The sequence below is a fragment of the Zingiber officinale genome, chromosome 2B, assembly GCF_018446385.1.
Source record: "Zingiber officinale cultivar Zhangliang chromosome 2B, Zo_v1.1, whole genome shotgun sequence".
Lineage (NCBI taxonomy): Eukaryota > Viridiplantae > Streptophyta > Magnoliopsida > Zingiberales > Zingiberaceae > Zingiber > Zingiber officinale.
Window position 1 is genome coordinate 149,081,735 of NC_055989.1, and position 72,089 is coordinate 149,153,823.

At 39.6% G+C, this 72,089-nt stretch overlaps 1 protein-coding gene across 1 annotated transcript; it reads left to right on the forward strand.

Annotated features, from left to right (window-relative positions):
• The first annotated feature begins 47,217 nt into the window (after positions 1 to 47,217).
• LOC122049661 lies at positions 47,218 to 48,956 on the forward strand. The gene is made up of 2 exons (XM_042611019.1): positions 47,218 to 48,233; positions 48,322 to 48,956. The coding sequence occupies exons 1-2, from the start codon at positions 47,298 to 47,300 to the stop codon at positions 48,763 to 48,765; spliced, it is 1,380 nt and encodes a 459-aa protein (XP_042466953.1). The 5' UTR covers positions 47,218 to 47,297; the 3' UTR covers positions 48,766 to 48,956.
• The last annotated feature ends 23,133 nt before the right edge of the window (positions 48,957 to 72,089 follow it).

Genomic DNA, 72,089 nt, shown 5'->3' on the forward strand with positions numbered 1-72,089 from the left:
AAGATCTATTCTTAATACCTATTTCAAAATATTTAATACCATATTTTTTCTATAATATATTTGTTGGGTTATTTAAGGAATTATATTATCTGATTACTCCAACATTAGAAATAAGACTAATATGGATAAAAAAAAATAGTAAATAATTTTTTACTATAATTGTTAGTTTATATATAAAAGAATAAATAAAAAAGATAAATCTAATAACAAAATCTTCTCAGATCTATTCTTAATTCCTATTTCAAAATATTTAATACCGTATTTTTTCTATAATATATTTGTTGGGTTATTTAAGGAATTATATTATCTGGTTACAAATAAGACTAATAAGGATAAAAAAAGTAGTAAATAATTTTTTACTATAATTGTTAGTTAATTGACGTTTATATATAAAAGAATAAATAAAACAACAATGAGATAAATCTAATAACAAAATCTTCGCAAAAGATCTATTCTTAATTCCTATTCCAAAATATTTAATACCGTATTTTTTCTATAATATATCTGTTGGGTTATTTAAGGAATTATATTATCTGGTTACTCCAACATTAGAAATAAGACTAACATGGATAAAAAAAAATAGTAAATAATTTTTTTACTATAATTATTTTTTAATATAATTATTAGTTAATTAACGTTTATATATAAAAGAATAAATAAAACAACAATGAGATAAATCTAATAACAAAATCTTCTGATAAGATTTATTCTTAATTCTATTTCAAAATATTTAATACCGTATTTTTTTCTATAATATATTTGTTGGGTTATTTAAGGAATTATATTATCTGATTACAAATAAGACTAATAAGGATAAAAAAAATAGTAAATAATTTTTTACTATAATTGTTAGTCAATTGACCGTATGTGTTACAGGAAAGCCCGAAAGCCGTTCCCGTCCCTGTCAGGGGAGATGCCTTTCCTCGCCGGATGACGTACCATTACAAGCGCCGGCGTGAACAGGAAGTCACGCCGGACGACCGTCTCACTTACCTCCACGATGACCTCCTTATCTCGATCCTCTCCTTCCTCCCCATCAAGCAGCGCGTTGCCCTCCCCGCTGTTTGCGCCCGCTTCCGCCGCCCCCTCCCCATCCCCGACTCGACTCCTTCCACCTTGACGTCGACATCCACAAAGATCTCACCTTCCCCTTTGCTCTGATTCGCCAATATGCAACCCCATCTTCCACGACGTCGCTGATTTACCTGAACCCCTCGAACAGCTGCTCGCCGACGGCCTCGTCGAAGCGGGCGTGCACGACCTCACCCTAGAAACCTCCGGCAAGGGATGGTTGTATCTCAACTGCAGGGAAAACTGCACCTTCTTGTAGATCAAGTCACTGAGGAGTCTCTTCTTGAACAGAATCTTCATGTGTCGAGATACTCCGATCGCCGTCCCCTCCTTCCCTTGGGCTGCGCCTTCCTCACCCTCCTTAAAATGAAATTCAGCTCCGTTGGGGATGTTTTCCTGTGCAACCTCCTCGCCTCCTACCCTTTCCTCGCAACACTGCATCGCTATGTGCTCAAGCACGAGCACGTCATGAACAAATTAAGCTTCCACTCTGCCTCCATCAAGCATTTAATCCTGCTCCAGATCCGCATGCTTCCCTTCATCTTCACCATCGACATCTTCAGGATCTTCCCCGGTGCCGGAACCCTTCAAATCTCCTCTTTGACATCTTCATTTGTAAGTTAATCAGCTTCAATCCTGTCGAGCCATGGAGCAAGTGTTGGTCGTCGTCCTTTGATGTCTGCGTCCCACAACTCGAGTTGCTCATCATGGACGTCGTCACCACAATTCGCATAGAAGCCCCCAACCTCCGGAACTCGTCGTTCCTTCTCTCCTAAAGTCGCCGGTGGCAGATCCTGTAGATACATTCACGAACCTTTTCGGAGCTGCTTTTCCGAGGCGAGCCGCTGTGATCATGCTGAATTCTAGGCAAACCCCAAACGTGAGAGAAGATCGATGGATCGATCAAGCTAGCCTTTTTAATTTTCATGTATACTCTCTTTGATTGATATATATATACATCTATATATGCTTAACAAAATTTAATTTAATTGACAGATCTTCTTAGTGGAGAGAAACAGAATTGATGGGGTTAAATCGATCTTCAAGCTCGACTTCAATTTGGAAGATTAGTTGGCCGAGTTCCTGAAGAAGATGGAGGGAAGCATACGGATCTGGAGCAGCACTGAAACATCAAAGGACGACGACCAACACTTGCTCCATGGCTCGACAGGATTGGAGCTGATTAGCTTACAAATGAAGATGTCAAAGAGGAGATTTGAAGGGTTCCGACACCGGGGAAGGTCTTGAAGATGTCGATGGTGAAGATGGAGGGAAGCATGCGGATCTGGAGCAGGATTAAATGCTTGATGGAGGCGGAGTGGAAGCTTAATTTGTTCATGACGTGCTCATGCTTGTGCACATAGCAACGGACGAGATGCAGTGTCGCGAGGAAAGGGCAGGAGGCGAGGAGGTTGCACAGGAAATCATCACGAACGGAGCTGAATTTCATTTTAAGGAAGGTGAGGAAGGCGCAGCCCAAGGGCAAGAGGGGACGGCGATTGGAGTATCTCGACACCATGAAGATTCTGTGCAAGAAGAGACTCCTCAGTGACTTGAGGTCGAAGAAGCTGCAGTTTTCCCTTCCGCTGAGATGCAACCATCCCTTGCCGGAGGTTTCGAGGGTGAGGTCTTGCACGCCGGCTTCGACGAGGCCGTCAGCGAGCAGCTGTTCGAGGGGTTCGGGTAAATTGGCGACGTCATGGATGACGAGGTGGCATTGGCGAATCAAAGCATGGGGGAAGGTGAGATCTTTGTGGATGTCGACGTAGAGGCGGAAAGGGGAGGAGGCGGCGGAAGAGGGCGCAGACAACGGAGAGGGTGACGCGCTGCTTGATGGGGAGGAAGGAGAGGATGGAGATAAGGAGGTCGTTGTGGAGGGAAGTGAGACGGTCCTCCGGCGTGACTTCCGATTCACGCCGGCGCTTGTAGTGGTCCGTCATCCGGTGTGACTTTCTGTTCACGCGGGCACTTTTGTCTCATATAATTCTGTATGTTATCCTTGGGCAAAATACCATTTAACTTGATACGGAAAGAACAAAGAGTGCTCGATCATCAACATTCGAGAAGTACTTAGCTACGAGTATCTGAAATCTACCACATCAGTTGATGAAACGATGGACGATACAATCCAAGGTTGATGTCGCATAGATTACCTAAGCTCAGTTATTCGAGCTCATTCTTCCGAACTCAGTTTCTTGAGCTCTCCACGTTTTCTTCTTTGAATTCACCCTTTCTTGTTCAAGCTCAGTTCTTCGGCTCTCTCTTGGTCTTCTTTAGATTGAGGCACTGTCAACTATGGGTTATATTGACAACAAGTAGATGTAGTCTACAATCCCTACAACAGCCGATCATCACTTCTAGACAGTAACGATCAAAAGATTGATATTAATGGCTGACAATACTATATATAATTAGAGGTTGTTATATGATTAATGTTTGAAATGGTTGAATGGTCCATAAATTTTTAGAGATCATGATCACAATCTACACATTTATCTCTCATCTCATATCTATAAATACTAGTTACATTTTGAGCATCGGAGACGTCTCCTTGGAAATAACCTCTGTCTGCTCTTGTACATACAGGTGAGACTATATATGTTGTATAGGTACTACTAAACTTCCACTTCAATATCACTAGGTCAGCAAGCTTTCACATCTCATTGGTAAATTTCATAAACATAAACGACAGGTACGGATCCAGAAATTAAAGATTTAGTGGGCTTAAACTTGGGAAGATTCAAATTTAATATATTAAATTATATATATTATTAAAAATAATAAAAATTATATATATAACAGAAAAAATTTATTAATTATTCAACAAAATATGACTACGAGATTTTAAAATATAAAAATCATTTATAATAAAATTTACATTTATATCCTTAACTAACTCTCGTTCAATAAATTGGACCTATATAATTAAACTCATTATATTAAGTAAAATTTTTGTTTGATATTGATCCTGACACATAGGATGGAAAAAATATGATGGATCCACAAGCATACACGTAAGTGTATCCAATTGCGTCCACTCACACCTTGACATATTACATCAATATCGTGTCAAATTCGATAGACATAATTAATTAATTAAAAAATTCATTACCCTATATGGTTGGATGCTAATCCATAAAAATCAATTCATCCAAATTATATATATTTTATTATATTATTCATGTAATAAAATTATTATATGATTTGACCATTTAACTCGTGAATAGTATGATTTAAAAGGAAACTTAAAAAATAATAATGAAAATATCATATGTTTTATTGATTTATTTATTTTTTTCAGAATTTATTATGCAACATGATTTGTTTCGATGTTCAATGTGCAAGTTATGTATGGAAATGAATCAGGCTCCTTTGCATAAGTAAAAATTCAATAGGAAAAAAAAAAAAGTACTTACTTGACTTTAGGGTGGGCTACAGCCCAGATTAACTATTAAAGGTTATCTATTAGTCAACAAGTTTGGGGCTCTCAAAACTGCATCGATTAATGTTGCACAATTTGTACCTAATACTTCATCATGGAATCTTAGATATTTTAACGATATATATTTTCTGTACAGTAAAGGACTTTTAAGGTTGAGTAATTAATAACTCTAAAAGAAATAATTTTTTATTTCAAGATTTTTCAATTTCAACATCTCATGCTCCATCTTTTACACTTATGTAAACATGATTGGATCAACGTGTCCTCCACATCGACATATGCTTACGTTGACACTGAAAGCAAGTAACTGTGGATAGAGGTCTTGCGTAAAACACTCAAACATGGTCTAGCACTGCGCTTGTGGACCAACTACCTCTACCTCACCGTCGGCAACACACTCTGTAATACCGACGTCAACGACCAGACCTTTCGCGATGACCCTCAAATTTTTAATGTCTACGAATTAAATATTATTACCAGTAAATTAAATTAATAATTTCATAAATAATAAACATTTATTTAATAAAAAATTAAAATTTGGTAAAATATAGAAAAAGATGAGATTGTAACGTTATCACACGAAGTGAACTCACACCTCACGTCTTCTATTACGTCCTTGGCAAACTCAGCAATTCGAGATCAGCTCATTCTATCTCTTATTCCTGCATTCACCCCTGTCATGGCCTCTTACCACCACAACCAGCCTTAGGGGCTACATATCTACTACTTTAAATGCATTCAACATGAATATTTTTTTTAATCATTAATTGCCACTACTAATTAAAATCTGATAATTTTCTTTAACCACTATCACCACTAATTATTAACTCAGCAACTCAGCAACTTGCTAACAAAATCAATAATAACATTTACATTAAAATTTATAACTTAATGGAATTAAAAATATGACTGAAACCCAACATTTGAAGAATTTACTAGTTAGATTATTTAACAAAGGACACACACATTCGTGTGAATTACAAGTTAGTTATACTGAACGAAGAGAAAAAAACAATCACTAAAATTTCATTTCATTGCAATTTAGGAATGCTAGAAGATACTTGGAACAGAGACTCCTCATATGCTAATATATCCTTGAACTGATCCGTACTGGTGCGACTTCTCAGCATTTGCAATCCCATTTCCTTTAATTCCTCCGCCGTCTCCTTCTGATTTAAGAGAAACCCTTCAAATGTCTTTTTGGGCATTCTCATTTGTAAATCAATTAGTTCTATTTCTGTAGAGCCATGGAGCAAGCAATCATCTTCATTGGTGCTCTCTATATGCATAGAATCTGCCAGTATAATAGAGTCATTGCACTTCCTGAGGAACTGTGGCAATATTATAGTTGACGAACAATTTTTCAGATTGAAGTTGAGGTTGAAGATCACGGGGTCCTCTTTATAGTCCGGATAAATAAATTCATTGATTCCATTTTTTGCTGCTGATCCCTAGCAATCGAAGCAAATTTTGTTATGTCTTGATCAAAGAGAGTATGCATGAAAATTAAGAAGGTCGGCTTTATGGATCTTATCTCGCTCACGTTTGGGGTTTTGCTAGAATTCAGCATGAGCCAAGTGTTTTCCTTTCGAAAATCAGCTCCGAGAAAATTCTTCAATGCAACTGCAGGATCTGCAGGCGGATGGAGGACGAGAAGGAATGACGCGTTCTAGACCTTGGGTGCTTCAATGTGGAGCTCGTCGACGATCCAGACAACGAGCACCTCGAGCATTCGGCCATGGATGTCGATGGCGTCGACGCCGTCGAGAAACTCAAGCAGGACTAGATGCTTGATGGAAGCGGAGTGGATGCTTATTCTGCCCATGTCGTGCCGGAACCCAGTGCAAAAGATGAGTTGTTGAGTCTCGAGGAAGGGGTAGGAAGCGAAGAGGTTGCACATAAAATCACTGCGAAGGAAACAACATTCCATTCATGCTAATGGGGAATCAACCATTCCCGAGATGATTAATATGCTCAAGACTATAGAGTCTTCTGTTAAAGGTGAACAAAAACTATAATGCTAGTAGACTCGTCCAAGAAAAGTTCTAAGAGGAAACCAAAACATCATGCTAAGGGGAAGAGCAAAAAGGTCAAGACAGTAAAACCAGCACAAAAGAGCTCATGTCATTATTGTGGCAAGATGGGACACTAGCGAAGAAACTACAAGATCTATCTTGAGTCTGTGAAGAAGAATAAGGCATCCAATGCCCATCCTCTCAAGGTATTTTCATTATTGATTGTCATGCTATTTCCTCAAATACTTGGATATTGGGCTCATATATATATATATATATATAGGGGCTAAGTAATAGCAGAAGACTCGTCAAGGGAGAAATGGTGGTATACCGTCATTCTGTCCGTGCTCAGATTGCACCAATACAAAGATCCTTACAATGATAACCTTTAAAAGTTGTTAATGTTTATGAAATCTGCCAATGAGATGGATTCTAAGATAGAGGTAATGAAGTGAATGCTTGCTGACCTAGTGGTATCGAAGTGGAAGTTTAGTAGTACCTATACAACATATAGTCTCACCTGCATATACAAGAGCAGACGGAGGTTATTTCCAACAAGACGTATCCGATGCTCAATTCGCCAGTGGACAATAGAAAGTATGAAAAATAGAGTTTCATTAACATTAGTCTCTAAATGACAAATATAACTAGTACTTATAGATATGAGATGAGAGATATATGTGTAGATTGTGATCATGATCTCTAAAAAGTTATGGGCCATTTAACCATTTCAAACATTAATCATATCAATCTTTTGATCGTTACTGACCAGAAGTGATGATCGGTCATTGTAGGGAATGTAGACTATTGGACACAAACAATCTAATGCCGGAGATTTATGTGTATTAGTTGAATTTAAGCTACACTGAATTAAATTCAACTTACAGTCGAAATGACCTGAGCGAATAATCTCAGGTTGCCAACAGGGTCTGGTTTCTGCTACGTGCCAAAAAGCGGCTGGGCAGGTGTGCAGAGCAGCAAACCAGAGCGACACTTAATTTGGCAAAAGACAAATCGGGCGAGGAGACTGTCCGACCGAGAAAACTGACTGAGGCCTGCGAGAGTCGCAGTTTCCTTGAAACAGATTCGCCCACCTCTGGCTGTGCTTCGAGGCTTACAAGGGTCGTCTGTTTCCCAGGATACAACGGCCGACCATGAATCCGATCAAGCACTGGCGGTCACGGCGAACTGAATGACACCCGATTGCTATCACGGGTACTCCACCGAGCAGGAGTTGCACGACAGAGGAGGAGGGGAAAAATGGAGAGTCTTTGCTTTGTTGTTTGCCCTCTCTGCCTATGATCGGAGCCTCCTTATATAGGAGCTCGGATCAATAGCCAGAGTTAATGATCTAATGACCATTATTAGCCGAGCAGTGAAACGGCCACCGTTTCACTCATTATTACTCAGCCGATTTTTTTTTGCATTAATCTCAAATTTAATACATCTGTTTCACAGCAGCAATAGATCTACGTGGTAAAATGTTGGTTGTTCCACTTGGGCAGGTTCAGTGCAAATCCGGGCCCTGGATTTGCACACCCCCTACGCACCCACGTGTGAGAGAGAGTCTCTCCCCATGCATTTGTTCACAACCTCAATTAATGTGAATCAATATAAACCAACAAAATTTCCTTGAAACTTCCAATGTGGGACTAAAGTCTCATTCACAATGGAGTCTCTTTCTTCTTCCATTTGTTCTCCATTCACTTATTTAACAATCCCCCACATGAATGGAGATAGGATAAGTGATAGCATTTAGCAGTTGAGTCAAGTATAGGATAGGTAGGTTTGACCCTTTGAACCTTCCCTTGTGAAGATCTGGTTGCTTACTGGCTGATAGTAGACACGATGTCCTTGAACTATACTACCGTTTGTGTAAGCAGTGACAAATCTCACCAAGACTCTCCCTGATACAACTCAGTTCTCATAAGTGTGTTCGTTCTTGGCTATGAACACGCCTGGTTCTGTGAGAAGCTCTAAGAATTGTGCCTCCAATTCTCTTCGAAGCGGCCCCACTTTTTTCTCACATAGGTGATCTCTCAAGATTTGTCATATATGTAGGACCGTTGGGCCGGCTAGAAGGGTTGGTAAATAACCTGTCAATTAAAAATAAACAACCCTTCCTCGAACGATTAAGCTAACACTTGTAAAATGAATTAAGCAGATAAATAAAAGCATAAAAGAAAAGACAAGGCACCAGATGTTTACTTGGTTACAACCGATGTGGTTGTTAATCCAAGGAAGATTAAGCTCAAAAACTCCTTCAGGCGGAGAAGCCTCTTACAGTGTTTAGGCACAGAAAACAGAAGCTTAACTACAACTAAAGCATACAAGTGTTTGGAAATAGAATGATCGTGATTGTTGAAAAGCTTCTAGACCAAGGCTATATTTATAGCCTTGGTCGAGGCGCCTGGAAGGGTTCCGGGCGCCCTGGGGGGGGATAAAATTTATCCCCCAACGGTTGGATCGAGTCAAAGCTCGATCTTGTGAAAAAGTCACTTCCGGGCGCCCCGGAGCCAAAAGTCAACCCAGTTGACTTTTGGTCCGTGCTCTCTTCTCCGGTTCAGCTCGCCTCTGGTCCGAGTCTTTCTGCTCCGGCTCCGCTTGCTTGGGTGATCTCTGAAATCTGGAATAGGGCTCACCCGAACCCATCTTCGGGTCTTCTCGAGCGTGCTTCCCTCCGGCTTCTCATCCCTTGGAATTGTCGCGTGTCCCTTCTCGTCCACCAGCGTACTCATCCGCAGACTTCGTCCCTCGGTCGCACCCCGTGCCGACCTTCGCGCTAGCTGCGTCTCTTGCTCCCCGAGCAATCTTCCGCTCCGGCTTTCATACCTCGGAACCACCGCGCGCACTTCCTTCTCGTCCGTCGGTGTACTCTTCCGCAGCACCTCACCCCTCGGACACACCGCGTGCCGCCCTTCTCGCTAACTGCATCTTCCGCTCGAGTACCTGTGCTCCTAAGCTCCTGCACACTTAGACATCAGGTTAGAAACAGATAGGACCTAACTTAACTTGTTGGTCACACCAAAACCAACCTTGGGGTTCCAACAATCTCCCCCTTTTTGGTGTGATCAACCCAAGTTAAGCTAGGGAAAAAAATAGACATAAAACATAAACTAACTTATATTGCAATTAAGTGTAATAAGATAGAACAAAATTAAATTTCAACAGAAAATTTTAATTTTCAATAATTAAGTGCAATAAGATAGAAAAAATTAAATTTCAACAGAAAATTTTAATTTTCAATTTTCTCTACCTCTCCCTAGACTTATACTTCTTCTTCTCCCCCTTTGATCACAATAAAATGGGGTTTAAAATTCTAAGGGTTTAAAGACTTAGAAAATTTTGAAAAGTTATATGTTAAAATATTTCTAAGTCAACAATAGCTTTTTGAAAAGTTTCTAAGTTAAAAAAAACTTTCTAAGCCCAAAAGACTTTTATGCAAGAAAATTTAAACATTTAAAAAATTTCTATGCATTTATTTATTTATTTATTTAGTTCTTAATTCTATTTATCAGAAAGTTTTAAATTTCCATTTTAACTTATCATAATTTCTTAAATCAATCATTTTTAGATTTAACGCCACAAAGATTATACATGTAGAAATTTGTATCATGTTAATTTCTATTATTTTTTTAATTTCAATTTCACAGAAATATTAAGATGGCATAGATTTTAACTTGATAAACTTTTTCGACAATATAAAAAATTCTTTCGGCAATGTGCAAAATTCGTTTGAAAGAATATTTTGTAATTTGCAAGAATTTTTTAACAATAAGAGTTTGCAGGAATCTATTAATAATAGATTTCTTAATCTGAAAATTTTGTTTGAGGAATCAATTTCTAATTCACAAAACTTTTTCAGTAAAGTAATTTGTAATTCGAAATTTTTAGATCCGGAAAAAGTTTTTGAAAAAATACTTTGTGATTCGCAAGAATCTTTCGTCAAAATATTTTGTAATTCGAAAAAAAAATTAGATCCGGAAAGAGTTTTCGATAATATTTCTAAGTTGCATAATTCTTTTGTAAAAATATTTTGTAATTTGCAATAATTATTCGACCGAAGATTTTCTAATCCGAAAAGTTCTTTCGATAATTCAAATTTTGGCTCGCAAAAATCTTCAGGTAATTTGATTAATTGAACCAGTTGTTCAGAGGGTAGAGGTCATACCTTACTTACCTCGTCGGCCGTTGGTTCTCCCCCTGTTGAATTAATTTCTTCCGAAGATTCTCCCCCTTCATCGATCTCGGGATGTACTTCGGCTGTTGGGGCTGTCTTGGTAATTTCTTCCATCTCTGATTCTTCTGATGACGGCTCAATGTCTATTGAGGAGACGACTTCAACCGGTTCTTCGTAGAGCATTAAGAACTTTTCCCAAAGTTCTTTCGCGCTTTTGTACTCTCCAACTCTGTCAAAATCTTTAGTTGGTATTGCGCTTAGAATGTGAAACTCTGCCCAAGCATTCGCCATGGACTCTTCACGTTGCTTCTCGTTCCAGAGGCGTATGCCGATTTTCTCTCCGTTCGTGTCTTTCGGTGCTTCATAACCTGTTTTCATTATTAGAGAAATACCAATATCAGAGTTAAGAAATACCTTCATTTGTTGCTTCCATGAAGAAAGCTCCCCCTCGAATGCTGGTGGATATTCGCTAGCTCCGACCATCGTTTGTTGTTGCTGACGGTTAGTTCTTCCGAGGCGTCTCTTGATACCACTTGTAGGACCTTGGGTAAGAAGGGTTGGTAAATAACTGTCAATTTAAAACAAACAACCTTCCTCGAACGATTAAGCTAACACTTGTAAAATGAATTAAGCGAGATAAATAAAAGCATAAAAGAAAAGACGTGGCACCAGATGTTTACTTGGTTACAACCGATATGGTTGTTAATCCAAGGAAGATTAAGCTCAAAAACTCCTTCAAAGCGGAGAAGCGTTTAGGCACAGAAAAGCAGTTAACTATAACTAAAGCATACAAGTGTTTGGAAATAGAATGATCGTGATTATTGAAAGCTCGGACCAAGGCTATATTTATAGCCTTGGTCGGCGCCTGAAGGGTTCCGCGCCTGGGGATACAAATTTATCCCCAGCGGTTGGATCGAGTCAAGCTCGATCTTGTGAAAGTCACCCGGGCGCCCGAGAGGGTTCCGCGCCGGAGGCTTCAGGTGCCGAGGCCAAAAGTCAACCAGTTGACTTTTGGTCCGTGCTCTCTTCTCGGTTCAGCCGCCTCGTCCGTCTTTCTGCCCGCCCGCTTGCTTGGGTGATCTCGACATCCGGAATAGGGCTCACCAACCCATCTTCCTGGTCTTCTCGATGCTTCCTCTCGGCTTTCCCCTCGGAATGCCGGTGTCCCTTCGTCCACTCCAGATACTCATCCGCAGACTTGCCCCTTCCGCACCCGTCCCGTCACCGCGCTAGCTGCGTCTCTTGCTCCCCGAGCAATTTTCCGCTCCGGCTTTCGTACCTCGGAACCACCGCGCGCACTTCCTTCTCGTCCGCCGGTGTACTCTTCCGCAGCACCTCGTCCCTCGGACGCACCGCGTGCCGTCTTTCTCGCTAGCTGCGTCTTCCGGTCGAGTACCTGTGCTCCTAAGCTCCTGCACACTTAGACATCAGGTTAGAAATAGATAGGACCTAACTTAACTTGTTGGTCACACCAAAACCAACCTTGGGGTTCCAACAATATACTCTTTTTTATCATTAAAAGTCCATTGGCTTACCTTCGTCTAGTCACTATCTCATTGGCCTCCCCCCCCCCCCCCCCCCCCACAGTGTGTCTAGTCAGTGTAGATTAGTTGTCCCTTTGAACCTAGTTCTTGGGATCTCCAGTCAGCATAGGTTGGGCGTCCTCTACACTGATCGCTGACAACGGCATCAAGCTCATTCCTCGTGATGAGCTTCCAACTAACTCTCGATTTAACCCTTAGTTAGCGGATCCACTAGGTTATCCTTTGACTTCACATAGTCAACAGTGATAACTCCAGTTGAGAGTAGTTGTCTAATGGTATTATGTCTACGACGTATATGTCTAGACTTAAGGCTTCGTATACCGAGAGTAGTTGAGACTAGGTTATCCTTTGCTTGGTCACTTGTAGGCTTCGTATACCGAGAAAAACCTTCCGAAACGGCAAGGTTTCGCCCAAATAGTTTTGGGACAGCGGCTTAAGGCATTGTAAGATCGTAGTAGGACACTTGCGAGACTCATTTCATGAGTAGGGGTGCTGCTCCTAACTCGCAAGGGGCGTTGTCCCGCGATCGCGCCCGAAAATCGCTAAACGGGACCGCCGGGAAATTGTAACTCATAAAATTGTAAAAATAGTAGTAAAATTGTAGAAATTTATATAAAATACATAATTTAGAATTATGTATGTTTTTGTGATGGTCATGGCCCAAAAACTCCAATTGGATTGGTTACGTGTGTTGTAATTCATAATATGACCTACGCGTCATTTTTGTGTGATTGTGCGTGTTGTATATTTTATACGCGACCTGCGCGTCGTGCCTTTTTTATTTTATTTCCTGTTGTAAAATAGTTTAGACTCGAATGTAACTCGAGTTTCAAATTTTTAATGTACAAAATTGGAGCGGTGGAAGGTCCACTCGAGGAGGAGTTACGAGGAGGGTGCGAGCAATACATGACGGTCAAAGGGAGGAGCTTGGAGAAGCTGTTGACCCTAGGTTGACTATCTGATCTTCTCATTGGCTTGAGAAGATCGTAGTAGGGCCATGACTAATCACAATTTAATTAATTGCTTGTGTGTGTGTATGTGATGCATGCTAGAGTAGAGTAATTAATTAGTGCCTTAACTATTAGATTAGATCTATATCGCGTATATGATACACATTAACGATTAGATTAGATCTAAATCGCGTCAACTTGAAATGCCTACCATGCCGTGATACCCATCACTACCTCGATCACATGTTGTTGTTGAATCTGTCAAAGCAGAGCAACGCATATTATCTTGGTAGGGTGCGAAGGGAAACTAGCTATTGTAACTAGTCGTGGGAAACTAGCTATTGTAACTAGCTGTTGGAAACTAGCTATTGCAAACTAGGCGTTACAAACTAGCTGTTGCAAACTAACCGTTGCAAATTAGCTGTTACAACTAGATGTTGCAAACTAGTCATTGCATGAAAAAAATAATATATATCGACACATTGTGCTACGAGATTTTCATTCAACTATCATACCATTTCTCAAACACATATACTAAAATGTGTTTCCTCCAAACATGTTTCATTCTACAGCCAGCTCTAGCTCAAGTTCGAGCTCGACAAGTGAAGATGAAGTCTATGTTGAAATCGATGAGCAAGCTTATGATCCGAGTGAAGAACTGATGTTATTGGTTCTTCAATAACACCAACAACTTAAGAAAACATATTAGAGGAGGGACACACGTAGAAGAAAAAGGTTCGTCCAAAGAAATCATGAAGTCGGGCATGAGAGACTCATCAATGATTATTTCTCTATAAACCCGATGTATCACAATGAAATATTTCGAAAACGATTTCGAATTGGAAGAGAGTTATTCCTCCGCATAATGAATATATTAGAGAATAATTCAGCATTTTTTCAATATAGAGACAATATAGTGCGAAGAAAAAGGTTGTCACCACTACAAAAATATACTGTTACGATCCTCGCCTTTGGTAAAGCGCCACAAGTATTTATTAGCTGCTATTACATCTAATCTATTTCTAAAGCTTCGCTTCCTACCCCAAAATTCCTACTTCTCGTTTGATCATGAGAGTGCTTCCAAACACTGATGTTTAAAGCCGAGTGTCATTTGGCTTTGTCCTAATTCATCTGCTAATGCTCATAATTATTTATTTATGGCTGAATAATTAATAAGTGTCAGATTTTTTTTTACTATAATTGTAAGTTAATAATATATATAAAAGAATAAATAAAAAAACAATGAGATAAATCTAACAACAAAGTCTTCTCATAAGATATATTTTTAATGCCTATTTCAAAATATTTAATACCGTATTTTTTCTCTAATATATTTGTTGGGTTATTTAAGGAATTATATTATCTGGTTACTCCAACATTAGAAATAAGACTAACATGTATAAAAAAGTAGTAAATAATTTTTTACTATAATTGTTAGTTAATTGACGTTTATATATAAAAAAATAAATAAAACAACAATGAGATAAATCTAATATAACAAAATCTTCAAGCTCAGTTCTTCGGCTCTCTCTTGGTCTTCTTTAGATTGAGGCACTGTCAACTATGGGTTATATTGACAGCAAGTAGATGTAGTCTACAATCCCTACAACAGCCGATCATCACTTCTAGACAGTAACGATCAAAAGATTGATATTAATGGCTGACAATACTATATATAATTAGAGGTTGTTATATGATTAATGTTTGAAATGGTTGAATGGTCCATAAATTTTTAGAGATCATGATCACAATCTACACATATATCTCTCATCTCATATCTATAAATACTAGTTACATTTTGAGCATCGGAGACGTCTCCTTGGAAATAACCTCTGTCTGCTCTTGTACATACAGGTGAGACTATATATGTTGTATAGGTACTACTAAACTTCCACTTCAATACCACTAGGTCAGCAAACTTTCACATCTCATTGGTAAATTTCATAAACATAAACGACCGGTACGGATCCAGAAATTAAAGATTTAGTGGGTTTAAACTTGGGAAGATTCAAATTTAATATATTAAATTATATATATTATTAAAAATAATAAAAAATTATATATATAACAGAAAAAATTTATTAATTATTCAACAAAATATGACTACGAGATTTTGAAATATAAAAATCATTTATAATAAAATTTACATTTATATCCTTAACTAACTCTCGTTCAATAAATTGGACCTATATAATTAAACTCATTATATTAAGTAAAATTTTTGTTTGATATTGATCCTGACACATAGGATGGAAAAAATATGATGGATCCACAAGCATACATGTAAGTGTATCCAATTGTGTCCACTCACACCTTGACATATTACATCAATATCGTGTCAAATTCGATAGACATAATTAATTAATTAAAAAATTCATTACTCTATATGGTTGGATACTAATCCATAAAAATCAATTCATCCAAATTATATATATTTTATTATATTATTCATGTAATAAAATTATTATATGATTTGACCATTTAACTCGTGAATAGTATGATTTAAAAGGGCACTTAAAAAATAATAATGAAAATATCATATGTTTTATTGATTTATTTATTTTTTCAGAATTTATTATGCAACATGAGTTGTTTCGATGTTCAATGTGCAAGTTACGTATGGAAATGAATCAGGCTCCTTTGCATAAGTAAAAATTCAATAGGAAAAAAAAAAAAGTACTTACTTGACTTTAGGGTGGGCTACAGCCCAGATTAACTATTAAAGGTTTTCTATTAGTCAACAAGTTTGGGGCTCTCAAAACTGCATCGATTAATGTTGCACAATTGTACAAGATCGAGAATAGACAAGGAGGATAAAACAAAATTTTCAATGCATTTCGTTGATAAGCAAATAGTATATTTATAAGCCAATACATAGCCCACTAATTCCTTAATTATAGTTCACTAACTCCTCACATTAACTATTTGTACCTAATACTTCATCATGGAATCTTAGATATTTTAACGATATATTTTTTCTGTACAGTAAAGGACTTTTAAGGTTGAGTAATTAATAACTCTAAAGAAATAATTTTTTATTTCAAGATTTTTCAATTTCAACATCTCATGCTCCATCTTTTACACTTATGTAAACATGATTGGATCAACGTGTCCTCCACATCGACATATGCTTACGTTGACACTGAAAGCAAGCAACTATAGATTGAGGTCTTGCGTAAAACGCTCGAACATGACCTAACACTGCGCTTGTGGACCAACTACCTCTACCTCACCGTCGGCAACACACTCTGTAATACCAACGTCAACGATTAGACCTTCCGCGATGACCCTCAAATTTTTAATGTCTACGAATTAAATATTATTACCAATAAATTAAATTAATAATTTCATAAATAATAAAAATTTATTTAATAAAAAATTAAATTTGGTAAAATATAGAAAAAGATGAGATTGTAACGTTATCACACGAAGTGAACTCCTCACCTCTTCTATTACGTCCTTGGCAAACTCAGCAATTCGAGATCAGCTCATTCTATCTCTTATTCCTGCATTCACCCCTGTCATGGCCTCTTACCACCACAACCAGCCTTAGAGGCTACATATCTACTACTTTAAATGCATTCAACATGAATATTTTTTTTAATCATTAATTGTCACTACTAATTAAAATCTGATAATTTTATTTAACCACTATCACCACTAATTATTAACTCAGCAACTTGCTAACAAAATCAATAATAAAATTTACATTAAAATTTATAATTTAATGGAATTAAAAATATGACTGAAACCCAACATTTGAAGAATTTACTAGTTAGATTATTTAACAAAGGGTGCACACATTCGTGTGAATTACAAGTTAGTTATACTGAACGAAGAGAAAAAAACAATCACTAAAATTTCATTTCAATGCAATTTAGCAATGCTAGAAGATACTTGGAACAGAGACTCCTCAGATGCTAATATTTCCTTGAACTGATCCGTACTGGTGCGACTTCTCAGCATTTGCAATCCCATTTCCTTTAATTCCTCCGTCGTCTCCTTTTGATTTAAGAGAAACCCTTCAAATGTCTTTTTGAGCATTCTCATTTGTAAATCAATTAGTTCTATTTCTGTAGAGCCATGGAGCAAGCAATCATCTTCATTGGTGCTCTCTATATGCGTAGAATATGCCAGTATAATAGAGTCATTACACTTCCTGAGGAACTGTGGCAATATCATAGTTGACGAACAATTTTTCAGATTGAAGTTGAGGTTGAAGATCACGGAGTCTTCTTTATAGTCCGGATAAATAAATTCATTGATTCCGTTTTTTGCTACTGATCCCTGGCAATCGAAACAAATTTTGTTATGTCTCGATCAAAGAGAGTATGCATGAAAATTAAGAAGGTCGGCTTTATGGATCTTATCTCGCTCACGTTTGGGGTTTTGCTAGAATTCAGCATGAGCCAAGTGTTTTCCTTTCGAAAATCAGCTCCGAGAAAATTCTTCAATGCAACTGAAGGATCTGCAGGCTGATGGAGGGCGAGAAGGAATGACGCGTTCTAGACCTTGGGCGCTTCAATGTGGAGCTCGTCGACAACCCAGACAACGAGCAACTCGAGCATTCGGCCGTGGATGTCGATGGCGTCGACGCCGTCGAGAAACTCAAGCAGGACTAGATGCTTGATGGAAGCGGAGTGGATGCTTATTCTGCCCATGTCGTGCCGGAACCCAGTGCAAAAGATGAGTTGCAGAGTCTCGAGGAAGGGGTAGGAAGCGAAGAGCTTGCACAGAAAATCATGGCGAAGGAAACAACATTCCATTCATGCTAATGGGGAATCAACCATTTCCGAGATGATTAATATGCTCAAGACTATAGAGTCTTCTGTTAAAGGTGAACAAAAACTATGATGCTAGTAGACTCCTCCAAGAAAAATTCTAAGAGGAAACCAAAACATCATGCTAAGGGGAAGAGCAAAAAGGCCAAGACAGTAAAACCAGCACAAAAGGGCTCATGTCATTATTGTGGCAATATGGGACACTAGCGAAGAAACTACAAGATCTATCTCGAGTCTGTGAAGAAGAATACGGCATCCAATGCCCATCCTCTCAAGGTATTTTCATTATTGATTGTCATGTTATTTCCTCAAATACTTGGATATTAGATACTGGGTGTGGCTCATATATATATATATATATATATATATATATATATATATAGGGGCTAAGTAATAACAGAAGACTCGTCAAGGGAGAAACGGTGGTATACCGTCATTCTGTCCGTGCTCAGATTGCATCAATACAAAGATCCTGACAATGATAACCTTTAAAAGTTGTTAATGTTTATGAAATCTGCCAATGAGATGGATTCTAAGATAGAGGTAATGAAGTGAATGCTTGCTGACCTAGTGGTATCGAAGTGGAAGTTTAGTAGTACCTATACAACATATAGTCTCACCTGCATATACAAGAGCAGACGGAGGTTATTTTCAACAAGACGTATCCGATGCTCAATTCGCCAGTGGACAATAGAAAGTATGAAAAATAGAGTTTCATTAACATTAGTCTCTAAATGACAAATATAACTAGTACTTATAGATATGAGATGAGAGATATATGTGTAGATTGTGATCATGATCTCTGAAAAGTTATGGGCCATTCAACCATTTCAAACATTAATCATATCAATCTTTTGATCGTTACTGACCAGAAGTGATGATCGGTCGTTGTAGGGATTGTAGACTGTTGGACACAAACAATCTAATGCCGGAGATTTATGTGTATTAGTTGAATTTAAACTACACTGAATTAAATTCAACTTACAGTCGAAATGACCTGAGCGAATAATCTTAAGTTGCCAACAGGGTCTGGTTTCTACTACGTGCCAAAGAGCGGCTGGGCAGGTCTGCAGAGCGGCAGACCAGAGCGACACTTGATTTGGCAAAAGACAGATTAGGCGAGGAGACTGGCCGACCGGGAAAACTGACTGAGGCCTGCGAGAGTCGCAGTTTCCTTGAAACAGATTCGCCCACCTCCGGCTGTGCTTCGAGGCTTACAAGGGTCGTCTGTTTCCCAGTATACAACGACCGACCATGAATCCGATCAAGTACTGGCGGTCACGGCGAACTGAGTGGCACCCGATTGCTATCACGGGCACTCCGCCGAGTAGGAGTTGCACGACAGAGGAGGAGGGAAAAATGGAGAGTCTTTGCTTTGTTGTGTGCCCTCTCTGCCTATGATCGGAGCTTTCTTATATAGGAGCTCAGATCAATGGCCAGAGTTAATGATCTAATGATTATTATTAGCCGAGCAGTGAAACGACCAACGTTTCACTCATTATTACTCGGTCGGTTTTATTTTTCATTAATCTCAAATTTAATACATTCGTTTCACAGCAGCAAAAGATCTACGTGGTAAAATGTTGGTTGTTCCACTTGGGCAAATTTTTGCCCCGACCGGTCCGGTATTCGTGTGCGCAGGTTGCACTTGTACACGAGTCAACTTGGTTCAGTGCAAATCCGGGCCCTGGATTTGCACACCCTCTACGCACCCACGTGTGAGAGAGAGTCTCTCCCCATACATTTGTTCACAACCTCAATTAATGTGAATCAATATAAACCAACAAAATTTCCTTGAAACTTCCAATGTGGGACTAAAGTCTCATACACAATGGAGTCTCTTCTTCCATTTGTTCTCCATTCACTTATTCAACAATCCCCCACATGAATGAAGATAGGATAAGTGATAGCATTTAGCAGTTGAGTCAAGTATAGGATAGGTAGGTTTGACCCTTTGAACCTTCCTTTGTGAAGATCTGGTTGCTTACTGGCTGATAGTAAACACGATGTCCTTGAACTATACTGTCGTTTGTGTAAGCAATGACAAATCTCACCAAGACTCTCCCTGATACAACTCAGTTCTCATAAGTGTGTTCGTTCTTGGCCATGAACACGCCTGGTTCTGTGAGAAGCTCTAAGAATTGTGCCTCCATTCTCTTCGAAGCGGCCCCACTTTTTTCTCACATAGGTGATCTCTCAAGATTTGTCATATACTCTTTTTTATCATTAAAAGTCCATTGGCTTACCTTCGTCTAGTCACTATCTCATTGGCCTACCCCCCCCCCCCCCCCCGACAGTGTGTCTAGTCAGTGCAGATTAGTTGTCCCTTTGAACCTAGTTCTTGGGATCTCCGGTCAACATAGGTTGGGCGTCCTCTGCACTGATCGCTGACAACGGCATCAAGCTCATTTCTCGTGATGAGCTTCCAACTAACTCTCGATTTAACCCTTAGTTAGCGGATCCACTAGGTTATCCTTTGACTTCACATAGTCAACAGTGATAACTCCAGTTGAGAGTAGTTGTCTAATGGTATTATGTCTACGACGTATATGTCTAGACTTATGGCTTCGTATACCGAGAGTAGTTGAGACTAGGTTATCCTTTGCTTGGTCACTTGTAGGCTTCGTATACCGAGAAAAACCTTCCGAAACGGCAAGGTTTCGCCCAAATAGTTTTGGGACAGCGGCTTAAGGCACTGTAAGATCGTAGTAGGACACTCGCGAGACTCATTTCATGAGTAGGGGTGTTGCTCCTAACTCGCAAGGGGCGTTGTCCCCCGATCGCGCCCGAAAATCGCTAAACGGGACCATCGGGAAATTGTAACTCATAAAATTGTAAAAATAGTAGTAAAATTACAGAAATTTATATAAAATACATAATTTAGAATTATGTATGTTTTTGTGATGGTCATGACCCAAAAACCCCAATTGGATTGGTTACGTGTGTTGTAATTCATAATATGGCATACGCGTCATTTTTGTGTGATTGTGCGTGCTGTATATTTGATACGCGACCTGCGCGTCATGCCTTTTTTATTTTATTTCCTGTTGTAAAATAGTTTAGACTCGAATGTAACTCGAGTTTCAAATTTTTAATGTACAAAATTGGAGCGGTGGAAGGTCCACTCGAGGAGGAGTTACGAGGAGGGTGCGAGCAATACATGGCGGTCAAAGGGAGGAGCTTGGAGAAGCTGTTGACCCTAGGTTGACCATCTGATCTTCTTATTGGCTTGAGAAGATCGTAGTAGGGCCATGACTAATCACAATTTAATTAATTGCTTGTGTGTGTATGTGATGCATGCTAGAGTAGAGTAATTAATTAGTGCCTTAACGATTAAATTATATCTAAATCGCGTATATGATGCACCACGATTAGATTAGATCTAAATCGCGTATATGATACACATTAACAATTAGATTAGATCTAAATCGCGTCAACTTGAAATGTCTACCATGCCGTGATACCCATCACTACCTCGATCACATGTTGTTGTTGAATCTGTCAAAGCAGAGCAACGCATATTATCTTGGTAGGGTGCGGAGGGAAACTAGCTATTGTAACTAGCCGTGGGAAACTAGCTATTGTAACTAGCTGTTGAAAACTAGCTATTGCAAACTAGGCGTTACAAACTAGCCGTTGCAAACTAACCGTTGCAAATTAGCTGTTACAACTAGCTGTTGCAAACTAGTCATTGCATGAAAAAAATAATATATATAGACACATTGTGCTACGAGATTTTCATTCAACTATCATACCATTTCTCAAACACATATACTAAAATGTGTTTCTCCAAACATGTCTCATTCTACAGCCAGCTCTAGCTCAAGTTCGAGCTCGACAAGCGAAGATGAAGTCTATGTTGAAATCGATGAGCAAGCTATTATGATCCGGGTGAAGAACTGATGTTATTGGTTCTTCAATAACACCAACAACTTAAGAAAACATATTAGAGGAGGGACACACGTAGAAGAAGAAGGTTCGTCCAAAGAAATCATGAAGTCGGGCATGAGAGACTCATCAATGATTATTTCTCTATAAACACGGTGTATCACAATGAAATATTTCGAAGACGATTTCGAATGGGAAGAGTTATTCCTCCGCATAATGAATGTATTAGAGAATAATTCAACATTTTTTCAATATAGAGACAATATAGTGCGAAGAAAAAGGTTGTCATCACTATAAAAATATACTACTACGATCCTCGCCTTTGGTAAAGCGCCGCAAGTATTTATTAGCTACTTATTACATCTAGTCTATTTCTAAAGCTTCGCTTCCTCCCCCAAAATTCCTACTTCTCGTTTGGTCATGAGAGTGCTTCCGAACATTGATGTTTAAAGCCGAGTGTCATTTGGCTTTGTCCTAATTCATCTGCTAATGTTCATAATTATTTATTTATGGCTGAATAATTAATAAGTGTCAGATTTTTTTTTTACTATAATTGTAAGTTAATAATAGATATAAAAGAATAAATAAAACAACAATGAGATAAATCTAACAACAAAGTCTTCTCATAAGATATATTTTTAATGCCTATTTCAAAATATTTAATACCGTATTTTTTCTCTAATATATTTGTTGGGTTATTTAAGGAATTATATTATCTGGTTAAACATTAGAAATAAGACTAACATGGATAAAAAAAGTAGTAAATAATTTTTTACTATAATTGTTAGTTAATTAACGTTTATATATAAAAGAATAAATTAAACAACAATGAGATAAATCTAATATAACAAAATCTTCTCATAAGATCTATTCTTAATTCCTATTTCAAAATATTTAATACCGTATTTTTTCTATAATATATTTGTTGGGTTATTTAAGGAATTATATTATCTGGTTATTCAAACATTAGAAATAAGACTAATATGGATAAAAAAAATAGTAAATAATTTTTTACTATAATTATTAGTTAATTAACGTTTATATATTAAAGAATAAATAAAACAACAATGAGATAAATCTTCGCAAAACATCTATTCTTAATTCCTATTTCAAAATATTTAATACCGTATTTTTTCTATAATATATTTGTTGGATTATTTAAGGAATTATATTATCTGATTACTCCAACATTAGAAATAAAATTAATATGGATAAAAAAATAGTAAATAATTTTTTACTATAATTGTTAGTCAATTGACGTTTATAAGATTAATATGACGTACCATTAACAAGCGCCGGCGTGAACGGGAAGTCACGCCGGAGGGCCGTCTCACTTCTTCCACGACGACCTCCTTATCTCCATCCTCTCCTTCCTCCCCATCAAGCAGCGCGTCGCCCTCTCTGCTGTCTGCGCCCGCTTCCGCCGCCTCCTCCCCTCCATCCCCCGACTCGACGCCTTCCGCCTTGACGTCGACATCCACAAAGATCTCACCTTCCCCTGTGCTCTGATTCGCCAATATGCCACCTCGTCTTCCACGACGTCGCTGATTTACCGGAACCCCTCGAACAGCTGCTCTCCAACGGCCTTGTCGAAGCGGGCGTGCACGACCTCACCCTCGAAACCTCCGGCAAGGGATGGTTGTATCTCAGCGGCAGGGAAAACTGCAGCTTCTTGGACATCAAGTCACTGAGGAGTCTCTTCTTGCCCTTTCCTCGCGATACTGCACCTCGTCCGTTGCTATGTGGTCGGGCACGGCATGAACAAATTAAACTTCCACTCCGCCTCCATCAAGCATTTAATCCTGCTCCGGATCCGCATGCTTCCCCCCATCTTCACCATCGACATCTTCAAGACTTTCCCCGGTGCCAAGAACCCTTCAAATCTCCTCTTTGACATCTTCATTTGTAAGTTAATCAGCTCCAATCCTGTCGGGCCATGGAGCAAGTGTTGGTGGTCGTCCTTTGATGTCCGCGCCCCACAGCTCGAGTTGCTCATCATGGACGTCGTCACCACGATTCGCATAGAAGCCCCCAACCTCCGGAACGCATCGTTCCTTCTCTCCCTAAAGTCGCCAGCGGCAAATCCTGTAGATGCATTCACGAACCTTTTCGGAGCTGCTTTTCCAAGACGAGCGGCTGTGCTCTTGCTGAATTCTAGGCAAACCCCAAACGTGAGAGAAGATCGATCGATGGATCAAGCTAGCCTTCTTGTATACTCTCTTTGATTGATATATATATACATCTCTATATGCTTAACAAAATTTGATTTAATTGACAGATCTTTTTAGGGGAGAGAAACAGAATTGATCGGGTTAAATCGATCTTCAAGCTCGACTTCAATTTGAAAGATCAGTGGTCGTCTTCAATATTGGCCAAGTTCCTGCAAGAAGTGCAATGACTGCAATACCGAGTTTGATATACATGTAGATCCTACACGTATGCAGAGCAGCAGTAAAACAACAAACGAAGACGTCGATGGTGAAGATGGAGGGAAGCATGCAGAGCAGCACTAAAACATCAAAGGATGACGACCAACACTTGCTCCATGGCTCAACAGTATTGGAGCTGATTAGCTTACAAATGAAGATGCCAAAGAGGAGATTTGAAGGGTTCCGACGCTTGGGAAGGTCTTGAAGATGTTGATGGTGAAGATGGAGGGAAGCATGCGGATCTGGAGCAGGATTAAATACTTGATGGAGGCGGAGTGGAAGCTTAATTTGTTCATGCCGTGCCCGTGCGCAAGCACATAGCAACGGACGAGATGCAGTGTCGCGAGGAAAGGGCAGGAGGCGAGGAGGTTGCACAGGAAATCATCGCTAATGGAGCTGAATTTCATTTTAAAGAAGGTGAGGAAGGCGCAGCCCACGGACAAGAGGGGACGGCGATCGGAGTATCTCGACACCATGAAGATTCTGTTCAAGAAGAGACTCCTCAGCGACTTGATATCGAGGAAGCTGCAGTTTTTCCTTCTGCTGAGATACAACCATCCCTTGCCAGAGGTTTCGAGGGTGAGGTCTTGCACGCCCACTTCGACGAGGCCGTTGGCGAGCAGCTGTTCGAGGGGTTCGGGTAAATTGGTGACATCATGGAAGACGAGGTGGCATTGGCGAATCAGAGCACGGGGGAAGGTGAGATCTTTGTGGATGTCGACGTAGAGGCGGAAGGCGTCGAGTCGGGGGATGGAGGGGAGGAGGCGGTGGAAGCGGGCGCAGATAGCGGAGAGGGCGACGCGCTGCTTGATGGGGAGGAAGGAGAGGATGGAGATAAGGAGGTCGTCGTGGAGGGAAGTGAGACGGTCCTCCGGCGGGACATTCTGTTTACGCCGGCACTTGTAGTGGTCCGTCATCCAACATGACTTTCTGATCGGTACCCTCTGATTATGTGTTATTCTTGAATAAAATATCATTTAATTTGATACGGAAAGAACAAAGAGTGCTTGACCGTCAACATTCGAGAAGTACTTAGCTTCGAGCATCTGAAATCTCCCGCATCAGTTGATGAAAAGATAGACGATACAATCCAAGGTTGATGTCGCATAGATTAACTAAGCTCAATTATTCGAGCTCTTTTTTCCTAACTCAATTTCTTGAGCTCTCCACGTTTTCTTCTTTGAATTCACCCTATCTTGTTCAAGCTCAGTTCTTGGGCTCTCTCTTGATGTTCTTTAGATAGAGACGCTATCAACTATGGGTTATTGACAGCAAATAAATGTAGTCTACAATCCCTGCAGGAAAAATTCAATAGGAAAAGAATACTCGCTTAACTTTGGGGTGGGCTCCCACCCCAGATTAACTATTAAAGGTTATCTATTAGTCAAAAAATTAAAGGTTATCTATTAGTCATGGGGCTTTCAAATAATAAGTTCCAACAAATTGGTCAAAATAATGCATGAACTGCATCGACTAATGTTGCACAATTGTACAAGATCGAGAATAGACAAGAGGATAAAACAAAAATTCCAATGCATTTCGTTGATAAACAAAAAGTATATTTATAACCCAATACATAGCCCACTAATTCCTTAATTATAGTCCACTAACTCCTCACATTAACTATTTATACCTAATACTTCTTTATCATGGAATCTTAGATGTCTTTGATGATTTTTTTTTTTTTTTGTACATTAAATGACTTCTAAGATAGAGTAATTAATAACTGAAAGAAATAATTCTTTATTTCAAATCTTCGATCAATTTCAACATCTATGCTCCATCTTTTGCACCTATGCAAACTTAATACTTTTGTTGATTCTGCTATTTGAGAAATTATAATCTTTCAGTATTCTTTGGACCTTAATAATTCTCCAAAAACATGCTCATGGTCATGTGACTATAGAATCAAGGAATGACTACTAGGTGTACAAAACTTTTGGAAGTCATCACTCTTCTTGAAACTTAATTAGCTATGATATTACTATTAAAAATCAAAGAGTTTTACACGAAAGACAAGGAGGATAAAAAATTCTCAATGCATTTCCTTGATAAACAAATGACCAATTTGTAAACTAGTATATAACCCACTAACTCTTCAATATTGACTATTAATTATAACAATACTCACTTAACTACATATCTACTATTTTTTTTAACCACATTTTACTTACCAAATAAATCTAGAAAGCACGGAGACTTCTAGCGTGGCGTCCTAGCTTCACCGCTAGTTCAATCGCTATAGGTATATCTGAGAATTGAACCCTAGTTATTTAAGAAATGTACCACACCCGGCCCAAGGATTCAAGGGCTATTTTGAAATATATACGAATCCTGAGTGGCTCCATGCCTAGTACAAAGTCACTGAGTAAAAAAAAAATAAAGCAAGACTGATCGATGGATTTCCTAACCAGACAAATAAACACCAAGTCAAGGGGGAAAATTATAAGAAGCATATGTGGCTTTGTTTTCTCATATATCACCACCCTCATTCGCCTCGCTTACTTGTCCGCATGCCCTTTCGTGGTCACCACTTGTGGCCCAGGCTCTCGCCTCTGGAGGTGTAGTCGTCAACATAACTACCCTCGTTCGTGGCTGCCATGATTGGATCAACGTGTCCTCCACATCGACATATGCTTACGTTGACACCGAAAGCAAGCAACTGTAGATTGATGTCTTGCGTGAGACGCTCGAACATGGCCTAGCACTGCGCTTGTGGACCAACTACCTCTACCTCACCGTCGGCAGCACACTCTCTAATACCGACGTCAGTGACCAGGCCTTCCGCTATGACCCCCAAATTTTCAATGTCTACGAATTAAATATTATTATCAGTAAATTAACTTAATAATTTCATAAATAATAAAAATTTAAAATTTGATAAAATATAGAAAAAGATGAGATTGTAAGGTTATCACACGAAGTGAACTCACACCTCACCTCTTCTATTACGTCCTTGGCAAACTCAGTAATTCGAGATCAGCTCATTCTATCTATTATTCTTGCATTCATCCCTGTCATTACTTCTTACCACCACAACCAACCTTAGGGGCTACATATCTACTACTTTAAATACATTCAACATGAATATTTTTTTTAATCATTAGTTGTCACTACTAATTAATTAAAATCTGATAATTTTCTTTAACTATCGCCACTAATTATTAACTTATCAATACAGTAATTTGCTAACAAAGTCAATAAGAACATTTACATTAAATTTTATAACTTAATGGAATTAAAAATATAAGTCAAACCCAGCATTTGGAGAATTTACTAGTTAGTTAGATTATTTAACAAAGGGCGCAGACATTTGTGTAAATTACAAGTTAGTTATACTGAACGAAGAGAAAAGAGAAAAGAGGATCACTAAAATTTCATTTCAATGCAATTGACAATGTCAGGAGATACTTGGAATAGAGACTCCTCGGATCCTAATATATCCTTGAACTGATCCGTACTAGTGCGACTTCTCAGCATTTGCAGTCCCATCTGCTTTAATTCCTCTGTCATCTCCTGATTTAAGAGAAAATCTTCAAATGTCTTGTTGGGCATTTTCATTTGGAAATCAATTAGTTCTACTTCTTTAGAGTCATGGAGCAAGCGATCGTCTTCATTGGTGCTTTGTATATTTGTAAAATCTGCAAGTATATCAAACTTGGTATTGCACTCATTGCACTTCCTGAGGAACTAAGTCAATATCATAGTTGACGATCGATTTTTCAAATTGATCACGGAGCCCCCTTTGTAGTCCGGATAAATTAATTCATCGTTGTCATCTTCTCCAGCTAATCCCTGCCAATCGAAGCAAATTTTGTTAGGTATCGATCAAAGAGTATATGCGTGAAATTTAAGAAGGTCAATCGGGATCTTCTTCTCTCACGTTTGGGATTTTGCTAGAATTCAGCATAAGCCAAGCGTTTTCCTTTGGAAAAGCAGCTCCGGTAAAATTCATCAATGCAGCTGGAGGATCTGGAGGCGGATGGAGGGCGAGAAGGAATGACGCGTTCCGAACCTTGGGGGCTTCAATGCGCATGTGGTTGACGACCTCGACGACGAGAGACTCGAGCTTTGGGCAGTGGAGGGAAGAAGGCGGTGGAAGCTGTAGCAGACGGCGGAGACTGCGACGCACTGCTTGATGGGCAGGAAGGAGAGGATGGAGATGAGGAGGTCATCGTGGAGGGTAGTGAGGTGCTCCTCCTCCAGCATACCTTCCTGCTCACGCAGACGCTTGCTGTAAAGCTGTCAGACGGGCCAAGGATTCAAGGATTATTTTGAAATATATACCAATCCTGAGTGGCTCCATGCCTAGTACAAAGTCACTGAGTAAAAAAAAAATAAAGCAAGACTGATCGATGGATTTCCTAACCAGACAAATAAACACCAAGTCAAGGGGGAAAATTATAAGAAGCATATGTGGCTTTGTTTTCTCATATATCACCACCCTCTTTCGCCTCGCTTACTCGTCTGCATGCCCTTTCGTTGTAACGACCCACCTTCTACACTACTACTACTCTCTAAAGGTGGACGCTACTTAACTACTTAACCGGTGTGATTAAAAAACCACATGGAAACTCTACCGAAAAATTTCGACAGAATCTCCCCTGTACCGGTGACCTTAAACTGATATACAAACACTGTATACATCAGCCACAGGCGGCTGGAACATATATTAGACAACCACGCAGTTTATATATATGAAAAAGAATCAAAATACTGAAAGAAGTAACCCTATCAATGCATGATAAAAACACTCCAATGAAAATAACCTATACAAATTCTAAATTCTTTTAACAATTCGACGGAAGCAATCTTAATAATTTTTTAAGCTAAGTCCCAAGGTCTCTCCATAGTCCTGGCATCACACACCGTCACAGCATCTCCTTGTCGCCTTCCTTCTATACTTTACTTTTCCTTTATCTGCAGTAGGAGAAAGTGCAGTCTATAAGCATAAAGCTTAGTGAGTGCTATCTAACTCACAAAAACTCGATATGCATGTATACAAATAAAAACATGCTAAACTGAATGCTAATATGTAAAGCTACTCATGCTCATAAATAGCAAAGAAATCAACTAACATAAGACATCATACTATCTGATATACTAAACATGTGTAGCTAATCATGCTCATAAGCTAATAAAGAAAGCAAACTAACTGGAATGCTAACATATTAAGCAAAACATGCTCATCAACTAGCAAATAAATAACATGTAAGAAACTAAACATGTAAAAGTTGCTAGCATAAAAGAAAGCTAAACTTGCTGATCTTTAAAACAAAGTGAAACTTACTTCTTTTACTCTAAACTTATTCTTTTATTTCACTTGTTTAAAATTTATACTTTAATACTTGAAAATAATAATCAACTTCTCTTGGGCCCGGCATAGTACCATTTTTCGCGCTTCCTAATAGGTTGGGGTAGCGAATCCCGAAACTACTAAGATACTTCTAGGCCTTGGAATTGGACACCTGGATTTGTTTAACGACAACCTTGGAAGTCGGGTACTAGCCTCTTCTTAAAAGTAAAATACTTTTTATCTTAAATACTTCTTCTTTAAATGCCTTGGCATTTTAATAGCATCCTATGTGCCAAAATCCATAAAGTCTTGACTTTGGGATTTACTTAAGGCCTTGGCCTTTTCTTTCTTTTCTTTTTCTTTCTTTTTACTTGTTAATGCTTCTAAAAGAATTTGATAGAACTCTTATTTTCCCACTAGAATACATGGTTGTTCATGCTTATTAAAATAGCAAATAAAAACTAAAAAAAAACTGCTCATGTGTATCTAGTAATAAAGAAAACTGATCATGCTCAACTCATAGCAATTAAAAACTGCACATGCTCAATAATAGCAAATGAAAACTAGAAAATCTGCATATAAGACTAATACAAATCTGCGCTGTGAATGTTACAAAATTCTGCACTACAAGCTAACTCCAAATCATAAAAACAAGGCTGTTCATGTTAAACTAAAACTAAACTTGACATGAAACAAATTCTAAAGAAATAAAATACTGCTCAATTTATGAAATCTGCTCGTGCATATACTTATCAAAATCTGTATAAGTGAACAGTTGATAGCAAGGGAAGATACACGAGCAGTATACTTATAAGTGAATAATTGATATTAAGATTGCACGAGCAGTATAGTATACTCAAACTTGAGCAGTATACGGATTCTAAACTATTCATGTGCATCTCAAATCAAGGGAAAAACTAAGCTATAATGTAGAATTCTGCATTCAATGGAACAACTAAAAACTGCACTTAAAAGGAATGCATTGTTCTAAGCTCCCAAGGAACTGTTTGTTGTTCTCATAAAAATCTGTATTTGCTAAGGTAAAAGACACATCTAATTCTGCACCCATTGCATGGCACGAACCCAAATCTGAACGGCAAGCTAAGGAATTGTTTATGCCCATCTTTCCTAACACCTAACTGGTTGACACAGCAAGATTACAAACCCAGCTTACTCAACAATGAGGTGATTTCATATTCACCCTAGAATATTCAGAATTAATAGTCATGGCAGCAACTAACACCATACAACCCGAAATCTCTAATCATGCTTCATCAGATTGACACAAAACAAGTAACGTTATGAATATGTTCTACGGTCCCTAACATCAACCAAAATTCGAAACCAGCATAAGCAGATTCCTCTCGGAACCGGGACACAGCAAAAAAAATCGAAACAAGGGAAACAAATCTCGGAGCTATCCTACTGCAGGTGAGTAGCAACTCACCTCGCTGCTCTTGGACTTACAACCGGAGGAAGACCTAGGGTTCGGATGAGCCCCTAACCGAAGGAGGAAGAAGGTTCTAGGGTTTGGAAACTTGCAACTCTCGGCCTTTTCTTGTGCCCGCGCGCTCTCCTTGCCGAGAGAAGCTCGGACTTGTGAAGAATCCGCGGAGGAGGAAGCTCGTCGGCCGCCGGAGTCGCCTAGGTGCGTGCTGCGATTTTCGCCGAGAAGGGTTGGCGCCGTCGCGAGTGAGAAAGGAGAGGTTTCGGGAGAAAGAAAAATAGGTTTAGGGAAAAGAAATCCAATCCTTATACTTAGGGTTATTTTTGGTTCCAACTATAGCTTATATATTTTCCGCTGCCTATTTAATTAGCAACGATCGCTAGCCCAGTTGGTCCGTTGGCTTTGCTCGAGAGGTCTGTGCTTCGATTCTCAGCCGCGCCCCTTTTTCTTCAATTTATTTCAAACGTTCCAGCTACTGCATATATATATTTCGCTCCATATAAGGTTAACAAAATCGTGTAGCACAGCTGGTTGGGCTGGTTTCGGCTGAGGTTCGGCTCGGGTCGAGGTTGTGGGTTCAAAACCTGGCTTCAACATATTTCTTCTCTTTTTTTTTTTTTAAACTTCTTTCTCTTGGTAAAAATACCAAACGAACTCCAAAAATTACGTAAAAATACTCTAAAAATTTCTAAAAATCTCTAGAATATTTTAAAGGTATTTCCAAATATTTTTATGGACTTTTAGAACTTGAAATAGGGAAAATTGGGTCGTTACATTCGTGGTCACCACTTGTGGCCCAGGCTCTCGCCTCCGGAGGTGTAGTCGTCAACATAACTACCCTCGGTCGTGGCTGTCGTGATTGGATCAACGTGTCCTCCACATCGACATATGCTTACGTTGACACCGAAAGCAAGCAACTGTAGATTGATGTCTTGCGTGAGACGCTCGAACATGGCCTATCACTGCGCTTGTGGACCAACTACCTCTACCTCACCGTCGGCAGCACACTCTCTAATACCGACGTCAGCGACCAGGCCTTCCGCTATGACCCCCAAATTTTCAATGTCTATGAATTAAATATTATTATCAGTAAATTAACTTAATAATTTCATAAATAATAAAAATTTATTTAATAAAAATTTAAAATTTGATAAAATATAGAAAAAGATGAGATTGTAAGGTTATCACACCAAGTGAACTCACACCTCACCTCTTCTATTACGTCCTTGGCAAACTCAGCAATTCGAGATCGGCTCATTCTATCTATTATTCTTGCATTCATCCCTGTCATTACTTCTTACCACCACAACCAACCTTAGGGGCTACATATCTACTACTTTAAATACATTCAACATGAATATTTTTTTTAATCATTAGTTGTCACTACTAATTAATTAAAATCTGATAATTTTCTTTAACTACTATCGATCGCCACTAATTATTAACTTATCAACACAGTAATTTGCTAACAAAGTCAATAAGAACATTTACATTAAATTTTATAACTTAATGGAATTAAAAATATGAGTCAAACCCATCATTTGAAGAATTTACTAGTTAGTTAGATTATTTAACAAAGGGCGCAGACATTTGTGTAAATTACAAGTTAGTTATACCGAACGAAGAGAAAAGAGGATCACTAAAATTTCATTTCAATGTAATTGACAATGCCAGAAGATACTTGGAATAGAGACTCCTCGGATCCTAATATATCCTCGAACTGATCTGTACTAGTGTGACTTCTCAGCATTTGCAGTCTCATCTGCTTTAATTCCTCTGTCATCTCCTGATTTAAGAGAAAATCTTCAAATGTCTTGTTGGACATTTTCATTTGTAAATCAATTAGTTCTACTTCTTTAGAGTCATGGAGCAAGCGATCGTCTTCATTGGTGCCTTGTATATTTGTAGAATCTGCAAGTATATCAAACCTGGTATTGCAGTCTTTGCACTTCCTGAGGAACTAAGTCAATATCATAGTTGACGATCAATTTTTCAGATTGATCACGGAGCCCCCTTTGTAGTCCGGATAAATTAATTTATCGTTGTCATCTTCTCCAGCTAATCCCTGCCAATCGAAGCAAATTTTGTTAGGTATCGATCAAAGAGAATATGCGTGAAATTTAAGAAGGTCAATCGGGATCTTCTTCTCTCACGTTTGGGATTTTGCTAGAATTCAGCATGAGCCAAGCGTTTTCCTTTGGAAAAGCAGCTTCGAGAAAATTCGTCAATGCAGCTGGAGGATCTGGAGGCGGATGGAGGGCGAGAAGGAATGACGCGTTCCGGACCTTGGGGGCTTCAATGCGCATGTGGTTGACGACCTCGACGACGAGAGACTCGAGCTTTGGGCAGTGGAGGGGAGGAGGCGGTGGAAGCTGGAGCAGACGGCGGAGACTGCGACGCACTGCTTGATGGGCAGGAAGGAGAGGATGGAGATGAGGAGGTCATCGTGGAGGGTAGTGAGGCGCTCCTCCTCCAGCATACCTTAGCTTCCTGCTCACGCCGGCGCTTGCTGTGGTTCGTCATCAGGCGAGCAAAGGAGTCGGGATCAGACTGTCTCCGCCAACTTCCTTGGACGGATTGTAGGCCATTAATTACATGTTAGCTCAAATACGATTTTATGGTTCGGCCATCTAAATTTATTATTTTTTTATTATAGTAAAAAATCTAACACGTATTAGTTTTTTATCCACAATTTAATATGATTCAAAAAAAGTTTAAAAAGGATTTCATATAATTCCGAACACAAGATCTATCTAATTTGATCTTTATTTTATTTTATATAAAATTATTATCGAAAGAATCTATTTTAGAGACATAATTTATTTGTATGGTTTGAACATACGTAATTATAAATTTGAGCATGACTTTGACAACAACTCAAACAAGAACTTAAATTCTGGTTCTTACCATATTAACGGAAGGTGTAAGTTTTAGAGTAAGAGATTTGGTCTCATCTATATCATGCAAATATTCTATTAACATGACATTACACGCATTATATAAATGATGGCATGTCACATCGAACGCACATAAATGATGATATATGACATACAAGTATAAATATTACATAAATTTACCTATGTTATAATTCTATTTTGAAAATAAAATATGTTATAAATCTAATTTTAATAAATCAAGATTTATATAATCAAATTAACTAATTTTCAAATTTAATTAATATATTTCATTTAGAATTTTTTTCTATCAAGAATCTTTAATTATTTTATAAATAAAATTTTAAATTAATTTTCTAACAATTTAGGAAATAAACAATTAATATTTCTTAATTTATTATAGAATAATTCAAATCAAATTTTTTTTATGATTTTCAAAATCTTTCCAAATTTAGTATTTCCTAATAATTTAGGAAACTTTCCAAATATAGAATATTTTAATAAATCAGAAAATTTTAGAAAATATTAATTCTATAATTTAATTTAGTAATAGTCCTTTATTACGGAGAATATGGTAATGTCTGAGGAAAATATGTAAACGTGATAAGAAGGATCTATTCCTATAAAAAAAGGTATTACAAGGAAAAGGTACTCATATACATCTTAAAAAAAATCCTAATTTTAGAATACTTCTTTCTTTTTCTTTTTCAAAAACAGCCTTGGGAGTCGGAGTAACAATAGCGAGAACCTTTTCGGCCATTTTCCTAACCCTTTCTTTCCTTCCAGGACACGAGGTGAGTATTCCTACATTCTTCATTAGTCAACATCAATAACAATAACAGCTCATCAGCGAGTTGACCATATTTCGCGACCTCAGGCAATATCAACCACCTTAGTCCGATCCTATTTTGAACAAAGCATTATCATTTTAGTATTGTTTTGACATCACCATTTTAAGTTTGATAAGTAAATAAAAAAAATTCTAACACAGCTAATTAATTTGGGTCGGTCTAATTATCCCATTAGTTGCGCAACAATATGGTGGTTGCAAATTTTTTTTAGATTGATTGTCAAAATCTATGATTTAAGGGGAAAAAAATTTAGGTTTTAGGAAGAATTTAACTCTAATCCGACCTTAAAAATTGAAAAAAAAAAAAACTCTTAATTTGTTCATGCAACTAATATATACATTACTAATCCCCTTTTATAGATTCATAACAGTGCACTATTTATTTTTACTAATAAAATTTTCTAATAAAACTAGAAAAATTTATCCCCAAAACTAAATTTACTCTTTCAAAAATTAATAAAGAAAAAAAACACACACTAAATTTTCATTTCAATACAGTAATTACTGGAAGATACTTTAAACAAAGACTCCTCGGATGTTAATATATCCATGAATTGTTGTTTGCTGGTGCGCCTTCTCAGCATTTCCAATCCCGTATCCTCTAATTTCTTCATCTTTTTTTGATCCGAGAGAAGTCCTTCTAATCTTCTCTTTGACATCTTTATTTGTAAGTTGATCAGCTCCAATCCTGTCGAGCCATGGAGCAAGTGTTGGTCGTCGTCCTTTGTTGTTTTAGTGCTGCTCTGCATACGCGTAGGATCTACATGTATATCAAACTCGGTATTGCAGTCATTGCACTTCTTCAGGAACTCGGTCAATATCGTAGCCGACGACAGATCTTTCAAATTGAAGTCGAGCTTGAAGATCGACTTAACCCCATCAATTCTGTTTCTCTCTGCGAAGATCTGTCAATTAAATCAAATTTTGTTAAGTATATATAGATGTATATATATATCAATCAAAGAGAGTATACACAAAAATTAAGAAGGCTAGCTTGATCGATCGATGGATCGATCTTCTCTCACGTTTGGGGTTTGCCAAGAATTCAGCAAGAGCACAGCGGCTCGCCTTGGAAAAGCAGCTCCGAAAAGGTTCATGAATGCATCTAGAGGATCTGCCGCCGGCGATTTTAGGGAGAGAAGGAACGATGCGTTCCGGAGCTTGGGGGCTTCTATGCGAATCGTGGTGACAACGTCCATGATGAGCAACTCGAGCTGTGGGGCGCGGACGTCGATGGTGATGATGGAGTGAAGCATGCGGATCCGGAACAGGATTAAATGCTTGATGGAGGCGGAGTGGAAGCTTAATTTGTTCATGCCGTACCCGTGCACATAGCAACGGACGAGATGCAGTGTCGCTAGGAAAGGGCAGGAGGCGAGGAGGTTGCACAGGAAATCGTCGCTAACGGAGCTGTATTTCATTTTAAGGAAGGTGAGGAAGGCGCAGCCCAAGGGCAAGAGGGGACGGCGATCGGAGTATCTCGACACCATGAAGATTCTGTTCAAGAAGAGACTCCTCAGCGACTTGATGTCCAAGAAGCTGCAGTTTTCCCTTCCGCTAAGATACAACCATCGCTTGCCGGAGGTTTCGAGGGTGAGGTCTTGCACGCCCGCTTCGATGAGGCCGTCGACGAGCGGCTGTTCGAGGGGTTCGGGTAAATCGGCGACGTTGTGGAAGACGAGGTGGCATTGGTGAATCAGAGAACCGGGGAAGGTGAGATCTTTATGGTTGTCGACGTCAAGGCGGAAGGCGTCGAGTCGGGGGATGGAGGGGAGGAGGCTGCGGAAGCGGGCGCAGACAGCGGAGAGGGCGACGCGCTGCTTGATGGGGAGGAAAGAGAGGATGGAGACAAGGAGGTCATCGTGGAGGGAAGTGAGACGGTCCTCCGGCGTGACTTCCTGTTCACGCCGGCGCTTGTAATGGTACGTCATCCGGCGCTTGTAAAGGCGTCTTGATCAGATTGTCTCTGCGCTTGTAATGGTACGTTATTTATAATGTTGTTGTAACCAGATAATATAAGGGTATATAATTCCTTAAATAACCCAACAAATATATTATAGAAAAAATACGGTATTAAATATTTTGAAATAGGAATTAAGAATAGATCTTATGAGAAGATTTTGTTATTAGACTTATCTCATTGTTGTTTTATTTATTCTTTTATGTATAAACGTCAATTAACTAATAATTATAGTAAAAAATTATTTACTATTTTTTTTATCCATATTAGTCTTATTTCTAATGTTGGAATAACCAGATAATATAATTCCTTAAATAACCCAACAAATATATTATAGAAAAAAATACTGTATTAAATATTTTTAAATAGGAATTAAGAATAGATCTTATGAGAAGATTTTGTTATTAGATTTAGCTAGTGGTTGTTTTATTTATTCTTTTATATCTATATTAACTTACAATTATAGTAAAAAAAATCTAACACTTATTAATTATTCAGCCATAAATAAATAATTAGCAGATGAATTGGGGTCAAAGTCAACTGACACTCCGGCTTTAAAGATCAATGTTCGGGAGCACGCTCATGACCAAAGGAGAAGTAGGAATTTGGGGGAGGAAGCGAAGCTTAATTTGGAAATAAACCATGTGTAATAAGCAGCTAATAAGTACGGTATTCGGTGACCGTTAAGAAGGAAGTATTTAAATTTCATGATAGTTACACGAAAAAATATGAAAAAAAGGTAACAGTTAGAGGATAGAATGTTCACTCTCATATAATCATCTCTTTTATTTAATTATTTCCTAATTCTTAAAATTTCACTTAAGTATCAGAGGAACCTTATCAGGATAAGATCGATACCCTCTGACTATATGTTATCCTTGGACAAAATATCATTTAATTTGATATGGAAAGAACAAAGAGTGCTTGACCATCGACATCCAAGAAATGCTTAGCTACGAGCATATGAAATCTACCCCATCAGTTGATGAAAAGATAGACGATATAGTCTAAGGTTACGTTGATGTCGCATAGATTATCTAAGCTCAATTATTCGAGCTCTTTCTTCCGAACTCAGTTTCTTGAGCTCTCCACGTTATCTTCTTTGAACTCACCCTTTCTGTGCTCAATTTTCTGTAGTTATAGAGGTTGGGAAGTAAACGCCATCAACTATGTTGATGAGCTCAATTTTCCTAGCTTTCTCCTGTTCAAGCTCAGTTCTTGAGCTCTCTCTTGGTCTTCTTTAGATAGAGGTACTATCAACTATGGGTTATTGACAACAAGTAGATGTAATCTACAATCCCTACAACGGCCTATCATCACTTCTGGTCAGTAACGACCAAAAGATTGATATTAATGGCTGACACTATATATATTTAGAGGTTGTTATATGATTAATGTTTGAAATGGTTGAATGGTCCATAAATTTTCAGAGATCATGATCACAATCTACACATATATCTCTCATCTCATATCTACAAATACAAGTTGCATACTTACATTTGTCATTTAGAGACTAATGTTAACGTTTGAAATGGTTGAACTCACACCTCACCTCTTCTATTACGTCCTTGGCAAACTCATTGTGGCAATTAGAGATCAGCTCATTCTATCTATTATTCTTGCATTCATCCCTGTCATTGCTTCTTACCACCACAACCAGCCTTAGGGCCTACATATCTACTACTTTAAATACATTCAACATGAATTAATTTTTTTTGATCATTAATTGCCACTACTAATTAAAATCTGATAATTTTCTTTAACCACTATCACCACTAATTATTAACTCAGCAACTTGCTAACAAAATCACTAATAACATTTACATTAAAATTTATAACTTAATGGACTTAAAAATATGACTCAAACCCAACATTTGAAGAATTTACTAGTTAGATTATTTAACAAAGGACACACACATTCGTGTAAATTACAAGTTAGTTATACTGAACGAAGAGAAAAAACAATCACTAAAATTTCATTTCAATGCAATTAGCAATGCTAGAAGATACTTGGAACAGAGACTCCTCATATGCTAATATATCCTTGAACTGATCCATACTGGTGCGACTTCTCAGCATTTGCAATCTCATTTCCTTTAATTCCTCTGTCATCTCCTGCTGATTTAAGAGAAACCCTTCAAATGTCTTTTTAGGCATTCTCATTTATAAATCAATTAGTTCTACTTCTGTAGAGCCATGGAGCAAGCAATCGTCTTCATTGGTGCTCTCTATATGCGTAGAATTTGCCAGTATAGTAAATCTAGTATTAGAGTCCTCATTGCACTTCCTAAGGAAGTGGGCCAATATCATAGTTGACGGTCGATTTTGCAGATTGAAATCGAGGTTGAAGATCACGGCGTTCTCCTTTTCGATTTCTTCTTCTAATACCTGTCAATCGAAGCAAATTTTGTAATACATAGAGCAAAGAGAGTATACATGAAAATTAAGAAGGTAGGCTTTATGGATCTTCTCTCACGTTTGGGGTTTTGCTAGAATTCAGCATGAGCCAAGCGTTTTCCTTTCGAAAATCAGCTCCGAGAAAATTCTTCAATGCAACTAGAGGATCTGTAGGGGGATGGAGGGCGAGAAGGAATGACGTGTTCTGGACCTTGGCCGCTTCAATGCGCAGCTCATTGACGACCCAGACAACGAGCGACTCGAGCATTGGGTCGTGGATGTCGATGGCGTCTAATACCAACACAAAAGGTCAAGACAGTAAAACCAATACAAAATGGCTCATGTCATCATTGTGGCAAGATGGGACACTAGCGAAGAAAACTACAAGATCTATCTACAATACCAACGACTGATATTTATGTGATGGTATGCTTTCTGTCACTAAAGACATATTGTAACAAAATAGCTTTGAAATAGTGACGGATATAGTCTGTCACTATTTTATACTTTTTTTGTTGGGTTAACATTAGTCTCTAAATGACAAATGTAACTAGTATTTATAGATATAAGATGAGAGAGATATGTGTAGATTGTGATCATGATCTCTGAAAAGTTATCATAACCATTAAACTATTTCAAACATAATCATGGTTTTAAGAGGGCGTAATATTTCAAGAAATAGTGATGTTGGTACAAAAAAGGCACTACATATGTAGCATGTTCGGATTGAATTCCATAGGTCATTTGAAACTATTTGTTTCTTGTATCTTTCTCTTGGACCTATATAACAAAAATGGTTGAAATGTTCTTTGTGGTGAGTGTGAACAGGAAAGATAGTATAATGGAATAATCTCGTTTTTTTTCAAACACATGATGTAAAAGATTTATACGTTTTTTCCATTATATTAGTCCCCAGGGCGTAGCACAGCTGGGCGCACATGGTTTCATGGCCGAGAGGTCCAGGGTTCGATCCTCGGAGTGTCATTGTCTGGGGTTAGCGTCTCGGCTATGTGCTTTCAACTATGTACCTGCATTTACCTTCCTCCATATTGATGGGGCCGGCTCTAGGGGAGTCGCTGATGTGACGGTTCCACATTTTGTATACGTTTTTCCGTTTGATTTATGTCTTTTGTGAGAGCAAACTATGCCCTTGTTCTACTATTTTTATGTTTATTTCATCAATGATGATAGATTTATTATGAATGTGATGCTTGCACATGTTGGAGCCTAGTGGTTAATTAACAACTTTTTACTATAGTGACAATGGCTTATAATTTAAAACATTGATTGAATCCATGTTCACATTCATCATATTAAGTAAATCTCATTTCACTTCCTGACTTTGCTATGTTACCTTAACTTTTCAAGAATGAGGTACTTATAGTCGTTAAGGATACATTTACCTGGAAGGATGGCTAAACTTAAACCTCTTAAAGGTTGCAATTTCTTGGATGGGCTGGAGAGTCATGTTGCATTTGCTACTATTTGAAAATAGTCTTCATCAAAATTAAGTGGAGGACAACACGCTATTCTTGCACTTTCTCTATATACTTGACGACGTACTAATAATTTCTTTCAGTTATTATATCCATGAACTTGTATTATATATAGAGTATTTCTTACATGTGATTTTTCTATTTGTTTATAAAATCTAGTTTAAATGTTTAAATTAATCTAAGTTATTATATCTACAAATTTAATTACTGTCTACCTAATATATGATTCATTTGGCTTATAATTTAAAACATTGACTTCAAAGATAAACAAATGAATAGGTGGATTACCTTTTTACTTAAGCAGTTGTTCAGTTGTTCTTGTGTTGTGTACCACTTCATTGCTTCTAAGTGGAGGGGCATAATCCACTCGCTTACCATGCTCAAACTATAAAAAGATAAAGGTTAAAAATAATCTAACGAAATGAAATAATGAAATTTCATGATTATTTACATATTCATGCTTTGTTTACTTACTCTTCTTTACTAATCATATTGCTACATACGGTTTTGATTAATTATTTGACTTTTTTATTATTATTTCAGACTTGTGTTTGTGTTAATATTTTTTTATATTATTTACAAAAATTTTGAAGATGTTAACTTATTGTTGGTTGATTAATTGAAATAAGGATGAACAATATGAATTGCATTTAACATATAAGCTCCTAAATAGCCAGCTGATACGAAACAATGCAGTTATTACATGATAAAGTTTATGAGATAAATTACTGAATAAGTTACAATGATCAAGGAGGATGCACTACAATCAATAGTAATATTATCATTATTTATCTCAAATAATTAGAAGCTATTTAGTTATCATTTTTTTCTATTACTTACCTTTTGTTCATTAAGATCATATAGTTTATATGTGTTCACAGTTCACAAAAGTGGAGTACTTTCAAGAAAAAATTGATGAAATGTACTCCGAGGTAGTCGAATGCATACAAGATCATATTTATGAATAGGTATGTACATGAGTTCATCTTATTGTATTTGAAAGTGATAATATCGATCATGTAAATTTATAGTTTTTTTTTCTTTTGGAGAATATAATTGAATTTGAAAATGATAATATTTATGTTGAAATGTTGTCAAAAATATGATGTTTATTTTTTTATTCATGGGCTGGTTTGGCCTTCATTGTTTCATGCTAGATATAAACATATCTCTTGTGCATTGTGTTGTTTTTCTTATAGTGATTATTGTTGGTGCAATTAACCTCTAGGGTTTTGATATTTGACAATGCACCTAAGTCTGGTTAGTTTGACCAAGGGTTAATTCAACCAGGACTTGATATTTGGAAGAGTGTAGTCTAGTCAGGACTAGATGACTAGCAAGGGTAAGTCCTAACCGAAAGATAGGCAAATGAGAAGTCCTAACTAAAGGTTAGGCAAGTGGAAGTCCTGATGAGTGAAGTCGGACCCTAGTGAGTGAAGCTAGGTGGTGGAAGTCCTGATGAGTGAAGTCAGACCCTAGTGAATGAAGGTAGGTAGTGGAAGTCCTGGTAAGTGAAGTCGAGCCCTAGTGAGTGAAGCTAGGTGGAGGAAGTCCTACTGAGTGAAGCCAAACTATGGAAGTCCTAGTGAGTGAAGCTAGGCAACCCTAGGAAAGTAACCCTAAGTAATGTGTGATCAACTGATTTCCGGTCTACTGTGCGCGATCGACCAGACCAGCAAATCCTAAAATATGGTGACCCTGTTTTACTTTACTATTTTATCTATTGTACTGACCCAGTGTGCAGGAGTTGACGAGGGAGTCTGGCTAGGTCAACGGGTCGACCGGATAGTTGGCACAAAGTCTAGACAGGTCGACGGACTGACCGGATATCTGACAAACTGGTAATTTAAGGTAAGTCACTGGAGAAGAGTGACCAAGTGAGGATGCATCCCGGTTGAAGGGACAGTAAGCATTAGTCCAGTTTAGGCTCATTTGGGATCCCTAAACTGAGACCTTGACTAGTTCCTAGTCCTGGGGGGACAGGAACTAATTACTACTATTTATTATTATTAAATTATCGTAATACTTGTTTTGCATGGAATTTTGGAGTAACATTGTTTTGTAGGGAAAAGAGGAGAAAGTTACATTCGGATGAACTGTAACGACCACCCTTCTTACTATACTACACTACTCTCTAAGGATGACCATTACTTAACTACTAACTCTATTTAACCGGTGTGATCGAAACCACGAGGAATCCCTACTGAAAAATTTCGACAAAATCTCCCCTGTACCGGTGACTATAATCATTAATACATAACATAATATACACAGCCACAGGCGGCTGGAACATTTATCAAACACCCACGCAGTTAAATAAGTATCAAACACACAAATATCTACTTACTAAACTGAACTCAAATGTTTACAATAACTAAATGCGGAAGCTAAAAAAGAATAAGGAAAGAAGACAAAAGGAACTCCTTTCTAGTCCCAAGGCTTCCATAGTCCTGGCATCACACATCCTTCGAACACCTCCTTGTCGTCTTCCTTTCTATATCTTTTCCTTTCCTGTATCTGCAGTAAGAGGAAGTGCAATCTATAAGTAAAATTTACTTAGTAAGCGCTGTATAACTCACAAAAATACGAATATGCATGTATACAGAAAGAATTAAAAACTATATGCTCTAAAAAGAAATAAAGCATAAACATAACTGCTCATGTCAAATTAATAGCAAAGAAAAGCTTCACTTGTTTAAAACTCAATCTTTAATACTTTATGTTTATGTAAAACTCGTTTTACTTGTTCAAAAACTTATACTTATAATACTTCAAAATAATAATCAACTTCTTCTTGGGCCCAGGCGTAGTACCATCTTATGCGCGTTCCCTAATAGGTTGGGGTAGCGAGCCACCAATCCTAAAAGAGCAGACCTCGGTCTACCAGGGTCAAGACCTCGGAATTGGACACCTGGATTTGTTTAACGACAACCTCGGAAGTCGGGTACTAGCCTCTTCTTAAAAGTAAAATACTTATAATCTTAATTACTTCTTCTTTTAATGCCTTGGCATTTTAATAGGCACCTTGTGTGCCAAAACCCCTAAAGTCTTGACTTTTGGGATCTACTTAAGGCCTCGGCCTTTTCTTTCTTTTCTTTATCTTTCTTATACTTTTCTTATAAAAGAATGCTTCTTACAAAACTGAAATGTTTAAACAAATTCTAACACTGCAATGCTTAAACAAAATCTGCATACAAGTTTAAACAGAAATCTGCATATTAAACTTAACTAAAATCTGCATATTAAGCTTATCTAAAATCTGCATACTAAGCTTATCTAAAATCTGCATACTAGCTTAGAAAAATCTACCGAATTCTCTTAAGACTAGGTTGTTCATGTCAAAAACATAGCACAACCAAAACTAAAACCTGCTGAAGCTTAAAATCTATGTAAACTTGTTGGAATAAGACTAGATTAACTAACCTGCTGAATTTGTAACAAAAGGAATCAATTTTGCTGAATTGAACCTTAAGAAATCAACTTGCTGAATTGAAACTTTAAAAATTAAACTTGCTGAATTATCAAAAAGAAGGGCTGTCCTATGCTCTAATAGAGTTGTACGTTTCTGCAGTGAACACAAAGAAAACTTGGACTGGAATAAGCTCCAAAGGGGGCTGTTCTAAGCTCCAAATGGAGTTGTTCTTGTCTGCAGAAATGCACAAGGAAGGAGGTTGTTCTCTGCTACAATTGGAGCTATTCCTTATCTACTGCAAATACCACAGGGAAATGGGACTGTTGGTGCCCCTTTCCTAACGCAAACCAAACTAAACCTGTTGGAAACTTAGAACCTATATAAAGCTTGTTTCGTTTCAAAATCAAATCCCATATCTAGCAACAGGACACTAATTCTTGCTACTACAGAACTTAAAAGGAAGGAAACCAAGAACGCATGCTACTAAACTTCAATAAAACAGAACCCTAACCAAAAAGGGAACAACATGGCAGCAAACTTCGGAACAAAATAGAACAAATTCGGAACACAAGAATAAGCAGTGTTCAGAATCTAATCCAATCAAAAACCCTTTCCCTCTTCCTTAACAACTCACGGCAGTAAGCCCTAAGCCACAAACTTCACAAAAAAATTTGAAACAAAAGGAAAAGAACCCGGAACTATCCTACTGCAGGTGAGTAGCGTCTTACTTTGAGTTTTCTTGGACTTACTGCCGGAGAAAGGAACTTCTAGGGTTCGGAGAAACATCAAATCTCGCAGCTCCTTTGTGTTTCCGAGCTCCCCGCGTCGAGGTGGTCACGCACGGGTGAAGACCGGTCGGAAAAAGCCTTCGCCGGCCGCCGGAGGGAGGAAGCCCTAGCTCCTTCGTGTTTTCGCCCGAGAGAAGAACGGCGTCGCGCCGCGAGAAGGAGGAGGAAAAGGTTTCGGGTCGGGAGAAATTAGGACTCGGGAATTTACCTCCTCAACTTATCCCTCTTATAATCTCCATATTCTGTTAACTTGTTAAATAAATTTTCCTACCTTTTCTAAATATAACTGACGGCTGGATCACTTGGTCAGTCGGATTTTGACCAACTCTAAGGTCACGTCTTCGATTCCTCAGCCGCGCACTTTCGTTTCGATTTATTTTCAATGTTCCTAATTATACCTTATATATATTTTATTCCATATATAATTTACAAAACGTTTGCAGACCAGTTGGTTGGCTGAGTTTGTTAAGATCCTTATCGGGTCCGAGGTCCTGGGTTCAAAATCCGACTTCAACATATGTTATTCTTTTTTTTTTTTTTACTTCTTTCTCTTGGTAAAAATACCAAACGAACTCCAAAAATATTCTAAAAATCTCTAGAATTTTTATATAGCATTTTTAAATATTTTTAAATTATTTTTGGGGCTCAAAAGGAGACAAATTGGGTCGTTACATGAACAGTGTCCATAGAAGGTGCATTCGTGCTGTTCATAGAAGGCGCCTTCCATGGCTATGGAAGGCGTCCTCCACTAGATAAATTTTGACCGTCACAGTAGATAAGTGTCAGGCTGTTTGGGATCAAACTTGCCTCATTGGAGGCGCCTTCCATACTCTATTTAAGGATACTCGCCCAAAGCTTCTAAAACAACTCATATACAAGCTTCTGTGCATTTGATTGAGGTTCCGACTGCTTCGACCTACAGTTGTGACCCTGCTACGATCCTGTTGTGCCCGACAACTACGGAGGAACTGACTGACACCGAGCCAAAGCTAACAATTTTCGAAGGTGTTGGTTAACGAGCTGTTATTAAGTTTTAATTATTTGTAATAGGACAAGTGCAGGGTGTTGCACTTGTTCCTTCTTTCTCTGTACTCGATTCTCTCTTCCGAAGGTACCGAAAGAGGTTTATAGTGATTTACCCATGGATAGGTCCGCGGGACTTGGATCTTGGTGTAGGAGTCGCCGAAGGCTCCAAACCAAGTAAAACTGTCAACGTTTTTCTTGCGTTCTTTATTTTCATTTTCTTTTTCTGCTGCTCATACGTTGATTTCAAAACTAAAAGAAATGAGTTTTTGCAAACCACGTGATCCACTCCCCCTCTCTCACGTGTGTCTCGATCCAACAATTACAAGCTTCGGTTTGATTCTACTATGATGTTTATGCCCAACTACTGTGTTGCAGCCCTACTACGTCCAACTGCTGCACTCAGAATGGCACTGACATTGAGCTTCGATCTTTAACTACAATCCATATCAGTAAAACATTATTTTCTTTTAGTTCTCATTATACTTGTATAAGAGAGTGTAGGCTATTGCACTCTCTTTATTTCTGCATTTGATCTCTCTATCAAAAGATTTTTCGGGAGAGAATTTAGTGGACTGTCCAATCGAAATAGTCCAAAGGATCGTGGGTCCTGAAATAGTTGTCGTAGGACTAAGAACTAAGTAAAAATATAAAAGCATATTTTTCCACTGTACAATTCGAAAAGATTTTAAAAGGTGAAAATGAAAAGATTTGAAAAGGTGAAAAGAAAAGTTAAAAAGATAAAATTCACCCTCTCTAATCATTCAATAACTATATAGGTAGTTTCTTCACTAATAAGTATTAGAGTCAATTACAATGAGTATAAAATGTCTCATTGAATATTTAATCTCTCTCATGAAAAGGGACACTTGTTAGAGGAAAAGGTCCTCTGTGATTTATCTGTCTATATTTAACCTAGGGGTCGACAATATTAAACCGTCTAAAATGAATATTATCACCATTAACTTTAATAACATAACTATTCTACATTAACAATAATAATTTTATAGAAAATAAAATGAAAATTAAATTAGATAGATCTTGCGTTAGGATCTGGTACAATATCTTCTTAAACTTCTTTTTCAAATATTGATAGAGATAAACGAATCTTATTAAATTATCGTTGGATAAAAAACTAATAAGTGTTTGATTTTTTGCTATAATTGTTAGTTAATGACCAAATCTAATAAAAAACCATAAATTAAATCTAATAACCAATTTATTTTTAATTTCTATTTCAAAAGATTTAAATCTTTTTTTCTATATTATATTTATTCGATTAGTTAGAAAAATTATATATTTATATATATAAAAACAAAATCTAATAACCAAATTCTTCCCCTAAAATTGATTCTCTAATTACTCTCCTCATCTGTCAAACCCTAACCCGCCTGAACCGAGAAGGCGGCAGAGACAGTCTCATCCCGACGCCTGATGACGGACCACAACAACAAGCGCCGGCGTGAACAGGAAGGCAGGCTGGAGGACCGCCTCACTTCCCTCCACGACGACCTCCTTATCTCCATCCTCTCCTTCCTCTCCATCAAGCAGCGCGTCGCCCTCTTCGCTGTCTGTGCCCGCTTTCGCCTCCTCCTCCCCTCCATCCCCCGACTCGACGCTTTCCGCCTCGACGTCAGGCTCCCTTCCGGCGGCGTCGACGTCCACCAAGAGCTCACCTTCCCCCGTGCTCTAATCCGCCAATGCCACGTCGTCTTCCGGGACGAAGACGACGAAGACGACGACGCCTTATGGTCCTATTTACCCAAGCCCCTCGAGCAGCTACTCGTCGACGATCTCTCCAAGGCGGGCGTGCAAGACCTCATCCTCAAAACCTCCGCAGACAAGGGATGGTTGGATTTTGACGGCAGGGATTGCGGCTTGTTCGGCATCAAGTCGCTGAGGAGCCTCTCCTTGGACAGAATCCGGGTGTCGCAATACTTCGATCGCCGCCCCCTCTCGCCCTTGGGCTGCGCCCTCCTCACCTCCCTCAAAATGGAATTTTGCATCCTTTGCTATGATTTCCTACGCAACCTCTTCGACTCCTGCCCCTTCCTCGAAACTCTGCAACTCATCTGTTTCAGTTGTATCAAGCACAGACTAAGCATCCACTCCGCCTCCATCAAGAATATAGTCCTTCTCAAGTCGCTCGCCAGCGTCAACGCCATCGACATCCACTGCCCAAAGCTCGAGTCGCTCAAGGTGGAGGTCGTCAACGAGCTGCGCATTGAAGCGCCCAAGGTCCGGAACGCATCATTCCTTCTTGCCCTTCATCCGCCTGCAGATCCTCCAGTTGCGTTGATGAATTTTCTCGGAACTGCATTTCGAAAGCGAAACGCTTGGCTCATGCTGAATTCTAGCAAAACCCCAAGCGTGAGAGCAGATCCATAAAGCCTACCTTCTTAATTTTCATGCATACTCTCTTTGCTCTATGTATAACAAAATTTGCTTCGATTAACAGGTGTTAGCAGAAGAAATCGAAAACGATGAATTTATTTATCCGGACTACAAAGAGAACGCCATGATCTTCAACCTCGATTTCAATCTGCAAAATCGATCGTCAACTATGATATTGACCCAATTCCTCAAGAAGTGCAATGACTCTAATACTAGATTTAATATACTGACAGATTCTACGCATATAGAGAGCACCAATGAAGACGATTGTTTGCTCCATGGCTCTACAGAAGTAGAACTCATTGATTTACAAATGAGAATGCCCAAAAGGACATTTGAAGGGTTTCTCTTAAATCAGAAGGAGATGACAGAGGAATTAAAGGAAATGGGATTGCAAATGCTGAGAAGTCGCATCAATACGGATCAGTTCAAGGATATATTAGCATCTGAGGAGTCTCTGTTTCAAGTATCTTCTAGCATTGCAAATTGCATTGAAATGAAATTTTAGTGATTGTTTTTTCTCTTCGTTCAGTATAAATAACTTGTAATTTACACGAATGTGTGCGCCCTTAATTAAATAATCTAACTAGTAAATTCTTCAAGTGTTGGGTTTGAGTCATCTTTTTAATTCCATTAAGTTATAAATTTTAATGTAAATGTTATTAATGATTTTGTTAGCAAGTTGATGAGTTGATGAGTTAATAATTAGTGGTGATAGTGGTTAAAAAAAATTATCATATTTTAATTAGTAGTGGCAATTAATGATTAAAAAAAAACTCATGTTGAATGTATTTAAAGTAGTAGATATGTAACCCCTAAGGTTGGTTGTGGTGGTAAGAAGCAATGACAGGGATGAATGCAAGAATAATAGATAGAATGAGTTGATCTCTAATTGCCACAATGAGTTTGCCAAGGACGTAATAGAAGAGGTGAGGTGTGAGTTCACTTAGTGTGATCACATTACAATCTCATTTTTTCTGATATCTTACCAAATTTTAAATTTTTATTAAATAATTTTTTATTATTTATGAAATTATTAAGTTAATTTACCGATAATAATATTTAATTCGTAGACATTGAAATTTTGGAGGTCATATTGGAAGGTCTTGTAGCCGACGTCGGTATTAGAGAGTGTGCTGCCAACGGTGAGATAGAGTCAGTTGGTCCACAAGAGCAGTGCTAGGCCATGTTCGAGCGTCTCACGCAAGACCTCAATCCACAATTGCATGCTTTCGGTGTCAACGTAAGCATATGTCGATGAGGAGGACACGTTGATCCAATCATGGCAGCCACGGCCGAGTGCAAACATGTTAACCACTACGCCTCCGGAGGCGAGAGCCTGGCCACAAGCGGTGACCACGAAAGGGCATGCGGACAAGTAAGCGAGGCGAAGGAGGGTGGTGATATATGAGAAAACAAAGCCATATATGCTTCTTATAATTTTCCCCCTTGCCTTGGTGTTTATTTGCCTGGTTGCTTTATTTATTTTTTTTACTCCGTGACTTTGTACTAGGCATGGAGCCACTCAGGATTGGTATATATTCCAAAATAGCTCCTGAATCCCTGGGCAGGATGTGGTGCATTTCTTAAGTAACAAGGGTTCAATTCTCAGATATACCTATAGCGATTGAACTAGTGGTGAAGCTAGGTCGCCACGCCAAAAGTCACCGTGCTTTCTGGATTCATTTGGTAAGCGGAATGTGGTTAAAAAATAATAGATATGTAATTAAGTGAATATTATTACAATTAATAGTCAATATTGAATAGTTAGTGGGTTATATACTAGTCTACAAATTGGTCATTTGTTTATCAAGGAAATGCATTGATTTTTAATAGTAACATCGTAGCTAAGTTTCAAGAAGAATGATGACTTCTAAAGTTTTGTACACCTAGTAGTCATTTCTTGATTCTATAGTCACATGACCATGAGCATGTTTTGGAGAATTATTAAGGTCCAAACAATACTAAAAGATCATAATTTCTCAAATAGCAGAACCAACAAAAGTATTATTTTTATATATGTGCAAAAGATGGAGCATGAGATGTTGAAATTGAAAGATCTTGAAATAAAGAATTATTTCTTTCGAGTTATTAATTACTCAATCTTAGAAGGCATTTACTGTGAGGAGTTAGTGGACTATAATTAAGGAATCAGCGGTCTATGTATTGGCTTATAAATAGACTAATTGTTTATCAACGAAATGCATTGGAATTTTTGGTTTATCCTCCTCGTCTATTCTCAATCTTTTACTATCGTGCAACATTAATCGATGCAGTTCATGCATTATTTTGATCAATTTGTTGGAATTTATTATTTGAGAGCCGCAAACTTCTTGACTAATAGATAACCTTTAATAGTCATTAATCTGCCAATGAGATTGATTCTAAGATAGAGGTAATGAAGTGAATGCTTGCTATACAACATATAGTCTCACCTAGTGGTATCGAAGTGGAAGTTTAGTAGTACCTATACAACATATAGTCTCACCTGCATATACAAGAGCAGACATACGAACGTTTGCACGAAGTTACTTCCAAGCTCAATTCGCTAAGAGTGCAGTGGACAATAGAAAGTATGAAAAATAGAGTTTCATTAACATTAGTCTGTAAATGACAAAATGTAACTAGTATTTATAGATATGAGATGAGAGATATATGTGTAGATTGTGATCAGGATCTTTGAAAAGTTATGGACCATCCAACCATTTCAAACATTAATCATATAACAACCTCTAATTATAGTGTCAGAAAGGCAGTCTCCATTAATGTCAACCGTTCAACCATTACAAGCTAGAAATGATGATTGTGAAGAGGTTGTTGCTGAGATTGTAGGCCTTTTAGTTTGTGGATAATAACAACATGGGTGGAAGTACTTCTATCTAAAGAAGAACGAGAGAGAGCTAGGGGAATCGAGCTTGAAGGGGAGAGCTTGAAAAATTAAGCTTAAAGTGGAGAGTTAGGAGAATTGAGCTCATCAACACAATTGATGGCATTCACTTCCCAACCTCTAGAAATATAGAAAATTGAGCTAAGAAAGGGTGAGTTCAAAAAAGAAAACGTGCAGAGCTTAAGAAACTGAGCTCGGAAGTAAGAGCTCGAATAATTGAGCTTAGATAATCTATGCGACATCAACCCTAGATCGTATCGTCTATCTTTTCATCAACTGATGCGGTAGATTTCACATGCTCGTAGCTAAGTATTTCTTGGATGTTGATGGTCAAGCACTTTTTGTTCTTTCCATATCAAGTTAAATGGTATTTTGTTCAAGGACAACACATGGTCAGAGAGTACCGGTCTTATCCTGATAAGGTTCCTCCGAAACTTAAGTGAAATTTTAAGAATTAGGAAATAACTAAACAAAAGAGATGATTATACGAGAGTGAACATTCTATCCACTAACTGTTGCCTTTCTTTTATACTTTTTCGTATAACAAAATTTATTATGAAATTTTAATACTTCCTTCATAGTAGTCACCGAACACCATTATTATCTTTCCATTTAGCAATTATCCCATGAGAGCATTTGCAACGCAAATGTTAATTTGATGTTATAACATCACTTCGCCATTTAAAGCATCACAGAGGGGTGCTATAACACTCTTCCACTTGAACGCGTTCAAAGTTTTGAACATGTTCAAGCCAACATGGGGTGGGTCAGGCTGGCACACCCCATGTGTATAATTTTTTTTATTTTTTATATTAAAAAGTTATAAATTTTAAAATTAAAAATTGAATAAAATGGTTAGTTTTTTAACGGCTAATTCAAAATTTCATTTATAAATATCTATCAATGTATACACATATTTTCATTTTAACTCACTACTCTCTTCAATTCTGCTCTCTAAATATTCTCCTCGTCTATTTTGTTAAGTTTTTACAAACTTATTTTCTATCCGAAATAGATGAAAATAATAGGGCATTTTTTATAAATTTTTTGAATTCTACAAACAACTCGTAAGAATATTCATCTTCCCAAAATTCACAAATTTCACTAAATTATCAATACTCATATCCATTTCCAAATATGTCATTTCCTCCATAAAATCTTCAAAAATTCCAAGATTTTAGAAATTCTATGAATCATCTGAATTATGCCCCTCGAGATCTATATCAACCGCTTCCAACCAAATCTTGGCACAGCATGAGCCATTCATATTTCATGTCGTCAGTTGTTCATGAATAAGATACCCTACACACAACTGGTATGTCTTCCACTCCTTCGATGTCGAATGAACCTGCAACTCCGACTTTTTGTTCCGGAGACTCAACTTTTCGATCGTTAATTCCCAATTGAGGTGATAAATTTTGAAAAAACGGTTTCAAATGTGAGGGTACAAGAAAGCGTTCAAGTTGGATAAAGGTTGAAGACGAGGTCTTAGCCAGAAGTTTTGTCACTATTAGCGATGATCCAATAATCAGCAATGATCAAAAGGCGGATGCTTTTTGAGGACGTGTTGCAAGCTACTACAATGAGAATCGTCCCCTAGATTCAAATACCAGAAGTGCAAATGTTATATGGTCATATTGGCACAATACAATCCAAAAGAAGGTATATTGATTCAACGTAAATTATAATAGTATTTACAGTTCAAATCGAAGTGGTCACAGTGACGAAGATATATTGAGGTTTGCGTACGAAAAATATCGATCCAAAAGCAATGGCGTTGCATTCAATCTTGAACATGTATGGAGAATTGTCAAAGACCGTCCAATGTTTACTCCACAGTCCGCTGATCACTTTGCGGCCACAAAGAAGATGAGGATCTTAGAGTCGGAAGCAAGCAACACATCCTCCAACCAAGATGTGAGTATAGACCTAGATGATGAAGATACTCATCCAATGGGACAAAAGACAGCAAAAAGAAAGGGAAAAGACAGTAAAATCGACCATGGAGGATCTAACAGTAAACTACAATAATATTATCACAAAGTTCACTGAGTACACAAGCATGAAGAAGTCCGAAGTCGATCTGAAACAAAAACAACTCGAAGTAGAGTAGATTAAGGCAAAAGCTGCCTTGTCCAAATCCGAGGCTAAGAATCTTCGCTTGAAGTTGAAGGAGTACGAAATATTGAACAAAGACACCTCGCAGATGACAAAGGAGTAACTTATCATACATGAATATCTATGCCAGGATATTAGGTCGAGATGGAATATCTAAATTGTTTACTCAATTTTTATTTTCTAGTATTATTATATTTTCGAGTGATTGTAATTTTTAATTATTGTATTTTCGAATGATTGTAATTTTTAATTATTGTATTTCTCATTTCGATTAATGTGATTTTCAATTATTACAATTTTACAAAATAGTCGTTGTAAACTAGCCGTTGGAAACTAGCTATTGTAACTAGCTGTTGCAAACTAGGCGTTACAAATTAGCCGTTGCAAACTAACCGTTGCAAATTAGCTGTTACAACTAGCTGTTGCAAACTAGTCGTTGCATGAGAAAAACAATATATATAGACACATTGTGCTACGAGATTTTCATTCGACTATCATACCATTTCTCAAACACATATGCTAAAATGTGTTTCCTCCAAACATGTCTCATTCTATAGCCAGCTCAAGTTCGAGCTCGACAAGCGAAGATGAAGTCTATGTTGAAATCGATGAGCAAGCTTATGATCCGAGTGAAGAACTGATGTTATTGGTTCTTCAATAACACCAACAACTTAAGGAAACATATCAGAGGAGAGGCACACGTAGAAGAAGAAGATTCGTCCAAAGAAATCGTGAAGCTGGGCATGAGAGACTCATCAATGATTATTTCTCTATAAACCCGGTGTATCACAATGAAATATTTCGAAGACGATTTCGAATGAGAAGAGAGTTATTTCTCCGCATAATGAATATATATTAGAGAATCATTCAGTATTATTTCAATATAGGGACAATACAGTGCGAAGAAAAAGGTTGTCACCATTACAAAAATATACTACTATGATCCTCGCCTTTGGTAAAACGTCGCAAGTATTTATTAGCTGCTTATTGTTGGTGCAACCTTAGGTCAAGGTTGACCTGGTTGACCAGACTCGAGTTGACTTGACTCGAGTTGTGTTTTGATGTTTGACGAGTTATGTTTGACAATGTTTGACGTGAACAGAAAAGTTGTATATTGATGATTGACAAGGATACAAGCTTGGGAGATTGTGGGTGCAACCCGTGGTCAAGGTTGACCTGGTTGACCCGAGGTGAGTTGACCAGACATCTGGTGAAAAGTCCAAGCAGGGAGCTTGGCACGGGAAAAGTCCAAGTATGGAGACTTGGCACGGAGAAGTCCAAGTATGGGAACTTGGCAAGTGGAAGTCGGAGAGGGCTCGGTAGCTCGTTCTCTGGACCGGATGTGGAAAGTCCTGGTGAGTGAAGCCAGGCAGACGGATAAGTCCTGGTGAGTGAAGTCAGGCAGTGGGAAAGTCCTGGTGAGTGAAGCCAGGCAGTGGGAAAGTCCTGGTGAGTGAAGCCAGGCAGTGGGAAAGTCCTGGTGAGTGAAGCCAGGCAGTTGGAAAGTCCTGGTGAGTGAAGCCAGGCAGATTGGAAATCCTGGTGAGTGAAGCCAGGTGAAAACCCTAGTGAGTGAAGCTAGGTGAAAGTCCTGGTGAGTGAAGCCGGGCAAGGGAAAATCCAGATGGATCAAGGGTGATCGGACATCTGGTGTTGAGAAGGTCAAGTAGGTCAAGGGAGTGACCGGATACTTGACACGAAGAGAAAAGTCCAAGTGGGTCAAAGGGATTGACCGGACACTTGGTGGGGAGTCTTAGCAGGTCAAGGGAGTGACCGGATGCTAAGCATGATGTACCAAGAGGTCAAGGTTGACCGGATATTTGTTTGGACTTGGTTTGGGCAAAACCAAGACCTGGATCGGTCCGGAGACCGATCCAGTGATACTGTGGCTTCTTGATCGATCTGGGGACCGATCAGGAAGCTTGATTGGTCCTCGGACCGATCAGTACGCATGAGAGTTGGGCAACTCTCTGTGGAAGCTTTCTGATCGGTCTGGGGACCGATCAGCATAGAGCCTGATCGGTCCCCACGACCGATCAGATCAGCCCCAGACTGATCAGGGTGATGCCTGATCGGTCTGGCCCTAGCCGTTGAGAGACAACGGCTAGATTCTTCTGCTGTCTTTGGCCTCTGTTCTTCTCGCAGGTGGATGCAGGCTATAAAAGGGCTGAGGGCTTTTACAGTGGAGTCTCTCTCTTACTCTTCTTCTTCTTCGAAGCTTCTGCTCTTCGCGTGAGCTTCCTTTCGGCTGGGTTCCTGCTGTTGTAGGCGTCGCTTGAAGCTGCTGCTTCATCCAGTCGAAGAGAAGGCAAGTAAGCGAAGGTTTTACAGTTGTATTGTATTTTTCTTCTTGCTGTACTTGTACTCCTTCTTGCTATTGTAAGTTTTTGTGGCGAGGTTTCTCCACCCATAAGGAGTTTATATTAGCCGATTTTCCGGGGACTCATCCACCGACGGATTAATAGGACACGCCGAGGAGTAGGAGTATCATCTCCGAACCTCGTTACATCTTCGTGTTGAGATTTGCTTCTCCTTTTTCATTTCTATTTGTTATTTCCGCTGCACTAACCCTAATCGTAGGAAGAAACGAAAGAATTTGAGGTCGGCTATTCACACCCCCCCTCTCTAGCCGCGTCCATCGATCCTAATAAGTGGTATCAGAGCGAGGTCGCTCTTCGTTGGATCAACACCCGGGGGAGCACGAGCTAGAGAATGGAGTTATTTGGAGAAGACGTCACAATTCCACCTTTCTACGATCGCGACGACTTCGCGTTTTGGAAGGTAAGAATGAAGTACTTTCTTATGACTAACCTTGAAAATTGGAGTTGTGTTCAATTAGGTTTCAAGCCTCCGATGGACAAGAAAGGAGAAACCCTAGAGAAGAAGGAGTGGACCAAGGAACAAGTCCACCAATCCCTAGTCAACGATGAGGTATTGAAAATTTTTGAATTTTCTTTACCTAATGATGTTTTGTGTAGGATAGGTGGATATAACGATGCCAAGGAGTTGTGGAACAACTTGGCAAAGTTCCATGAGGAGAACTCCACTTCAAGTCATGAAGAGGAGTCAAGTGAGCCAAGTAGCTCACTTCATGGAGGAATGGATTTAGAAGTTGAGGGCCACTCAACATCTAAAGAAGAAGAGGAGGAGAGTTCTTCTTCAAGTTCGGAGCAAGAAGAAGAAGCTTCTACCTCCGGAAGGGATGAAGGAGAGAGCGTTCATCCATCCTCAACTCTAGGTAACTCAAGCTATTTAGTTTCTAGCAAATTACACATAATGTGCTTTGAGTGTAGGGAATTTGGACATTACAAGAGTAAATGTCCAAAGAGGGTTAGAAAGACTCCACCGGCGCCAAAGGTCAAGGAAGCCGGAGTCCCAACACGCAAGGGCAAGGAGCACGTGGTGTGCTTCCAATGCAAGCGGAGGGGACACTATAGAAGTCAATGTCCGAGGGGGAGGCAAACTCACAAGGACAAGAGACCGAGCACGTCAATAGGGGGAGCGAAGGCAAACCCTAAGGTAACATTTAAGTCTCACTCTTGCAATAAGACACATGCTAGTAGTTTTGTTGCAATTGTTAATAATGATAAGCATGTTAACTTTAGGAACCAATATATGTGCTTAGGTGCTAAACATGTTAGCCTAGGTAAGGACAACACTAGAAATGTCAATCCTAGGATTAACTCATCTAAGGTTAGGGAGAACCTAGGTAGAAATCCCAAAACAACTAGACATATGCCTAGGAGTACCTCAAAGAACAATGACAAATTAAAACTTGAGGTATTAGAAAAGGAGAATCAAGTCTTGAGGTCAAGACTTGACACTTTAGAAGAGACCCTTAAAAATTTAGAGAAGTCAACTCTAGGGTCTAAGGGTCAAAAACTCAAGTCCAAGGACATGAAAGGTTTGGGTCACAAACCTAAGTCCCAAGTGGTCAAGCCCACTTATCACAATGTTCCATTCGATTATGGAACAAAATCTAGGGCTAGGAAGACCATCACCAAGGTCACAAGGGGAGTCGCCTCTAGGGTTGATCTTGATGAGTCCCAAATGACTAAGGTTTTAAAGCCTAGGAGGGTCATTAGGAGGGTTGCTAGGGAAGTCATCCCTAGTGAATATTTAGTGAACCCAATGAGCTCCAATAGGTATTGGGTTCCTAGGAGCGTGATTCCATCACGCTAGATGAGTTAGGGTGTGCCAACCTAACTTGAATAGGTAGTTAACCTAATCATGGCAAAAGGTGGCACTTTAGGAATTTTCAAGGTGTAATCAAGCCTTGAAAATGAAATGGAAAATTATTCCTAAGATAATTAGGATGTGCCAACCACATTTGAGGAATTTTCTAGAGTCAATCTAGTTGGCACATAGTGATCTAAAAGTCTTGAGGATATGATTTTAGGTCTATTACACTTAGGAATATAGAATTTATGGCAAAATGATCAAAATTATCAAAAATGGCAACTAAGGCTGGAATTAGGTATTTTCTATACCTTTATGTGCTATTTGCCATATATTGTTTGCCATATGTCATGTCATGACATCATATTTATTTTATGATCATTTAAAATGTCATGATAATGCTTAGGTTAGTTAAATGTCATGCTTTATTTAAGTTTCATACTTTATGCCATGACATCATGACATTGGCACATATTTTCATTTATGATATAATTATATGCCATGTCATCATCTTGTGCATTAATGATCGATGAAATTGATTTAAGGACTAAAACACAATTTGATATGGAGATCAAATTGTTCTTTAGAAAAATGCATGAGAACTTAGATTAAGCTAACATAAACCCATATCTCACATCAAAATTGACTTGGATGTGTTTGATACACCTTAGATGTGTGTGAGATATTAGGATTGTGAGTTAGGATCAAGGTGCATAGTTCTTGTACCTAGATGAGCCTAATTCTAATTGGGGATCATAGGGAAAGCCTTTGTACAAGTCATGTACATTTAGCCCTAAGATTATGATCCTAAATTGAAGGGTTTAAAATCATTTCAAAATTGATTTGAAAAACCTTGATGAAGCTTTTCTAGTGATAGCATTCATCATTGAACAAGGTGATACAAAGATGAGTTAACTTTGAGCTATTTCAAAGACTTGTGAATTTTGTATCAAGATTGAAAAATGGAAGTTATTTTCATAGAAAACTATTTTTCCATGATAGTATATGTTATGAGGAATGTATCCTTACAAATTTTACAATTTTTGAAATTTTCTGTGATTTTCTAGAGGTTTCTGAATTTCGGGAGAAGAAAAATTCAGAAATCAGAAATCAGAGGTCGTGGACCGATCAGGAGGTTCCCTGATCAGATCAGGTCTGTGTGATCGGTCACTGGACCGATCCAGAGGGAGCCTGATCGGTCTGGTGACCGATCAGGGCGTGCCAAATTGCTGAAATTCGACTGGTTGTCTGAAATTTCAGCTCGGGAGTTGGTATTTTGAAGGTTTGAAACTCTCCAAGACATTGTTGGGGCAATGGTTAAGGGGGTGTCACGCCCCAGAGGTGTCCCTGTCCGAGAAAATTTCAGCAGCATCTCCCCTGTACGACGGACAATCAAAATTTTCTACAAGCACTAAATACTCAGCCACAGGCGGCTGGAATAATAACAGTAATGAAAATCAATCACCACGCAGTTTATATATATATATTCAGCCTCTGGCTGACACAACCACGCAGTAATAATACTCTGACTCGAAATCAACCCTACTCAACTACACTCATAAAACTCAAATCCGACGAACTCACCTCTTCTGCCGTCCAGGTAGGCATGTAGTAGAATAAAAACCAAATCCAAATCCATCGATATAATAAAATCTATATCATGTCCATAAGCAAATAAATCCAGAACATAACAAGTGCAAACAGTATAGAACAGAAAAGGAAACCAAACGAAAAACCAATCACATCCTCGAGGTCTGCAGGGACCAGCAACTGGAACTCTCTCCTGACAGCATCAACCTGAAAATATCAACAATGGAGGCGGGGTGAGTCCAACACTCAGCAGGTACAATTGATATGCAAAGTAAAGAAATAACACCTAGCACTAATCATGCGTATCCTGATAAAGATAAAGGTAACTACAAATCGAAGAAGGCAGGAGAGAATCTGTACTAACCAGGACCTAAAAGGACAAACGGTCCGAAAGGTATAGACCACCTTTTTGCATGTCAATCCACGTATCCAACCAATTTGCAGCAGATAAGTTCAACAAACACAAACACAAACTATAAATGCATCATGCATATGATGCCAATGTCATGGTCACCCTGACGCCAGCAACTCACAACAACGGTGGGACCGAGTGGGTAGGGCTGTACCACACTGCAGCGCCACTACTCACGAGTGATCGAGTGAACGGATGCTACACATATCCTTCTACCCCAAATCATAAATGGGGAGCGCAATGCTCTCAACTCCCAGACGCTATGACGGGAGGAATCTCTAACGTGCTACATCACACTACCCCGAGCGGATCAACGAGCACCGAAGAGTCAAACGATGCTACCACGCAGTATCTCGCTACCCATGAGCGTCACAACGAGCACCAACAAGTGATGAAACTGGCAATGTGCTCGACAATAATGGAGCAATCTATCGCACAGCATGCGATCATGCAAATGGTGCATGTCACTAAGCATGGTAATATACTAATCCAACCTCTGGACATATCATAATGTGCACGAAAGCGAATAAATCATATCAAGATATACTGATCAATAAGGTATCAAACCTAAGTCCTGAACATGTGAAACGTGGTTATATCACTACCCATGAGCATGATAGATCAGGTACAAGACCAATACGAGATGCAATCAAACAATCAATCAAACAGGTAACATGTATTGGGCAGTGATTAACCGAAATAAATAGGAAACACAATTAATGCAACATATTATTTTCATTACTAAGCATATCAAAGACAAATAGTCAAAAGTACCCGCCTCCAATCGAAAAGGATCGTATCCAAAACAGATCCCCCGTCAAGACACCGTCTCGAATCAATATCCTGTAATAAATCGTACAGTTTGGCTAAGTTTAATTATAACTAAAATAGCTAAACCAAACTATTTTCTTCAGGAACCCCAATTGAATTTAACTAAAAATCAATTAGGATTAGTTCCATTAACCCTAACCATTCTACTATTCGATTTCATTAAAACCTACACATGAATCCAACTCTCTACTTCTTACCTCAATTCTTCTTCAGCCGTTCTGTAATGGCAACAGAACCAATCAGTAATGAGATGACTGGAATTGAGGAAACCCCAATCTCGGATCAGCAATGAAAACCAGGGCACAATGAACAACAAATCAGATTGGTAGCGCCGAGGAGATGGGTGTCGCGGCTGAGGCTAGGGCACAGCTCTGCTCGACGATCGGAGGGAAAGCTCTAGGGCTGAGGAAGGCCGGCGGCAGCGCTGCTCCGGGCGGAGGGAGAGGCGATCGGCGCTGTGCCAAGACACGGCAGAGAGGAAGAAGGGCACAGAGAAGTCGGACTTGGGAGAAAGGAGGAAGATGACCGGCGCTGCTCTGTGTGTCGCCTCGGCGTCGGGTGGCTAGGGCAAGCAGAGGAGAGGAGTTTGGCTCGGGCAGGCGGTCGGGCGGCGGTGCTAGGGCTCCGGCAGAGGAGAGGAGGAGAGGGAGAAGAAGTGGCCGGCGTTTTTGTGCTCTCGGAGAGGAGGAATCCGCCGGCCGGCGGTTAGGGCAGAGAGGAGGAAAATCGGCGGCGTCGGGGAGAAGGGCTCGGGCTCGCGGAAGAGGAAAAGAAACGGAGGAATAAAAATAAGGAAAAAGAAAAAGAAAAGGAAAAGAAAAATAAAACTTTTCCTCATTTAAATAGGATAGTCTAAACAGGCTTTTCCGGGCCCCGTTTTTATCCCCGTGAACTTATCCGTACGAGCTCCGAAAAATTCCCGAAAATTTTCCAAAAATTTCGAAAAATTCCCTTAATCATATTCGCCTATTTCCGGTATTTTACATTCTCCCCCACTTATAAAAATTTGGTCCCCAAATTTCGTTATCTACCATCAGCAAATACTAACAACAGACAGCAAGTATAAATGCTGAACGATAACTAAATCACATACCTCAAGTGAAAAGATGGGGATATCAAGCTCGGATCGTATCCTCAAGCTCCCAAGTAGCCTCCTCGTCTGAATGATGCTGCCATCCGACTTTAACCAGCCGGATGGTCTTGTTCCGCAACCGACGTTGAGAATCTGTATCGGAACCTCCTCATAGGTAATGTCAGTCAATGGAATATCAGCCGATACGCGTGGTCAGTACGTATCTCCTCGATAGATCGTGGAATACATCGTGGGCGCTGGCGAGGGACGGTGGTAGTGCCGGTCGCTACGCTCCGATCCTCTCCAAGATCTCGAAGGGCCAATGTATCTGAGCTAGCTTACCTCGAGGCCAAATCTCTTCACCCTTTCGTGGGTGAAACTGCAAATACATGGTCGCCAATGAGAGAACCTGTGCGTCTCCGTCAAGATAGCTCTTCGACGATCCTGCGCCTCGACATCCTCCGTCGATAGTGGACCAACTCGCATCCTGCTGAACTCTCGGGTCCCAACAATGAGCCTCACCAACCTCATCCCAAAGGACGGGTGTCCGACAAGGTCTACCATACAACGCCTCAAACGGTGCCATCCGGATAGCCGAATGGAAGCTGTTGTTGTAGGCAAACTCTACCAACGGCAGATGGTCCCAACTCCTCCGAAATCCATAACACATGACCTCGGCGGGTCCTCTAAAGTCTGAATGGTCCGCTCTCGCCCATCCGCGGATGGAAAGGCTGTCTTGAAAGCGGAGCTGTGTGCCCAAGGCTGCTCGCAGACTCGCGTAAACGAGACGTAAACCGTGGATCTCTATCGGAAATAATACTCAACGGAACACCATGTAGTCCGATAATCTCTCGACAATACAAATCCGCTAATCGATCAGGGGATCGGTCCTCCGAATCGCTAAAAGTGCTGGATTTGGTTAATCGATCAACGATTACCCAAATCGCGTCATGGCCTCGTCGTGTCCTCGCAACCCTACCACAAAGTCCATGGTAATGTGATCCCACTTCCACTCGTGAATAGGAATCCGCTGAAGTAATCCTGCAGGTCTGTGTTCAGCCTTCACCTGCTGAGAGACAAGACATCTAGCTACAAACCGCGATGTCTTTCTTCATGCCGCTCCACCAAAGAGGAACGCCTCAAGTCTCGATACATACGGGTTCACTTTGGATGGATCGAAACCGAGAACGATGTGCCTCTGTAATAGCTCTGTAAGACCGGATGAGGCCGAGGTACGCATAGTCCGCCTCGGAAGTATATGATACCCTCGCCTCGTAAACTCTCGCTTAAGCTATCTCCGTCGCTAATAAACGCAAATGCCGATCATCGGCTCAGTGCCTCTCGGATCCTCGTCTCGATCGACGGTGAGCAACCATGGTAACTGAATACCTCCGCCTGCCGGTCCTCTGCCTCAAGATCTAACTCAGAAACTCAATCAAGTCCGTGACTAAAGTCCGGTGACAAGCCAAAGTCCTCTGGACTTCCTGCTGACAACCACATTAGCTTTCCCCGGGTGGTAGCTAATGGTACAATCGTAGTCCTTCAGAACTCCATCCATCTCCTCCGTCGGAGATTAACATTCTGAGTAAATGTATTTGAGACTCTTATGATCGTGAGAATCTCAAATGTGATACCATATAAATGATGTCGCCATAGCTTCAAAGCAAATATGATGGCTAACTCAAGTCATGAATGGGTAGTTCTTCTCATGCTCCTTCATGACGCCAAGCATAAGAGACTACTCTGCGTGCTGCATCGTAACAGCACCCAAACCCCGTTGTAAAGTACAAATCCATCCTCTCCGGAAGGTAAACCAAAAGCTGAGCCGACACTAATCTCCGCCTCAACTCCTGGTCTCGCAATCCTCGGACCATATGAACTTCACGCCTTTCCGGTAAGACGTGTCACATAGCATCTGAGAATCCTCGACAAAACGTCGATAATATCCGCCAATCCAAAATCATGCGGATCTCCGGCGACTTCTACCGCTCCCAACCGTGATGACCTCGATCTTCGAGGATCAATGAAATACCTCTCGCTAGAAACCACGTGTCCAAGAAAACCAACCGAGGATAGCCAGAATGCACACTTGTGAACTTCGCAGACAATGATGTCGTCGAAGAATCTCCAAGACTATACGAAGATCTGTACATGCTCCTCCTCGGAATGCGAGTAGACCAATATGTCATCAATGAAAGCGATAACAAACCGATCCAGATACTCCAGAAAGATGCGGTTCATCAAGTCCATAAACACCCATGGAGCATTGGTAAGCCCAAATGGCATTACCAAAACTCATAATGACCGTATCCGTACGGAATGTCTTCGATATCGTAATCTCGACTCTCAATCGATGATATCCGGATCGCATCAATCTTAGAATACACCGATGTACCCCGAGCTGATCAAACAAACCTCGATCCGGTAATGGATATTTATTTCGATGGTAATCGATTCGGTCGTAGTCAATACACAACCTCATAGTACCATCCTTTTCTTGACAAACAATGGAGAACCCCATGGTGAAACACTAGGGCGAATAAATCCAAAAGCTCCTCGAGTTGAACCTTCAGCTCGTTCAACTCTTTTGGTGCCATACGATACGGAGCTTTCGATGTCGGCGCGGTTCCCAAAATCGAACTGCCTTCTGGGAGGCAAACCGGTAGCTCCTCCGGAAATACATCGGTACTCACGACTACAGAACGCGTCGGAGAGCTGCGAATCGCCATCGCCTCGATCGATCAACGACAGAAAACCATGACAACCGTGAGACGAATCCGCATGCCGAATCAAAATAATCGAGATGCCGCGTCTCGATGCGGTGAAACTCCACGAGGGTTGGTTCGAGGCCGGTGACCACCCTCGTCGGCAATCAACGGTAGCATGATAAACCGACACCAATCCATGCCAAGTATGACATCAAACTCGACCATCTCCAATACTAGAAGATCTACCGTAAGTATCATGTTGCCAAAGTCTAACGGCAACCTCGATCTCCTGGGTGACGCCTAAAGTATCACCGGACGGTAGGGAGACCAATCGCCGCAACCTAACAAAGAGGTAATCTACCAATCTCCGCATAAAGGTACGGGATATAAAAGAATGCGAACTACAAGATCAATCAAAATATCGCAGAAATGCATAAATGAAAATCGTAGGAAAACGGATCCGTCGGCCCGCTGAGCATCCTCTCTGTAATCGCATGAACACGACCGTCTCCGGCGGAGGAGGAGGTGGTAACATCGCCGGTCAATGCCGCGGTCAGGCGGCTCGCCATCGAGGCGCTGGACTATGTGCCGATAAGACCGAGAGGATGGTGACCGATATGGTGGGGCAGTACCGGCACCGAGTCTGAGCACGCCCCGAGTCGGATAATATGGTCTCGAGCAAACTGGGGTGCTAAGCACCGAGTACTCCGCCCAAGCATGCCAAATCCGTGAGGAGCCGCTCCGACGCCGTGAGGGTGTGAATTCGCCCTCGCCGAGACACCGATCGACTAGAATGCCCTCTGCCTCGACCTCCGGTTGCAGGCCGAGCCCGACAATCGCTCAGGCTGGTGCCCGTGCGGTTGCAATAAAAGCAAACCGACTGTTCAATGAGTGAGTGATGTGGTCTCTGGAACCACATCGAAACATCAGATATCTCAGGACTGCTTTCCGATCCGGGGGAGACCGAAACGCCCCGAGGAAGATCACCGACTTCGAGGCCTACGAAACCCTGAAGAACTCGACTGATGTCGCTGATTACTCGAGGCTGTGCCGCACTCAGTGTTCTGCCGACTGACGATGTCCGACCAGTATGCTTTTTCACTGGGATATCCGCTCGCCGAGCTAACTCTATCATCAAAGCTCGATTCAATGCATCGAGTAAGATGTAATCCCTAATCCGAAAGCCGTATATGCAGATAACCATCCAATCAGATAAATCGTGCATTATATGAAGTTCTGGCCTCCGCAACTAACTCGACAAAACCGAGCCAACCGGAGAAATTCGATATACTCGGTCATCGAGCGATTATTCGCCTCGCACTCATAAAATCACACGAGCCATCGATAAGACAATGGAAAGAAGCGGCTCTCAAAAGCCTCTGAACCTGGTCCACGTGACATTGTGCTCACCAATAATAGAACGTCAGAGTAACCCACTGTATTAGCTTCATCCCGTAAATGATAGGCAGCCAGCTTTCTCCCACTCGGAGCAAGCCATATAGAAGAAATCCGCTCCATAGTCTCTATCCATGACAGAGCCATACTTGGATCGAGATCTCCGCGAAGAGTGAAACGAGTCTTCATCGACCCGGCTGGAATCCTAGCTCGTGCAGTGATAATATCATGATCGTAGGTCCGGGACTACCGCAGAACTGCGAAACACCGAGGCGATACTACGGTGGTACCGCTGGAATAGATCGGAGGAGGAACTCCCGGTGCTGCATATACCGGAGCATAGGTCGTCGGTGGTACCGCCTGGGAATAAAAGTGGTGGCAACTGGAGGTACGGTAGGAAAAGGTACCGGATGTGGAGCAACGGCTACTGCTGGTGCTGGGGTACAGCACGTATAGGATACATGAGATCCAAGTGGTGGTGGCACCGAAACGCCGAGGTCGGACCGAGCGGATGTCGGGTACACCAATGGTACTCCGATGGTACTGTAAATGGTAGGCGGATACCGCGGTGTGGCCAAGTAGGTATCTCACAGGAGCTATCGGGATTTGAGAGCCCGATGCTCCCGCTGCATCCCGAGTCCGTCCCTCGTGCCGGGCTCACTAACAATGGGCATCTCGGCATATCCGGAGATCCCGTGGTCCTCCCACGTGGTCGCCCGAAGACCACGCCTCGCGAATACTGAGTAGATCGCCCTCATATCTCATAAATTAAATTATGATATCAATACCAATATAACAAACATAAAATAACAACATACCTATTTGTCGGAGATGTTCCGTCACCGTCCGTCCCCAACCTTGACCTCGAACGAGAAACATCGACGAAATCCAAATAAATCCGAAACGAAAATCCGAAACATAACCATATCGAAAATCCGAAAATGCCCAGTTTGACTCGCAAACCTGGCTAACCCAAATATCCAGAATACTCACAACAAGTATCCGATAAATCTCCAAAACACCAAAAGCAGGTATCCTTAACATGCTCTGATACCAATAAATTGGTATCAGATAAATCCCGAAAATCCAAAATACAAAAATCCAACAAGTATCGCCAAACTTGGCGCTCTGAAACCAAGTAAATAAATTGGTATCAGGTTATCCCAAACATCAAAAATACGAAAACAAAATATCGTATACCTGTGCTCTGATACCACTAAATTGTCACGCCCGTAGGTGTCTCTGTCCGAGAAAATTTAAAAGATCTCCATTTACTTGACAATCAAAATTTTCTACAAGCACTAAATACTCAGCCACAGGCGGCTGGAATAATAACAGTAATGAAAATCAATCACCACGCAGTTTATATATATATATTCAGCCTCTGGCTGACACAACCACGCAGTAATAATACTCTGACTCGAAATCAACCCTACTCAACTACACTCGTAAAACTCAAATCTGACGAACTCACCTCTTCTGCCGTCCAGGTAGGCATGTAGTAGAATAAAAACCAAATCCAAATCCATCGATATAATAAAATCTATATCATGTCCATAAGCAAATAAATCCAGAACATAACAAGTGCAAACAGTCTAGAACAGAAAGAAACCAAACGAAAACCAATCACATCCTCGAGGTCTGCAGGACCAGAACTCTTCCACTGAAGATCAACCTGAAAATATCAACAATGGAGGCGGGGTGAGTCCAACACTCAGCAGGTACAATTGATATGCAAAGTAAAGAAATAACACCTAGCACTAATCATGCGTACAGTCTCCTGATAAAGATAAAGGTAACTACAAATCGAAGAAGACAGGAGAGAATCTGTACTAACCAGGACCCGGTAAAAGGACAAACAGTCCGATAGAAGACCCGATGCATGTCAATCAAGGTATCCAAGCAATATGCACATATAAGTGCAACAAACACAAACACAACAATAAATGCATCATGCATATGATGCCAATGTCATGGTCACCCCGACGGCCACCACCGACTACAACAACAACAGGGACCGAGTGGGTAGGGTGACAACCGCACTCTGCAACACTACTCCCGATGAGTGATTGAGTGAACGGATGCTGTCGAGTACACTAGCATTCTACCCCAAATCATAAATGGGGAGCGAATGCTCTCAACTCCCTGACGCTATGACGGGAGGAATCTCTAACGTACTACAGCTGCGTACACTACCCCTCGAGCGGATCAACGGAGCACCGAAGAGTCAAACTGATGTGCTACCATCAGTATCTCGCTACCCATGAAAGCGCCACAACGGAGCATCGAAAGTTGATGAAACGCAATGTTCGACAATAATGGAGCAATCTATCGCACAAGATGCGATCATGCAAATGGTGCATGTCACTAAGCATGGTAATATACTAATCCAACCTCTGGACATATCATAATGTGCACGAAGCGAATAAATCATATCAAGATATACTGATCAATAAGGTATCAAACCTAAGTCCTGAACATGTGAAACGTGGTTATATCACTACCCATGAGCATGATAGATCAGGTACAAGACCAATACGAGATGCAATCAAACAATCAATCAAACAGGTAACATGTATTGGGCAGTGATTAACCGAAATAAATAGGAAACACAATTAATGCAACATATTATTTTCATTACTAAGCATATCAAAGACAAATAGTCAAAAGTACCCGCCTCCGAAAATAGAAAGGATCCAATCTAGCAGATCCAAGACACCGTCTCGAATCAATATCCTGTAATAAATCGTACAGTTTGGCTAAGTTTAATTATAACTAAAATAGCTAAACCAAACTATTTTCTTCAGGAACCCCAATTGAATTTAACTAAAAATCAATTAGGATTAGTTCCATTAACCCTAACCATTCTACTATTCGATTTCATTAAAACCTACACATGAATCCAACTCTCTACTTCTTACCTCAATTCTTCTTCAGCCGTTCTGTAATGGCAACAGAACCAATCAGTAATGAGATGACTGGAATTGAGGAAACCCCAATCTCGGATCAGCAATGAAAACCAGGGCACAATGAACAACAAATCAGATTGGTAGCGCCGAGGAGATGGGTGTCGCGGCTGAGGCTAGGGCACAGCTCTGCTCGACGATCGGAGGGAAAGCTCTAGGGCTGAGGAAGGCCGGCGGAAGCGCTGCTCCGGGCGGAGGAGGTCGGCGTCGGGTGGCTAGGGCAAGCAGAGGAGAGGAGAGGGAGAAGAAGTGGCCGGCGTTTTGTGCTCTCGGAGAGGAGGAACCGCCGGCCGACGGTTAGGGCAGAGAGAGGGGGAGATAGGAGGCGTCAGGCGGGGAAGAAGGGCTCAGGTTGGAAGAGGAAAAGAAACGGAGGAATAAAAAATAAGGAAAAAGAAAAAGAAAAGGAAAAGAAAAATAAAACTTTTCCTCATTTAAATAGGATAGTCTAAACAGGCTTTTCCGGGCCCCGTTTTTATCCCCGTGAACTTATCCGTACGAGCTCCGAAAAATTCCCGAAAATTTTCCAAAAATTTCGAAAAATTCCCTTAATCATATTCGCCTATTTCCGGTATTTTACAGGGGGAGTTGACCTTTAGGGGAATTTTACCTATTAGTCAAGGGGATTTGACTTTTAGGGGGAGTTTTTACTCCTAAAGACTTGAGTGATATGGGATTATCACTAAGTTAATTGTTGGACCTTAGTATCAAGAGAGAAATTAAGAGTTTCAATGAAAGGTATGGGACTTTCATTAGGAAGAAACTCTTGACCTTGATTCACTCTTTTTGATGTGTGTCAAAAAGGGAGAGAATGTCTCATTGGAGTTTGAGGAGAATGGAGAATGTCTAGAGAATATTCAGGCAAGAACATTGGAAAACCTAAGTTAGGTTATCGGGTTAACCTAACTTGATTATGGGTTTGATTATGGGTTTTGTCAAACATCAAAAAGGGGGAGATTGTTGGTGCAACCTTAGGTCAAGGTTGACTGGTTTGCACTCGAGTTGACTTGACTCGAGTTGTGTTTTGATGTTTGACGAGTTATGTTGACAATGTTGAACGTAAAAGTTGTATCTTGATGATTGACAAGGATACAAGCTTGGGAGATTTTGGAACCCCGTGGTCAAGGTTGACCTAGTTGACCCGAGGTGAGTTGACTGACTGGAAAAGTCCAGGGAGCTTGGCACGGAAAAGTCCAAGTATGGAGACTTGGCACGGAGAAGTCCAAGTATGGGAACTTGGCAAGTGGAAGTCGGAGAGGGCTCTGTAGCTCGTTCTCCGGACCGGATGTGGAAAGTCCTGGTGAGTGAAGCAAATCCTGATAAGTGAAGGTAGGTGTTGAAAATCCTAGTGAGTGAAGCTGGGTGAGAGTCCCTGAGTGAAGCCGGCTGTGGGAAAGTCCCGTGAGTGAAGCCAAGCAGGTGGACCTTGTTAGTGAAGCCAGGCATTGGAAAGTCCTAGTGAGTGAAGCCATTGGAAATCTTGGTGAGTGAAGCCGTGAAAACCCTAGTGAGTGAAGCGGTGAAAGTGAGTGAAGCCAGGCAGGAAAATCCAGATGGATCAAGAGTGATCGGACATCCGGTGTTGAGAAGGTCAAGTAGGTCAAGGGAGTGACCGGATACTGACACGAAGAGAAAAGTCCAAGTGGGTCAAAGGATTGACCGGACACTTGGTGGGAGTCTTAGCAGTCAAGGGAGTGACCGTATGCTAAGCATGATGTACCAAGAGGTCAAGGTTGACCGATATTGGTTTGGACTTGGTTTGGGCAAAAACCAAGACCGGATCGGTCCGGAGACCAATCGTAAAGCGATCAGGGTGCCTCAGGAGCTACCGATCGGTCCTGGGACCGATCAAATAGCCTGATTGGTCCCTGGGACCGATCAGGGTACGCACAGAGAGTTGGGCAACTCTCTGTGAAAGCATTCTGATCAGTCTGGGGACCGATCAGCATAGAGCCTAATCGGTCCCCACGACCTATCAGATCAGCCCCAGACCGATCAGGGTGATGCCTGATTGGTCTGACCCTAGCCGTTGAGAGACAACGGCTAGATTCTTCTGCTGTCTTTGGCCTCTGTTCTTCTCGCAGGTGGAAGCAGGCTATAAAAGGGCTGAGGGCTTCTACAGTGGAGTCTCTCTCTTACACTTCTTCTTCCTCTCTGTTCCTTCTTGCTGCTACTATTTCTCTAGAGCTTTGCTGAGCTCTCGTCTAAGCTTCGCGTGAGCTTCCTTTCGGCTGGGTTCCTGCTGTTGTAGGCGTCGCTTGAAGCTGCTGCTTCATCCAGTCGAAGAGAAGGCAAGTAAGCGAAGGTTTTACAGTTGTATTGTATTTTGCTTCTTGCTGTACTTGTACTTCTTCTTGCTGTTGTAAGTTTTTGTGGCGAGGTTTCTCCACCCATAAGGAGTTTATATTAGCCGGTTTTCCGGGGACTCATCCACCGACGGATTGATAGGCTTCGTCCACCTTACGGACACGCCGAGGAGTAGGAGTATCATCTCCGAATCTCGTTACATCTTCGTGTTGAGGTTTGCTTCTCCTTTTTCGTTTCTATTTGTTATTTCCGCTGCACTAACCCTAATCGTAGGAAGAAACGAAAGAATTTGAGGTCGGCTATTCACACACCCCCTCTCTAGCCGCGTCCATTGATCCTAACACTTATTACATTTGGTCTATTTCCAAAGCTTCGCTTCCTCCCCCAAAATTCCTACTTCTAATTTGGTCATGAGAGTGCTTCCTAACACTGATCTTTAAAGCCAAGTGTCATTTGGCTTTCTCCTAATTCATCCGCTAATGTTCATAATTATTTATTTATGGCTGAATAATTAATAAGTGTCAGATTTTTTTTACTATAATTGTAAGTTAATAATAGATATAAAAGAATAAATAAAACAACAATGAGATAAATCTAATAACAAAATCTTCTCATAAGATCTATTCTTAATACCTATTTCAAAATATTTAATACCGTATTTTTTCTATAATATATTTGTTGGGTTATTTAAGGAATTATATTATCTGGTTACTCCAACATTAGAAATAAGGCTAATAAGGATAAAAAAGTAGTAAATAATTTTTTACTATAATTATTAGTTAATTAACTTTTATATATAAAAGAATAAATAAAACAACAATGAGATAAATCTAATAACAAAATCTTCTCATAAGATCTATTCTTAAAACCTATAACAAAATATTTAATACCGTATTTTTTCTATAATATATTTGTTGGGTTATTTAAGAAATTATATTATCTGGTTACTCCAACATTAGAAATAAGACTAATATGGATAAAAAAAAATAGTAAATAATTTTTTACTATAATTGTTAGTTTATATATAAAAGAATAAGTAAAAGAGATAAATCTAATAACAAAATCTTCTCATAAGATCTATTCTTAATACCTATTTCAAAATATTTAATACCGTATTTTTTCTATAATATATTTGTTGGGTTATTTAAGGAATTATATTATCTGGTTAACATTAGAAATAAGACTAATATGGATAAAAAAAATAGTAAATAATTTTTTACTATAATTGTTAGTTTATATATAAAAGAATAAGTAAAAGAGATAAATCTAATAACAAAATCTTCTCAGATCTATTCTTAATTCCTATTTCAAAATATTTAATACCGTATTTTTTCTATAATATATTTGTTGGGTTATTTAAGGAATTA

What these genes read in the sequence shown, in the direction of transcription:
- LOC122049661 (XM_042611019.1), top strand. Translation starts at nt 47,298, where the DNA reads ATGACGGACCACAACAACAAGCGCCGGCGTGAACAGGAAGGCAGGCTG. An exon ending in ATTCTAGCAAAACCCCAAGC is followed by an intron (nt 48,234 to 48,321) that starts GTGAGAGCAGAT and finishes TTCGATTAACAG; the next exon opens with GTGTTAGCAGAAGAAATCGA.